The sequence below is a fragment of the Haliotis rufescens genome, unplaced genomic scaffold, assembly GCF_023055435.1.
Source record: "Haliotis rufescens isolate VD_foot unplaced genomic scaffold, xgHalRufe1.0.p SCAF_8, whole genome shotgun sequence".
Taxonomy (NCBI): domain Eukaryota; kingdom Metazoa; phylum Mollusca; class Gastropoda; order Lepetellida; family Haliotidae; genus Haliotis; species Haliotis rufescens.
Genome location: NW_025964372.1, coordinates 4731294 through 4803382, shown reverse-complemented (window position 1 = coordinate 4803382; position 72089 = coordinate 4731294). Strand labels below are relative to the sequence as shown.

Below are 72089 nucleotides of genomic sequence, written 5' to 3'. Positions count from 1 at the left end.
CTAATCTCATGTCTCATACTGCCTCACGCTGAAGACCCGGGTTCGATTCCCGACATGGGTACAATGTGTAAAGCCCATTTCTGGTGTCCCCGCCGTGATATTGCTGGGATATTGCTATAAGCGGCGTAAAACCATACTCACTCACTTATATTGCCAGTTGTGGTATGGAGAGTTTGACTATAACACATTCCAGACTATATATTAGAGTGAGTGAGTGAGTGAGTGAGTGAGAACAGTATTACAGTTATATCACGGCGTGTCGGCTTAATGTCAGAGTTAATAGAAAAGGGAGGTTCAACCCACGAGAAAGGGTATGGTACTTTGCGAATTGCGGCACCTTCGATGACTGGACCACCCCTATATATTGTAGCTTGGTACGCTTGCTTATTAACTTTTGAAATACTGTTGCATAAGTTACAACAATATTGTAAACAATTATGCAAAAGTGTTTTTAACAGCAAAACGTCCTCGATTGTCTCCATGTATCGCTACTGCCACAACTCCTTGACAACACGACGCCCACGTCAACAACAACGACTGCAACGTGAACATAACGTTCCTTCAAGGAATATTTCAGATCCATTTCATTGCAATTCATTGTGTAATTCTCTACATTAACACAGTCACCCCTCGTGTCTTGTCAAATAACAATCTCATACCAGCTGATGTGTCGTCACGGCGCGCCGGGGTTATGTTACAGTGCAGGCTACCTGCAGCACAGATGGCTTATAACGTCTGATGTCTTCTCATTAACGCCGGGGCGGTCGGGTAGCCTAGTGGTGTAAGCGTTCGCTCGTCACGCCGAAGACCCGGGTTCGATTCCCGACATGGGTACAATGTGTGAAGCCCATTTCTGGTGTCCCCCGCCGTGATATTGCTGGAATATTGCTAAAAGCGGCGTAAAACCATACTCACTCACTCACTCACTCTCATTAACGCCAGGAACACGAGCACGTGTCATTTAAGTACGGCATGGTTGGCAATGAATATAGCATGTCACCTTGGCCCGTGTTCAGCAGCGTTGGTGGCGGAGAGTAGTTGGATGGGTGTCCGCGTTCGGCAGATTGACTCCTGGCCGGTTCTAGGGTTTCGGTCTTGCCCCACTCTGAAGCACATGTCTCCTCGGTTTTTATTTTCGCTGCCTGTGAGGCGCCAGAAGGTACCGGGTACCCATTCACTGCTGGGTGAACAGAGGCAATTCGAACCAAGTCAAATGACGAAGGAGACATAGAAGGAAATATTAATGTGATTGTTTACCTTCTAGCGCCTCACAGGCATATTGGGTTGCATACTCCCAAGGGAGCTGAGAATAAAAATCGAGTACATACTGATCCGTTGACTGGGGAAATAATTTAGCGCTTTGAGCATGCTTTAGGGTGTGGATCTGGCGCATCATAAACATGCACATTATTAAAGATTTTGCAAGGGGCCGCCTCCGTGGTCTAGTGGTAGAGCGTCCGCCCGGAGAGCGGAAGGTCCGGGGTTCAATCCCCGACCGCGTCATACCAAAAGACGTTAAAAGATGGTACTTGTTGTTATCCTGCCTGGCGCTCGGCATTAAGGGGCTGAAACAAATACTGGTCGGCTCGGAGTCTGTGTCTGAGTGGGGTATTCATGTTAAACTGCGGCATGGTATCACAGTGAGCTAGCACTATAAATCGGCATCAGTCCGGACTAGTACAAGCAGCCACACACACACGTGCATGCACGTCGCTATATAAGTGCAATAATCTTGGAAGGGACGTTAAACCATTTCACCTCACCTCACTTTTCAAGGATTATATGAAACTTCAATCAGTAATCCTGCAATATCATGACACGAGAAGACAAGCATTGTTTACATATTTTCCATAAATGAGAATTAAACTCGCGTCTTTGGTGTGGGGAGCAATTGTTTTTAACCTATCTACTTTCTACAGATTTATGATGAACATTTTTGACAATTAATGTGTTTGACGCCGCACGCAACAATAATCCAACTTAATAATGGCCTCTAAATGATAGCATATTATTCAAATTTTCCTTTGTGTTGAAATTACGGGCCTTACGAACAGATTTTACGTCTCTTCAATCAGTTAGCACATATACAGTACAACAGCATGTGAGTGTTTCAGCGTAGAGCATGTTTTGCTGGGAACGAGTGAGTAGGGTTTTAACGCCTCTTGAGCCATATTCCAGTTATATTACAGTGTGTCAGCTTCATGTGGGAGGAAAGCCCGAAGTGGTTAAAGGTCTAAAGATTTACCACTTTGGTGAAACCCACGAGCACGGGTATGGTGCTGACAAACCTACAAATATAATCAGGGATCTTGATTGGAAATCACGATCATAGGATTCTGTCCCGCCTAAGGGACGCAACTCAGACGTGTGGGTGTATGCATGATAATGAGGGTGCACATGTGTGGATTAAAACGTGGTTTGTTTAGTTTGTTTGTTTGTTTGCTTGATTGTCATTTGTTGTTCAACGCCACACTCAGCAATATTCCAGCTATATGTAAATTATTTGGTCTGGACCATACAATCCAGTGATTGTTATCAGGAGCATCGATCCACGCGATTGGGATACGCATGACATGCATCAATCAAGTCATCGAGCCTGACCACCCGAACCCGTTAGTCGCCTCTTACGACAAGCATAGTCGCCATTTACTGTAGTATGGGTTGCTGAAGACCTATTCTTCCCCGGATCTTCACTGGTCACATGATTTTGAGATGAGACAGTGTTAAGATTGCCGATTTACAGTTCTTCCTGTTTCAACGTATTTTTCGCGCAATATGTATGTTATTTGGGGAATATAATTGTGATAATGTGTGCATGTATGTATGTATTTTATTTTATAAGTGAGTGTTTCTTCTCCCTCTTTAGCAATGTAAGTTTCACGCTGGGAGACAACAGAACTGGGGCCATCACATTGGAGAATCCAACCTTGCACTTCAGCCCTCTCGTTATATGGCTGAAATAATGCCGATTAGACGGTATATTTTCACTCATTCACTCACTCACTTCAGCATGACGAGTGGATGCATTAACCACGAGGCTGTCTCCCACGTCCACACACACACACACCCAAAACACCGACCCATCCATACCCCCCCCCCCCCCCCCCCCCCAACACACACACACATACACACCGACCCACCCCCAAAACACCGCCCCATCCATACACTCTCTCACCCCCCTCCCCTCACCCCCCAAACACACACACACACACACACTGACACGGTCCCTCTCCCATCGGGGTTCACTGACGAAATGGGCATCTTGATACAATTAACGTTTTAAGGAATGTGTTTGTGGATAATATGTCCGCCTGTCAGCGATGACACGTAAACATCATACTACACGGAAGAGGAAAATAAATATTTACTCCCCGGGTTGGGGTATAAGTTACACCTACTTTCATTCGATACATGCGACCCTCCTCAGGGGCTGCCCCCTTGGTCTTACGACGTAATTGTAGATGTGACCCGTTAAGATCCGGGGCAGAATAGGTCTTCAGCAGCCCTTGATTGCCGTAAAAAGCGATTATTCATGTCGAAAGAGGCGATTAACGAGATCGGGTGGTCAGACTCGCTGGCTTAGTTGATGCATGCCATCGTATCACGATTGCGTGGATCGATGCTCATAATGTCAATCACTGGATTGTCTGGTCCAGACTCGATTATTTACAGATCGCCGTCATATAGCTGGAATATTGCTGAGCGCGGCGTTAAACAACAATCAACAAGCAAGTTGTAGATGTAGTCACCAAAATTGAACAAATCCGATAGTCTCTCCCTGGTTGCATTGACATTTCCATTTACCAGTCCAAGAAGTTGCTAAATAATTGCTTGAGCATGATCAGAGTTACAATTGTCAGTACATGTTTTGGGGGCACGGGTGGCCCAGTCGTCTGAGGCGCCGCGATTCGCTGTGCAGAGTTGCGTCCCTTGGGCACGCCAGAAACATATGATTGTGGGTTCGAATTCCGGTTCGCCCCGATTATGTTTCTAGGTTTGTCAGCACCATACCCGTGCTCGTGGGTTTCACCGAAGAGGTAAACGTCTGAGAGCTGCATCACTTTGGGCTTTCCTCCCACATTAAGCTGACACGCCGCGATATAACTGGAATACTGTTAAAAGCGGCGTTAAACCCAACTCACTCACTCACCCAGTACATGGTTTGGTTCTCGGCATCAGTTCATATGTACCGCGTCTTACTAATCTTATTTCCATAACATTACCACTAAACTAACACGATGTTGATAGGTCTTTCTCTGTTCTGTTCTACAAAAATATGTCAATTATTGATGGGGATATATTTGTTATATTTGAACCAATATTTATGTCTACTTTATCCTTTTACTACGCCTGCTTTATCCAACGGTTGGGTTGTCTCCCATGTCCTGTGTGTAAACTCCACAGTGTGCAGATACATTTATTTAAGAATGTTAAGCCACATTTATTAGATTTCTCATCTTGTGGTGATCGCTGCATGCGAAAAGATTCAACATTGCATAATTTTAAAGTTTAAATTCATAATGTCAATATCATCTTCACTAATATAGGGCGGCCGGGTAGCTCGTCACGCCGTCACGCCGAAGACCCGGGTTCGATTCCCGACATGGGTACATTGTGTGAAGCCCATTTCTGGTGTCTCCCGCCGTGATATTGCTGGAATATTGCTCAAAGCGGCGTAAGACCATACTCACTCACTCACTCACTAATATAATCATATGACAGCGCTATCTCGCATTAAAATCATGTAACATAAGTATTTCTTTATCGCCTTCATTTTCCGTCTATAGGCGGTGGGTTAGCTTACGGGTCAAAGCGTTCGCTCGTCACGGCGTAGAGTGAGTGAGTGAGTGAGTGAGTTAAAATTCAATGTCACATGGGCAATATTTCAGCCATATCGTGACTCACGCCGAAGACCCTGATTCGATTCGTCACATGGGAACAATGTGTGAAGCCCATTTCTGGTGTCAAGGCCGTGATATTGCTAGAATATTGCTTAAAGTGGCGTAAAACAATACTCATTTATTTTTCCGTCTATATTATTGTAACTTTACTCTTTATACCACCCATACTATTTCCAAGGCTGTATTTAATGTTTTGACTTTTCGAGTGGAGTATAATACTTAATAATACAGAACCCTGTCATCTTTAAAAAAACACAGCGAAGTGTCTGGATATTATAATTACAATCTTGACACTGATCCATATTTTGCATCATGTCTGAAGTTGATGTTTCAACAATGAGTGAGTGAGTTGGGTTTAACGCCACTTTTAACAGTATTCCAGTTATATCGCGGCGTGTCAGCTTAATGTGGGAGGAAAGCCCGAAGTGATGCAGGTCTCAGACGTTTACCACTTAGGTGAAACCCACGAGCACGGGTATGGTGCTGACAAACCTAGAAACATATTCGGGGCGAACCGGGATTCGAACCCACAATCATATGTTTTTGGCGTGCCCAAGGGACGCAACTCTGCACAGCGAATCGCGGCGCCTTAGACGACTGGGCCACCCGTGTCCCCATGTTTCAACAGACTCAGAACAGAACAGAAGACAAACATATTCTATCTTGTAAAGCATCTACAGCGATATACATTTGGGTTTCAAATAACCACCCATGTGTAAAGATAAGTAATTTAATCTGACACAGGTGTAACACCAATACCATTTGACATTTTATATTAACAGTTATAGGGATGTACAGGTGTGTTTCAAAATACCGCCCAGGTGTAAATGGAAGATACTAATCTGACACAGGTGTAACGCCAATACTATTTAATAGTGTTTACTTATATTCTTTATATAATTCAATCTTGTCAAAGTGAAATTGTTGACGTCTATGTGAGCTGGTTACTATGCCAAAACAAAAAGGGACAAGTGGATACAATCATTTTACAAATATAAACATCAGAATCATTTCAGCTGGGAGCAACATTATGAATCGAATGAATAAAATGAATAAATAGAATGAGTAGAATCACAAGAAGGAATAGAATCGACAGAATGAGGAAAATGAGTAGAATGAATAGAATGAGTAGAATGCGTAGAATAAGTAAAATGAATCGAATGAGTGGAATTAGTAAAACGAATAGATTGAATAGATTGAATAGAATGAGTAGAATCGGGAGAGTGAGTAAAAGGAGTAGAAGGAGTGTAAGGAATAAAATGAGCAGAATGAGTAGCAAGAATAGAAATAGCAGAATGAACAGAATGAACAGAATGGGTAGAATTAGTAGAATTAGTAACACGAATAGAATCAGTAGAATGAATACAATGAAAAGAACGACTAGAATGATAGAATGGGTAGAATTATTAGAATGACCAGAAAGGATAGAATAACCCGAATGAATGAAATGAGTAGAATAGGTAGACTGAATAGACTGAGTAAAATGAATAGAATGAGTAGAATAAGTGAAATGAGTAGAATGAATAGAATGAGCAGAATAAGTAGAATTGGCGGGGAATGAGTAGAATGAATCAAATAAGTAAAATGAGTGGAATTAATAGAATGAATAGAATGAGTAGAATGACTAGAACGAGTAGAGTGTATAGAATGAAAGGAATGATTAGAATGAGTCGAATGAAGATAAATAGCAAAAAGAATGACTGGAATGACAAGAATAGGTAGAGTGAGTAGAATGAGTAGAACAGTAGAGTGAATAAAATGATTAGAATGAATGGAACAAAGAGAATGTGGAAAATGAATAGAATGAGTAAAACGGGTAGAATGAGTAAATTCAGTCGGTTGAATGAATAGAATCCGTCGAATGAATAAAATGAAAAGAACGAGTTGAATGAATAGAATGAATAAAATGGGTAGAATGAGTACAACGAGTAGAATGACAATAATGAGTACAGCGAGTAGAGTGAGGAGCAAGAACAGAATAACCAGAATGAATTTATGAGTAGAATGGGTAGACCGAGTTGCATGACTTAGTCTACAACGAGTTGAGTAAATATAATGAGGAGAATAAGTAGAATGAAACGAAATAAGTAGAATTAATTGAATAAGGATAATAAGTAGAATGGGTCGAATGAAAGAATGATTTGAAGAGTAGAATGGATAGAACAAGAATGCAATGAGGAGAATGCGTAAAATGAATCGAATGAGCAGAATGGGTCGAATTAGTAGAATTAGTAATGAATAGCAGGTGTATAATGATTGAAATGAGTAGAATGAAGAGAATGAAAATGAACGAGTAGAATTAATAGAATGAGTAGAATTGGTAACATGAACAGAATGAGTAGAATGACTATTACGAGTAGAGTGCATAGAATGAATAAAATTAATATAATGATGAGTAAGTGTAAAATGAGTAGAATGAATAGAATGAAGAGAATGTGTAGGTGTAGAACGAGTAGAAGGTAGAATAAATACAATGAGTAGAATAAAAATAAGTAATAACACGTGTAAGTGGTTTTCCAGCAATCGTGTACAAATTCTGGATCAGGATAGGTCCAAGGCACATCAGAGCCGACTGGAGATTTGCGTGCTCATGTTTTCAATCACTGTTGGTTGGACGGGCCAGTATCTACACATTGAACAGTTATATCTTTATGTTGCATTTTAGAAGATTTTGTATCAAAGACGTGGATTTACGCTTCGTTATTGTTTCAATGCGACGTTCCGCTAAGATGTTAGTGCCTTTACCACGATAAATAATAACAGCATCTGTAGCTAAACGTCGCGCTGAAATAATAAAGGGTTGACATCCGTAAGTCCTACTTGTCTTCATGCAAAACATCTGAGGATAAGACTGAAGGCTATAAGCATTTTTTATGCAGGGTTGCACATTATTCTAGTTTATATGTTAGTTGAAAAAATAATATGAGTTTGTGAGTGAGTATGGTTTTACGCCGCTTTTAGCGATATTCCAGCAATATCACGGCGGGGGACACCAGAAACGGGCTTTACACATTGTATCCATGTCGGGAATCGAATCCGGGTCTTCGGCGTGACGAGCGAACGCTTTATGGAAATGGAGGCTACCCGATCGCCCCCCTCCCACACACACACACACACACACACACACACACACACACACACACACACACACACACACACACACACAAAAAAAAATGTAATTGTAACATGACATTAGATGACATACGTTATGACACAATCACCAGCATTCTTAAAGTATTTCTCGAACTTAAGATGGCTAAACATTTTTTCAGTACATAGTATTTGTAATATTCCTGCTGCAAACCCCGTACGGTTGGTATACGCTTAGTGGATGTATACTTGAATAAGATAAATATGAATAGAATTGGAATTAAGTTTTTTTATAGTTACTTCTGGGACAATTAACTAGAAGTAAGTGTTGCCTTGAAAAATAAGTCTTATTTCACTTTTATTTTTGTTGCCAAGTTTGAAGATCATGCCAGATGGGTGTTACGCTGATGCAATCTGAAAATAGGGGCGAAGAATAAGTACAAATGTCACAGTCCACTTATCCTTTTTATAACGTCTACAATGGAAAGGATATATGGTTATCTGCAATGGAAAGGATATATGGTTATCTACAATGGAAAGGATATATGGTTATCTACCATGGAAAGGATATATGGTTATATACAATGGAAAGGATATATGGTTATATACAATGGAAAGGATATATGGTTATCTACAATGGAAAGGATATATGGTTATCTACCATGGAAAGGATATATGTTATCTACCATGGAAAGGATATATGGTTATCTACCCTGGAAAGGATATATGGTTATATAGTTGCCATGTTTATAGTCGTATATCATTGTTAGTATCTGTTTCTATTTTAAGCAGTGCTGGTTATTAACAATGTATTTATTTAGTGAGGCTCGGCAGTAAAACTACCCTTTGACTGTTTAAATAGACACTTAATTTGTAAGGTTGGACAGGATTCTCTAGTTGGTTTAGCTTTTCTTAGTAAGAGTTATTTGCGGATTGCACGTATATAGTTTGTATGGATATCGAATGTTTTCATCTACAGCTACTAAATCAGATATTTAAAACTATTAAAACGGGATATTGTTTTGAAAAGCATCTTAAAACAATTTTTGAAACTTTCACGTTTTCCTGACAATTCGTGTCTGTATGATGACATAGGATGTGGTACATAGGAGGGACTGTAGTTTGAGTCCATTTCCATACACATCCATATAAGTCTACCATGTACCAGCTGCCTTTAGTTTGATCAGCTCAAAAACTGACAGGACCACCCACAAGTAATCCCATCAAACGCTAAAATGACCTCTTTCGTCACCACCATAACCATGAAAGATTAACAATGCTATTACTGCCTACCAATTACCAGCCAAATGCGATATTAGAATTGTTTCAAAGGAGCACCAAGGTTGAAACTACATGAATACACATGTCTTTGGGCATTGTTCTTTATATATGTTTTCGCAGCATACATAACTCACTCATAGGTTAACAAACCCATTTTGTTTGTTTATTAATAATAATAATAATAATAATAATAATAATAATAATAATAATATGCCTTTAAACCTTGTTTTATAGAGCAATGAATAAACTGTTCTGAACGTCAAACCTTCTATCTGTTTTATATAAAGACTATGGCTGTGTTAAAACAGGAGATTGAATTTTATTTCCACTGGACCTGTTATTAGTCTACAACACTGGCGTCAGTGACTGTTTTTACGATGTGTGACAGACAGTTTCTTTTTTTCAACAACCAGAAGCATGATTATTTCTTTCAAGCACTTTCCGGGACATTTATTTTCGAGAAAATGTCGGTCCGTCTTCAAACATGTGTTTATATACTATACCACTATCAAAAAGTGATGATACCAGGTGTTCGCGAAAAGGTGAGCGTATCCTGTCCGGCCGGTGTAACCCATCACAAACACATGCACACCCAAGTCAATTGTTCACATGAAACAAACACAGGATCATCATTATGGAACAAGTAAAATAAGGAATAACATCGGACATCATTTGTGTCACTGTGCGTCAAATTTGGAAATATCCTCCACATGTCTACCAGAACACTTTTTTAAAAACTTTCCTGAGGCCTTGAATGTTGCAACCTTGAGCAAACAACTTTTGATCAAGGGTCGCCTGACAGACATCAGGGTCATGCTCGATTGTTCCTTAAACGTGGGGAAAGGTAGTCATATACAGTAAACTACGGGTTATAACGAACTCAACGGGACCACTAATTTTAGTTCGTTATAACCGTTGTTCGTTATAAGCATATATACAGCATAACTACAGCAAATAATAGAGACAAAAAAGTAAGTTCGTTATATCCGTCAGTTCATTATAAGCGTGTTCGTTATAAACGTAGTTTACTGTAAAGACATTTGGAAATGATACACATAAGGAAGAGAATTTATGGATATCAACTTCTTTATTATGAGGAACACAACGTTTCAGAGTTCCAGTATATGCCTACTTCTTCATCAGGCGAATAAATGCTATGAGGCAGAGATCATATATATGTACACGAAGAACAATAAAAAATAATAAGATAACAAAAGGTGGAAACTTCTGACCTGAAAACAATGCCATGTCTCAAACACTTTCGGTTTGTTTATGAAGGCGGTTTGTAAATAATCGAGTCTGGACCAGACAATCAAGGGACTAACAACATTCATGAGCACCGATCTACGTAACTGGGATACGATGACTACCTCGTTACCGATCCTGATCGCACGATCCCGTTAGTCTCTACCGGCAAGCATGGGTTGCAAAAGGCAAATTCTCCTGTGGCATATAAAACCTCAACGCTAGAGATCAGCCAGTCTCGTGTTATCCGACGAAAATATTCTACTAGGCGTAAAAGGCAAAAGAGAGGTGAAAAGTACCTGAATGGATCACAGAAAATCAGTTGTGACACAAGGCGTTCACGAAAATTGGAAATTGCACAGTTTACCTGCTCTATATTCTCTTGGGATATTAAATCATTGGCCGCTTTCAATAGGTAGTTAATGATGACTAGTTCCAAAGTATAATGTTGTTTTTTGTATTTCCTTGCAGGTAGGTAGCTTTCAAATAATGGAGAATCTTTAAAACAAGAACTGACCTGCAGAAGAATTACATACGTCACTATGACATAGACCGCCTCCGTGGTCTAGTGGTAGAGCGTCCGCCCGGAGAGCGGAAGGTCCAGGGTTCGATCCCCAGCCACGTCATACCAAAAGACGTTAAAAGATGGTACTTGTTGTTACCCTGTCTGGCGCTCGGCATTAAGGGGCTAAAACAAGGACTGGTCGGCTCGGAGTCAGTATACTGTGTCTGAGTGGGGCATTCATGTTAAACTGCGGCATGGTATCTCAGTGAGCTAGCACTATAAATCGGCATCAGTCCGGACTAGTACAAGCAGCCACACAAACACACACACGTACATGCACGTCGCTATATAAGTGCAATAATCTTGGACGCGACGTTAAATACCATTTCACCTCACCTCACTATGACATGCCTGTAGATATTAAGGTTCGACAAGTCGTTCTGCAGGTGAGTGTGCGGTGGTAGCCTAGTGGTTTAAGCGTTCGCTCTTCACGTCGAAAGCCCGGGTTCGATTCCCCACATGGGTACAATGTGTGAAAATACAGATATGTACATATATGTACCTGCAAAGTTTGTATAAGTTTAAGTGATGAGGCTCGACATTGTGAAGCCCATTTCTGATGTCTCCTGGCCTGATATTTGCTGGAATAGTGCTAAAAGCGGCGTAAAACCATATTTTCTCACTCTATGCATAATTGATTATTCAATTCAATTCTTTATTTCTGTACTTAAAACCAATGAAAGAATAATATAATATAAGAACAATGAGCGTCCATATGGATCAGGTTGGTAAATAATAATAATAATTTAACAAATTACTACTACATCTACTACTACTACTACTACTACTACTACTACTACTACTACTACTACTACTACTGCTACTACTACTACCACGACGACTACTACTACTACTACTACTACTACTGCTGCAGCTACTACTACTACTACTACTACCACGACGACTACTACTACTACTACTACTACCACGACTACTACTACCACGACGACTACTACGACTGGCCGCTGCAGCTACTACTTCTACTTCTACTACTACTACTACTACTACTACTACTACTACTACTACTACTACTAATAATAATAATAATTCAGGGCGATTCTTTTCGTCCTTTGCTTTTCTGTTTGTCACCGCATCCTTTAAGCTTTTTGTTAAGTAAAGAGGAAGATTATCATCCTGGACCTCCTCAGCACAGGTCCCCCAACACCCCTTACTCACCTCCTTTACGTGGATGACCGTGATGTATTTAAGTATTGATGTTACCTGTTTTCCCTGAATTATTAGATTTGTTTTTGTTTGTAGTAAGATGCAGTCATCATAATCATAATCTACAGAATTAAAATACAGACATGTACCTGCAAAGTTTGTATAGTCATATCTAAGTGCTGAGGCTCGACATTTTGGAATTCGATCGCTAAACTCTGACAGCCGCGGATTAACGATCACTCTCTTTTGTTTACACGCCCCATCAGCCGCCGGAGTACAAGTGACCTACTGTTGGGGGAGTAGGTCAAGGAGTGTTAGTCGGAGACACCCCCATCCAACAACCGCGACACATAGATAAACCGAAAAGAAAACAAGACTAAGAAACCATCCCCCAAAATACACAATACAAAAATACGCCGTTCAAAAACAAGAAATCAACAACTCAATAAAATGAAAAATAATTGATGGTTATACATACATAACAGAAATTCTGTTATACTACGGCGTGTCAGTGTAAGGGAAAAACCTGAAGTGATGCACGCCATGCACATTAGCCACTTTGAGGAAATCCACAAGCATAATTTGGTCCAGAAAAAACCCATGGAAAATTAGTCCATTCTACCATGAATTTGGAATTTACTTGATTCTGATTTGTCAATTAGAGGCTTTTAAATCACAACAACCCCCCTCTTATTGAAACAGCTGGCTTGACGGCCGCATCACCATGGAAGCTATTATTCATAGAACAGTACTATTTTCAGTCACTGTCGGTAGGCATATTTAAATAATTATATCTACAATTACAGGTTACAAAATGCACAGATGCGGTCACTACAATATTCAAAGGATGTGTTGCAATACATTTCACGCAGACAACACGATAGAAATCTACAAAGGATTGTATAAAATTTACGTTTTGGAGACAACAGAGAGCTTTGAATTTTGGCGCTTTGAATTTTGGCGCTAAATTTAATATTTGAAACCCCACGCTGCGCCTTCGGTTCCAAATTCAATTTAGCGCGGTTAAATCTACAGGTAACCTATAGCTAGCTCTACATTGAAAACACAGTTTGTATATCTCCTAATTGAGTTCAAGATTCAAACCTAAGATCATAGGTTTCTAGAACGTCTAGGAGGCAGGAATTCCCTACCACGCCATCGACCACTTGACCACCATGCCTCCCGAATCACATGTAGAGTGTAACTGTTTGTTGTTTAACATCGCGGTCATTACTATCTCATCTACTTGTCGCCGGTCTATGAATAATTAATAATTGAGTCAGATTATGATTATGATGAAGTGTAAATGATTATGATGAAGTGTAAATGATTATGATTATGATGAAGGGTAAATGATTATGATTATGATGAAGGGTAAATGATTATGATTATGATGAAGTGTAAATGATTATGCGTTGTGTCCATATGACATGATTGACATGTTTCCCAGTTTAGCACAGGTAACTTCAACGAGTTCTCTGGTCACGCTCCCCTGATACTGACCCAATATGAGACCGTATGCCGTCAGTAACAGCCACTCACTCATTTTTTTGTCGTATTAATTTATGATACATTTTGTTCTTTTATCTTTTACTTTGTAAATCCCTAAAACAGTTAGTTAATAAAGGTGTAACCAATCCAAAGGAAACGTGACATGTTTGTATGAGTTAACGATTATACAGCAAACCCACAGAGGAAGGTGTTCTGATTGCTATTGTTGACAACGCATGTCAAGGTCAACCCCGAGAACGGTCTCGCTGGGACACAGATTGCTTTCTGAATGTCGTGAAGCAATCGGGACAGGATTAAGATTTAGTCATGTGTTGATGTTCATCTTATAAACACACAAGATCATAGGGGCAGCAACGTCAACAACTCACTACCATATCAAATGACATTATGGCCCCATTGTTTTAATGTCATACATAGGGCACGTGCAGAGAATGGGGGGATCCAAACGACAACCATCCTCCACATCAACCCCAACCTTGGTTCAGCTATCACTTAAAGAAACGTTACCTGGACTATTGAAGTTTTATTATTGCAGTAGGACTCTAGAAAATCATCATTGTCTGAAAGAAAGAAAACGGGTGTATAAAAATGTAAAAGTATGCTGAAAAGAAGTTTCTTACAAACTGAAGGAGTTATGTTGACAAGCTTAACAAATTTGAACCCAAAGCTTTTTTATGCTAAATTCTCAAAACGACAGAAACATGAACCTCATACCACTTTAGTGGCCTTAATGAACGTTCCACAGCCGTGTGTAATATTGATAACGATTCATTATGTGATGACCTTCGTCAGAATACTGTGTATGAAGAATTGGAGCAGGTGATAAAAATACATGAAATAGAAAGGGCAATTAAATATCTCAAACGTGACATGGACCTGATGGTAAACTTAACGAGTATTTTATTTATTAAAAGAGTATTTTATTCCTACAGTACATAGCCTATTCAATTGTATACTAAATGCAGGTTATTGTCCTAAGGAATGTTCGTCGGTTGTTATAGTGCCAGTATTTAAGAAAGGTATTGACAGTATCGATATCCTCTTAGATGTGTTAGGTTGTTTAACACGAGCAACTATTGGAGTAAGTTACTAGTAACTCATACCTGTATGCTTAAACGTTGTTATACATTTATGTATAATAAATTGGAATATGAAATTTAGTACAATTTGGTATATGAGGTTTAACATGTATTTTTTGATCGGATGCGGGGGAACTTAAAATTGTTTACCAGTAACAAAGCAGAGATTTTTTTTTATCAAGCCACACAGGCAGTAAGAGGACACATCTGTTTTTCTTCTGAATGTGTACTTTTAAATTTATTGTTGGTACAAACTCCATAAGATATTATCTGAGAAAATCAATTCCAGTCATTTACAGGAAATATATATCCAAGATTGGACTTTCAGACCACATTTTATCAACTGAATCTGGAAGATACCAAAGTTTAGTTTGTCCGAAAGAATATATCATGTATGTCCTCTAGAAATGGATTTCATTTTAGTCTTAAATGTCCATTGTTTGATAACCTAAGGAAATTGTATATAAAGCCATCTTATTTGAAAAGACCCTCTGTATTTGAACTTGTACATTTATTACGATTACCAATGTAAGGCAGATGTCTTGTCTTGTCAGCCTTCTTCATAGAGCATGTCAACTAAGAAATATTGAAATGATAGCCTTGCATATTTGCCATACTTATGTTAATCTTTAATCACCTGTATCAACAGTTTAAACGTGTAATCCATTGTACTGATACCCTGCAAGCTTAATGGCAATAAAGAATTGATATACAAAGTGATATTACTCAGTCGCCATTTGTGAAATAAGGATACTGAGGATCATACTAGTACTTAAATCTCTCATAATAAGAGAGAGGAAAGTAAGTCAGATAAACGCACGCGTAAGTCATTATACTGAATAAGCAAGCACGAAGCACCCTGTATCTAACCATAACTCATTTGTTGTAATTCTAGAATAAATTATTCCATCCTAGCCACAAAATGAGTTTTTGTTATTCATTGTCAAGACGACTGATAAATTGAACGAATTAGACACGTGTAACTATCACCGCATCCTACAAACTAGGCTAAAATAATGCATCATTTAACAAAAGTTCAGATTATTGTAAAAAGGTCATATCCATATGAAATCCTAAAAAGAAGTTAAGGTTTGTGTTAAGTAACACATACTTTGAACACCCAACGCTTGATGAGTGATGACATATTGGAACATAGACACAGGTCAACAGTGGCCATGTGTTCAATGTGACGGAAAATGACCAAAAAAAAGAACACGAGAACCCTTTCATCGGGGTAGGGTTTCATCAGAAAAAAACATTGGGTTGTCACGGCACCTGGCGCTAGGTTCGTTCCTTAACCACAATGAACACGTTACGGACTTCATTGGCAGACGTGGATATCTCAGGGCGATATGTGCGATGGCCCTAATCAGCCACCATAAGTATTTTAAGAACAAATAATACAATTCACAAGCTTCAATTCATACATAGCATCAAACATTTGCACTCATTTTCGGAAAAGTCCCATGTTCAGACATATAACTGAAATGTAATAATTGCAGTGTTTAGATATAATGTCTTAATAGAACTTAGACATGTTTTGAAATAATGTTGTAATTACATTACGAACTAATGGGAGAAACATACGATATTATTGTAGTTCGCACACATGGCGATTTATACGGAAATGTAAGATAGCTGCGCCATAAATCGCAAATAGTGGGTGAGTGAGTTGGGTTTAACGCCGCTTTTAACATTATTCCAGTTATATCAGGGCGTGTCAGCTTGAAGTGGGAGGAAGGCCCGAAGTGATGCAGGTCTTAGACGTTTACCACTTCGGTGAAACCCACGAGCACGGGTATGGTGCTGATAAACCTGGAAACATAATCGGGGCGAACCGGGATTCAAACCCGCAATCATAGGTTTCTGGCGTGCCCAAGGTACGCAACTCTGCACAGCGAATCGCGGCGCCTTAGACGACTAGCCCACCCGTGCCCCTCAAATCGCAAAGAACAATGAAGAACGAAGCGTAGTTTATTTCACGAAGAAATATTCCGTCATTTCTTGAGATTCGAACATGCGCTCGGAACTTGATGACGTCGTATATTGGACGACGTTATGTTTGTGAGAGGGGTGTCTAGTGATTTGTTTCCCATAGATTTAGCTGGGCGACGCGCTGCGCAGCTCATGGTTTATTCTCCCTACTTTGTTTTATTGTACCATATATAACTCCCACAAGTTCTTTCTGAATGACGTCACAGCACAATTGTATCCTAGCACCCATATGGCCCCTTTTCTCCCCGTGGGTCACATATAAAATCAGCTTAATCTTAATTATTGGTCTTTTTCGTCGAAGTATAGGGATAAAAAAATGTGTGTTATTTTATTCTATTTTCAACGCTGACAGTATTTAACGTGGTCCATTTCATCGTTCCCCGGAATTCATGTCGTGTTCAGAGGCCAGATTCCCAGAAGTAAACAACCCCAATATGAAGGGTAAACATGTCATAATGTTTACTTATGATATTAAACCGTATCTCCTATCCGCTGTTCAGAGCCAGGGATGACACCCCACATTGCTTCGAGTGTCAGATTAAATAGTACTGTCATCAGGTGACATCCGAGAAGAATCAAATCTAATGCGCAATTAAAGCGACAAAAACCCTTTCCATATTCATAGGAGTGAGTGAGTTGGGTTTAACGCCGCTTTTAACAGTATTCCAGTTATATCGCGGCGTGTCAGCTTCATGTGGGAGAAAGCCCGAAGTGATGCAGGTCTCAGACGTTTACCACTTCGGTGAAACCCACGAGCACGGGTATGGTGCTGACAAACCTAGAAACATAATCCGGGATTGGAACCCACAATCATAGGTTTCTGGCGTGCCTAAGACGCAACTCTGAACAGCGAATCGCGACGCCTTATACGACTGGGCCACCCGTGCCCCCGATTAAGACATAAACAAAAACTCGGATATATACTACTCAAAAGAAGTTAAGGATCACCTGATTCTTTCATATTACAATAGTTAATCTCTCATATCATGACAGATTAACTTTACCATTATGAAAGAATCGGGTGATCCTTAACTTCTTTTGAGTAGTATATATTCAGACCCGCTACAAGCTACACATAAAATAATTTCATTTCAATTTGAAAGAAAAGGGATTGAATGAGGACCAATACGGCAATGGGTGGCCATATTGAAAGCCGTAAATGAGCCTCTTCATCAAAATCAGTTGTCATTGACTTTCAGTTTTATTGCTCCAGTGGACACGGGGGCCCAGTTGTATAAAGCGCCGTAATTCGCTGTGTTGCGTGTGTTCGAATACCTATTCGTCGAGATTGTTACTAGGTTTGTCAGTACCATACCGCTCCTCGTGGGTTTCATCAATGTGGTAAACGTCTGATATCTGCATCACTTCGGGTTTTCCGTTTAAGCTGAAACACCGTGACCAACTGGAATATTGTTCACTCACTCACTCACTCACTCACTCACTCACTTTCTCACTCACTCACTCACTCACTCACTCACTCAGTGGTTTCTTGGTCCAAGATGTTTTCTGCTCGAGGGGACGCAGGCTAAGACAAAAGCTCACATGACTTTTGGTAAAAAAAACCTAAAAACATATACAGACCCTTTTTGGTCGCTGTTGACCTAAAATAGTTCTAAACTTGATGACTATTCTGGAGAAGCCAAGAAAATCAATATAATCTAAAATCTACACAGATTATCTTACTGCAGTTAAGTGCAACATGGTGTATATGCGGAAATGTTCTCTGAAATGATTAGTCGATGCTTGGACATAATGTTGAAAGTATATATGTGTATTCTCTGCTTTTGCGTTCCTAGGGCGTGCCAGAAATTCCAGACCGGATCTGGTTATGCTTCTTGGTTTGTCGGCAGAATTCCCATGTTCGTGGGTTTCACAAGTGATTTAATCTGAGACCTGTGTCAGTTCAGACTGTCCTCCCACGCCAAGCGGGCACGGCGTAAATTTTTTTAAGCAAACTCACGTATCCGTGTGGCTTGAATAAGATACCAGCTTATCATCGGAAAAATATCTGCATCCCATTAAAACACCACCATGAATACGTTAACTTAACATAATCCGTCTGATTTCCATATATGTTTAGGTATGTGGGTGATACACATGTAGAAATGTTTACATGTACAAGAAAAAACAGTTTCAGATGACAAGGGTGATGACCTAAAATACTGATATTCTTAGCCAAAGGGTATAAAAGGCGATTTGTAAGAACTAAAATCAGAACAGTCATTTTCAACAACGAGCATCAAAGATGAAGTTCCTGTTCGCAGTCGTGGCCGTCTTGGTCGTCGTTGTCTTGAATGACGTCAACGCCGACACGTAAGTTATTGTTCATCTGAATATAGTTTTTTGTTGGGAGGGGGGTGGGGGGATGGGATGAGGAGCGTTTCAGTTGTGAACTTTTATTCACTTTCTACAGTCGTGAACTCGCCATTTTCCATTACCTACAGTAGTGTAGGGGTGGCGTAGTCGTCTTAGGTATATCATGAAGTCTTAGGTACTGCAATTCGCAGTGCAGGGTTGCGAGATTTTTTCTTCCGATACGGAAATCTCATAAAAACCCGAGGAGCGGAATAACTTACTTATAAACATACTTTTACCTATTCAACTTTAACAATGTGGTGAGGTGAGGTGAAATGGGGTTTAACGTCGCGTCCAAGATTATTGCACATATATAGCGACGTGCATGTACGTGTGTGTGTTTGTGTGGCTGCTTGTACTAGTCCGGACTGATGCCGATTTATAGTGCTAGCTCACTGAGATACCATGCCGCAGTTTAACATGAATACCCCACTCAGACACAGTATACTGACTCCGAGCCGACCAGTCCTTGTTTTAGCCCCTTGATGCCGAGCGCCAGACAGGGTAACAACAAGTACCATCTTTTAACGTCTGTTGGTATGACGCGGTTGGGGATCGAACCCCGGACCTTCCGCTCTCCGGGCGGACGCTCTACCACTAGACCGCAGAGGCGGTACTTTAACAATGAATGCTCATTAGCAATATCTGACTACTTTTTCCTAAACCAAAGTGCAGGGCCCAGTCGAATTAGCTTGGGCAAATCTCATGACAACCCGAGATGCATTGGTTTTACAAACTCAAAAGCCAACTTTTGCACTTTAAACACGAATAATGAACTTTGTAAACCAAATGTAATATAATTAAATAAACCGAATTATGATTAACGAGCAGTATGGATATACCGCACTTGATGTGTTGCCATCTTTACAGAAGTGAACTCTCCCGGCGATTCGTGACATTCTCGTGACCACAAGCTTTCAGATATTTTTTAAGCAGGGCATGCTTACCTTTGACTCCAACACTTGGTGGCATCATTGATATTCAGTAGTCCATTCATATAATTTCAACAGCTATTTTGACTTTTTCGGCAAATCTGTTTAGGCGAACAATCAAGACTGGTTATTCTCTTGCATTGACAATTGAAATTTCAACAACGCCAAAGTCAACGTCTATCTATTTGTTTGAATATTGAGTCATGACATTTATCTTGATAAGTACCCAACAACATAATATTTGCCTATATAACGCTCCTTGTAACATTCATAAAACTATGCCCACTGTTCATAATTAATCATAAGTCTCTGTCTGAAAAGGTAAATCGATAATTATATGTCTCTGTCTGAAGACGTAAGTAGATAATTATATATCTGTCTGAAGTGGTAAGTTCATGACTATATGTCTCGTTCTGAAGTGGTAAGTTGATAATTATATGGCTCGGTATGAAGTGGTAAGTTGATAATAATATGGCTCGCTATGAAGTGGTAAGTTGATAATTATATGGCTCGGTATGAAGTGGTAAGTTGATAATTATATGGCTCGGTATGAAGTGGTAAGTCCATAATTATATGGCTCGCTATGAAGTGGTAAGTTGATAATTATATGGCTCGGTATGAAGTGGTAAGTTGATAATTATATGGCTCGGTATGAAGTGGAAAGTTCATAATTATATGGCTCGGTATGAAGAGGTAAGTTGATAATTATATGGCTCGCTATGAAGTGGTAAGTTGATAATAATATGGCTCGCTATGAAGTGGTAAGTTGATAATTATATGGCTCGCTATGAAGTGGTAAGTTGATAATTATATGGCTCGGTATGAAGTGGTAATTCATAATTATATGGCTCGGTATGAAGTAGAAAGTTGATAATTATATGGCTCGGTATGAAGTGGTAAGAACAGTTCCTGTGATGATCATGTCCTTGGAATGTTTCATAGAATCACGAGGGACTGACCGCTGGTTTTATAGTGCTAGCTTACTGAGATACCAGTTTACCCTGGATACCCCAAGCAGACTCTATATACTGACTCAGAGCCGAAAAGACCTTGTTTCATCCTCCTCCATACCGAGCGCCAGGAAGGGTAACAACAAGTTACATCCTATAACGTCTTTTAGTACGACCGAGCGGGGCATATAACAACCGACCTTCCCCTCTCCGGATCACGGAGGCTGTGACGATGTTCTTGAAATCTCCCGGAAAACACAGACATGCTTACCCTGAAAGGGTAGCTAAGTGGTTAACGCGCTCGCTCGCCCCAAGACCCGGGTTCGATTCCCAACATTCCCGTGATGTTGCTGGAATAATGCTAAAAGCTGCGTAAAACCAAACTCACTCACTCACTCACTTTCCATACCCGTGAAAACCCGAATTTCGAGAAAGAATTGGTCTTCTGCAACCCATGCTTGCCGTAGGAGGCGACTTATGGAATCGGGTGTTTATTCTCGCTGACATGGTTGATGCATGTTATCGAAACCCAATTGGATTGTCTGGCCCAGACTCGATTACTTACAGACCGCCGTCATATAGCTGGAATATTCCTGAGTGCGGCGTTAAACAACAAACACAAACAAACAAACAAACAAACAAAAAACAAACAAAAAAAACAACAATTTCCCTTGAGTTTATAAGCGTATGCTCGGGGGTTATCTCAGTGTGGAGATTTTTCTTTTGTTTGTTAGATATTATCTAATACAGTCAGCCTTTATTATGTTGCTCATGATATCAACCATTCGTTTGTCTGGTCCAGATTCGATTATTTACAGGCCGTCGCGATGTGGCTGGCATATTGCTGATTGCTACAGAAAACTACAAACAAACATTGAACACAGATCTAGTTATCCATAGTCAAGTATTTGAATCGCCATAAACGATTCATGACTCAGTAGAGTGCTGGTTAACCATTGGCAACAAATATATCCACTTCTATTCAAATTCGTAAACTGTTAACGTTAACATGAAGGCTGGTTAGCGCGCCCTCCCCTTTTCGCCAAACCCAACCTACCTTATTTAATGGGCTTATCAACTTTTACAGCTTATCGTTATATGTGTGAGGGTAGTTTCCAGTTATGCTGTAAGATAACGTGTCATATTGGATTACTATGGCTCAACACCGTCCTAATCAGTATTTGCTTGTATTTTCAGATGTCCCTACGGCTGCAAGAAGTATCAGCGTAGCAACTGTCGCTACTACTGGTACTATTCCTACGGCTGGCGACAGTACTACTACTGCAGCAGTTACAGGTGAGCTACAGTAACAACGTAATACCACGTTCTGAGCTATGAGAGAGAGAGAGAGAGAGAGAGAGAGAGAGAGAGAGAGAGAGAGAGAGAGAGAGACAGAGAGAGAGAGAGAGAGAGAGAGAGAGACAGAGACAGAGACAGAGAGGAGTGAGAGAGAAGAGAGAGAGTGAGAGAGGAGAGAGAGAGAGCGAGCGTGAGAGAGGGGGAGTGAGAGAGAAAGAAAGAGAGAGAGACAGAGAGGAGTGAGAGAGAAGAGAGAGAGTGACAAAGAAAGAGAGTGGGTGATAGAGAATGATAGAAGAAAGATTGGGAGACAAAGAGAGAGGCACCATGTCTTGAGAGATGACCTGTGAGTGAGTATGATTATACGGTTATACTAACCATTGGCAGAATCGAACCCAGGTCTCTTTGTGCGACAAACGAACGCTTGGGACACTAGGATATCCGACCTCCCCGATGACAAATGGGGATTGGTTGGTTGCCAAGTGTGACCTGGCCGATGGTGCGTTGTCTTAACCCGACGTCGGTGATAGCTGTTCACGCTATCAACCATTCGGTTATTTGTAGACCGCCGTTGTATAGCGGAAACATTGCTGACTGCAACGAAAGAGAACTTTCACTTTCCCACATTGTTACCTTTGCGTTTGGACTGCCTTGCATTGTGTTTAGCGTATTAATCCCACGTTCTAAAAAGGTATCATATACGTTAGCCATACTTTCATCTACGTATATGGTATTAACGGTGGCCCATAAGGGACATGGATTCTGTTTTTCAATATTTTGATATTTCACTAACTTTTATCGTAACCTTTTGCAAATTAACACAATTTGTCATACAAATATGTGATAAATCATGTATAAAAACAACCGAAAACATGGAAAATGTACTTTCAAGTAGCTATTGAATCGCTGAAATGTGAAGCGAAAATGTCAAAAACGAAAATGAAAATGTCAAAAACGAAAATGAAAATGTCAAAAACAAAAACGAAAATGTCAAAAACAAAAGCGAAAATGTCAAAAACGAAAATGACAAAACAGAAAACTATTTCCACCACGGTGTAAATAGTTTTCTGTATTTTCATTTTAGTTTTTGACATTTTCGCTTCAATTTTCAGCGATTCAATATCTTCTTTATACATGATTTATCACATATTTGTATGACAAATCGTGTTAATTTGCAAAAGGTTACAATAACAGTAAGTGAAATATCAAAATATTGAAAAACAGACTCCATGTCCTTTATGGGCCATCGTAGGTATTGTCGTTCGTTATAATCGTCTCTCTGACAGTGATATTGTTGATAGTAGATCATTCTTCTTTCTACGTACATTATAATATCACATACGTAATGTAGTAGTGTTATCTATGTAGATGTATGGCCTACGTAGATGAGACATTTTGTTTTGAATGTGGCTCAAATACGCTTCTTAGCTCAGCAATATTTCAGAATCATTTATGCGGAGTTATCTGACGGGTGTTCTGTTTCAACTTCAGATCGTACACTGGCACATGCTACGCCACCTGTGGTAGGTAGAAGAAAATACCACTGTTTACTCGTTTATTTGTTTGTTTGTTTGTTGTTCCTCTTGTATATGTTGTTTTACACCCTACTCAGCAATATTCCAGCTATATGATGGTGGTCTAACTAATGGAACAGGCATTCCAGTGATTGATATCATGAGCATCGATCTAATCAACTGGGGTACGATGACATGCATCAATCAAGTCAGCGAGCCTGACCGCCCGGTCCCGTTAGTCGTTTCTTACGACAAGCATCGTCGCCTCTACGGCAAGCATGGGTTGCTGAAGATCTACTCTAACCCGGATCTTTACGGTTGTGTAAACTAGTAACGAAATATCTCTCTGACATATATATGCTTGCTTGGAAAGAGGAAAGGCAGTGTTGAGATATTATGATCGTGGGTTTGAATCCCTGTGTTGAAAGCGGTGTTAAACCAAACTCACTCACTCGTTCACTTACCCATGCACCTACCCAAACCTGATCACTCACTCACTCATTCACTCACTCACTTACGCTCTCACTCACTCACTCACTCACTCACTCACAAACCCACGTTCTCACTCACTCACTCACTCACTCACTCACTCAGTTAAAGCTACGGCGACCTGTAACAAATAGTTGAAAGTATCCTTAACGTTACACGCTGTCGCGGTACACAATCAACCTCACAGCCACCCCTTTGTAGAGTGATGGAACCTATTAAAACCAAAGTTCCTTCGGGACTGCGGTTACGTACGTGCGGCGTAAAACAACATTCATGTACTGTTTAGTTCACGGAGGATGGTCTGGCTACTCGGACTGGGAGACGGTGGAAGATTGTCCCGTGTATTGCGGAGGAGCAACTGCCCTTCACGTCCGATCAAGAAGCTGCACGAACCCGACACCCTCTGCCCTTGGACGCTCCTGCACTGGAGACTCTCTCGAACATCAAAACAGGACGTGCAATCATGGATCTTGCAGTCGTAAGTACAAAACTTGACGTGCTAATGATACCCTTACCTTATCATTTGAAGACATAAACGTTGCTCTCATCTTTCAGGTGTAGAAAAGCAAGTTTTTAATTTGTTTGGGTTTTGTCAGGTAAATGATCTCATTTATAAATAATGAATCCAGGAATATTGATATTGTCCGTTTTCAGACGAGTTTGAAATCATTGTCCTCGTAGTTGGTTTAGTTAATTTCTATACTGTTCATGCAAATAGAACATGATCGACATGGGTAGGATTACATGTTCTAAGATGGCAAATGGTGTATTTATACATAGAGAGGGGGATTTGATAGAAAAAGGCAATATTTCAAATTTCGTTGTTTTAATCAAATTTCTCGTGTTCTCAGCTGCCATGTAGTTTGATAATCCAGAAAGTTGCATGAAACCACACACACGCTACATCTTGTTATATTTCATCAAAATGTTCTTATTCAGATGTGTGTCCTCAGGACACTGACACCTACTTCGAGCACCCAAAAGACAAGAAGTCCTTCTACCATTGTGGAGCGCATGGCTCCCAGGCTCACCTGAAGGTCTGCGAAAATGAACTTGTCTGGAACCAGGCGAAAAAGACCTGCAAGGAACCAGACACAGAGCACCCCAGCTGCAATCACGGAGAGTACATCCCTCACACGGAAGACTGTAGTAAGTTCTTCCAGTGTTCCAATGGGCAGCTTCATCTCCATCAGTGCCCTGGCGGTCTGCAGTTTGATACCAGACACAACTTGTGCAACTGGCCTCAGATGGTCAACTGCATCGTGGATGAAGAATAGAAGACCAGATGACAATGTAGCACTGGACCTACAATAAAGATCATACTGCATCAGTTTTTTTCCTTTGGCGTATTCTGTTGATTCTGTTTCTGAGGACAAAATAATTTTTGGAATAATCAAATTGGCAGACCCTTACATGTATCTGAGCTTAACATAATGGACAACAATGGACAGAAAAATATGCTTCACGTACGAGGTTGGTTGGTTGGTTTGTTGTTTAACACCGCACTCAGCAATATTCCAGCTATATGACGGCGGTCTGTTAATAATCTAGTCTGGACCACACAATCCAGTGATTGACATCGATCCAGGCAATTGGGACACGACGACATGCATCAACCAAGCCATCCGATCCCGTTAGTCGCCTCTTACGAGAAGCATAGTCGCCTTTTACATCAAGCATGGGTTGTTTAAGACCTATTCTAACCCGGATCTTCACGCACACACACACTCACGCACACACACTCGTGATTGTACGTAGCCAAATAAAAGCAATACTTTTAAAAGCGACTTTCACATCATCCCACAGATGACAGAATGTAGATTCATAATGACGTTAGCAGTTTTAAGAATACATCGAAATCCCGTTTACTCGACGATAATATGTAAAGGTTCAGATGACATCTATATAGGTGAGATTGTTTAATGTCGACACTCCGATTTTCGCGAACGTCAGACAATTATAGTTCACATAGTTCACAATGACTGAGTTCAACAGATGATTAAATTTACTTCTAATTAAATTCAATGTGGAACAGTATGTCTCATTAGACATAAAGGTATCTATTTAGGAATAATTCTTTTTCTTCGAAGCAGAAATATTTTTCAAAGGGGTCATCATATATTCACTATTTGAAACCATTCGTGAGTGAGTGAGTGAGTGAGTGAGTGAGTGAGTGAGTGAGTGAGTGAGTGAGTGAGTGAGTAAGTGAGTAAGTGCGAACACAACACAAATACGACGATTTGTTTCAAAAATCAATTTAAAAGCCACTTCATTATTTTCTTTTATTCTTGCCACTATCCATACAATTGTTCATATACAATACTTTGCAAACCAAGTGATATAAAATCTAAGGATGTAATACGTCAATAATTGAAAGCATGACATGTGTTTGATTGACTCGTGTGGTTTGTAGTGTGTCAACACAACACCGCTACACTATGGTGGCAGTTGATGACGGATATCTTACTATCTTCGTTTAGATTCACTCAACCAGCTACAGTAAACTACGGTTATAACGAACTCAAAGGGACTACTACTTTTAGTTCGTTATAACCGTAGTTCGTTATAAGCATATATACAGCATAACTACAGCAAATAGTCGGGACTAAAAAGTTCGTTATAAGCGTGTTCGTTATAACCGTAGTTTACTGTAAAGCAATGTTAAGTATTGGGAAGAACCACAAGGCGGTGGTGTCAAACCCGACGATGACCTGTTTTCAGAAGATGATGAGGAACATTCCAAAATCTGGGGTGGATCACTGGAAGTTACAGAGGCGCTTCACGATGCCACACTGGAAGGCAAGCGTGGTGTTGGTACAGGCGATGGTTAGGTAAAACCATATGCCGTGACTTCACAGCAACCGTTACGCATCAACGACATGCAGAACTTCATTGGCAGGGCTCTATTTAACAACTTCTGGTCACTCCGGACTTCCGGTGGCGCATGAATACGGGTCGCACGCGTGGTTGAGACGCTCTCCACTTCCACGGATGATTTTGTTGCCTAACTGTTGAAACACGTCTACAAAGACTATAATTATACACAGTGACGCTAAACAACGTAAGCTGCACTCATATATAACCTTTTGCTGTCTCTGCTGCATTATTTTGACTATTTTGAAATGTCCGAATCAACCAGATCTACACGTGCTTCGGCAAGTACGGTAGAATTTATCCAGAACGCAGAGAAAAGATTAGCAGTGTTAATCAATGTGTGACGAAACGTTTTTGTTTTCCCGCCAATTGGCTTTCATTTCGGTTTGTGCCACTGTTGTGTTTTGGTTATGCTAGCTTTTGTTTTTCCTCTCATTTTCATCATGAAATGAATAGACTTATGTACTTTATACGGTAAAACAACTGAACAATAACCAGTTATAAGACAAGCACATTTGTAGGCACACAATCTGCACGTGCTTCCCGCGCAAAGTGAGAGATGTGGCCACAGTACCACGGTGTTGTTCTGTGGTACGCTGTTGTCTTGTGTTGTGTTTTCTGTGTCACATACTTTCTTTATGGATTCTCTGGACCTTTCTGGATTAATTACATGGACACAATGCAAATGTGTGAGTATGAAACAGCTACTAAATTTAAGCTGTCGACGTGATCTATGATAATTGTTATCATCCGTGGAGCCTTGACTTCATGAATACCCAACGCTCAGTTACCAATCATTTTTCATCTTTATCAACTTTTTGTTATACGCTTCTGAGTCTTTCATTTGCTATAGATATAGCTGTATGTATGCTTTTGGACAATGTTACACTCAACTCCCGCTCTTGCTCATATCCATCCATGTTCCCTAACCATACTGTACCTACGGGATATTCTCATTCATTCATTGTGAGCACCTTGCTAGCATATCATCTTAAAACATGAGTAAGATAAAGATAACATCTCTAAATTGTAGAGGCTTGAATAATAGGAAAAAAAGGAGGGAAATGTTTAGATTTTTGAAAAAGAAGCGCTCATCTATATACTGCTTACAAGATGTTCATTTTACTGAAGATATGGAAAAGTTAGTAACGGAAGACTGGGGCTGTAAACACTGCTTCTACAGTTCCTATAGTAGTAATTCAAGAGGTGTTGCTATCCTATTTGCTAAAAATATAGACTTTGCTCTTGATAATGTTGTAAAAGATAATGATGGTAATAGTTTAATCGTCGAAATCACAATCGATAAATATAAGTTAGCTATCATTAACCTTTATGGTCCGAATGTTGACGACCCTATCTTCTACAACGATCTTGAAACAGCGATAAAATCACTAAATAGCGATCATATAATTGTTTGTGGAGATTGGAATGTAGTTCAAGATTATTACTTTGACACCTTCAATTATAAACACAATAATAATCCAAAGGCGAGAGATAGAATAATGAAATTAAAAGATGAAATGGACCTAGTTGACCCTTGGCGAGAGAGATACCCGAATGAAAAAAGATACACCTGGCGCCAACCATCTCCGTTGAAGCAAGCTAGACTTGATTACTTTCTTGTGTCCCATAAAATGATCCAGTCTATTACAGCTACTCAGATCGAGCCAAGCTTTATGTCGGACCATTCTCCAGTATCAATATCATTTACCCTAACTGAAATAGACAGGGGGGCAGGATTCTGGAAATTTAATAACTCGCTTCTCAGGGACAAAGACTATGTAGCTATTGTCAAAAAAACAATATCGGAAACAATTTTACAATACAAGAATTATGACTCTACTGACAGTGAGTTTACCATAGACGACCAGGTGGTTTTCGAAATTCTACTCTTGCAGATAAGGGGCGAGACTATTAAATATTCATCTTATAAAAAGCGCCAACGAGAAAGAGATGAAACTGAACTCATATCTAAGATTAATCAGTTAACTGAGGACATGGATGCGACTAACGACATTGAAGCCAAATCTAAGATACTAAAGGAAATTGATACGATAAATGAAAAAAAACTAGAATATATTAATAGGATCAAAACGCAAGGGCTTATGATAAGGGCAAAAGTAAACGCAGTCGAAAAGGGGGAAAAACCAACCAAATATTTCTTATCGTTAGAGTCTAGAAATTTCATAAATAAATCTTTCTCTTGTCTGCAAAACGAGTATGGAGATGTTTTAACAAATCAACAGGAAATTCAAGAAAAAATTAGAAAATTCTATTCCAAACTCTATCATAAGAAAAATGATGTTAGTAATGTTGATCTTGAAAATTTATTGAAGGATTGTAATGTGCCAAAGCTGGATAGAAATTTATCATCATCACTAGAAGGCAAACTTGACTATGAAGAACTACTTGCAGCACTGAAATGTTTGAAAAATGATAAAAGCCCCGGTTCCGATGGTTTCACTGCTGAATTTCTTAAATTTTTTTGGTCAGATATCAACAAATTTTTAATCCGATCTATAAATCAATCATATGATAAAGGTGAATTGTCCATAACTCTAAAAAGGGGACTTATTACTTGCATTCCAAAAGGTAACAAACCAATTTTGTTTTTAAAAAACTGGAGACCTATCTCACTTTTATCAGTTTTTTACAAAATAGCTTCACTTGCTATCTCCAAAAGAATAAAATCTGTGCTCCATATATTAATTAGCGACGACCAAAAAGGCTTTATGTCTGGTAGGTATATTGGCGAGATAACGAGTTTACTTTATGACCTTATGGAATACACAGAATCAAACCAAATTCTTGGACTACTTCTACTAATCGTCTTTGAAAAGGCATTTGATACAGTTGACTGGTCCTTCGTAGATAAGACACTAGCCTTCTTCAATTTTGGACGATCAATACGTTCGTGGTTCATGACATTATATAACGGGATAGAATCCAGTGTACTTGTAAATGGTTATGGTTCGCCTATGTTTGATATACAAAGGGGATGTCGTCAGGGCGATCCACTCTCTCCATACATATTTATTCTCTGTGCAGAGATTCTTGCCATAATGATAAAAAACAACAAAAATATCAAAGGGGTAAATATAGACAATGTAGAATTTCTAATCAATCAGTTTGCAGACGATACAACATGTATTTTAGACGGTTCCGAACAATGTCTCTTTAATGTATTAAACGTCTTTGCCAGATTTTCAGGTCTAAAAGTTAACATTGAAAAAACGCATCCCACATGGATTGGATAAAAAAAACGCTCAAGAATGAAATTATGCCCCCAACTTAATCTCATTTGGGACCAAAGTGACTTTGACCTTCTAGGAATTACATTTACCCAGGATCTTGATGATATGATAGTAACAAATTATACAGAAAAGATTAGAATATGTGAACAGCTAATGTCTATTTGGTCAGCCCGCAACCTTACTCCCCTTGGCAGAAACACGATTTTAAAATCTTTAATTATTTCTAAGCTACATCACTTATTCAGTTGACTACCAAATCCAAACACTGATGTTGTTAATGCATTTCAAAGAAATTGTTTTAAGTTTATCTGGAAGAATAAGCCTGACAAAATTAAGAGAAACCAAATCATTTGTGAAAAAAAGGATGGAGGGTTCAATGTCCCTAACATTAAAGCAACAATCCAGGCTAAAAAAATATCAATGATAAGACGCTTTCTTACTTCGAAATCCAAGTGGAGTTATCTATTTAATCTTAATCTTCCCAAGTTACCGGTAGGTGCAGGCAATATATTAGAACATAACTGTAACTACTTAAGAAATAAACTACTACCAATTACCCCTAACAATTACTACAAAGATATTTTGACTGCCTGGTGGGACTTAAACGCTCAACTGGAACACAACGCAAATCATTTACTGGCCGATAATATTTGGTTTAACAGTAATATATGTATTGGGCGGAAGCCCGTTTTTTTTATAGCACCTGGAATCAAAAGGGGGTACGTTTCATAAATGACCTCCTTGACAAAGATGGAAAATTTCTGTCGTTTGACAACTTTTCAAAATCTTTCGAGATAAAAACGAACTTCCTACTATATAACGGCCTTATCGTGGCCATAAAACACTATTTTAAGGCAAGTAATGTTGAACTAGAAGAATTGAACAAGTTGCAAAATCCAATTATACCCCCATGTATCGAAAATGTACTTAAATTTGTAAATGGATCGAAATGCTTCTACAACTTACTAATTTCAGAAGTCACTACAAAAAATGTACACTGTACGAAATGGGAAAAGAATATTCTAACGGATGACTCAATTGACAACTGGTCCCAATACAATAGAATGCCTTTTCGATGTACGAGAGACACTAAACTGCAATGGCTCCAATACAAAATACTCCATCATATACTTCCGACTAATGTTTTCTTGTGTAAATTAGGTTATGTTGAAAGTCGAAATTGCAGTTTTTGTTCAGTTGATATCGAGACCCCAATCCATCTTTTTTGGTCCTGTAATATGGTTCAGCAAATCTGGCGTAAACTTGAAGCTTGGCTACTTCAAAAGGCTAACATCCAAATCGAAATTACAAAGAAACATGTGATGATTGGCTTTCCAGAAAAACGCAATGACCCTCTAAACATCATCTTTTTGATAATAAAAGACCTTATATTTAAAAGTAAGTTAAACAAAAGACACCCGTCATTTCAAGTCTTTCAGAACGAAATAAGAAACTACTACAACCTTACTAAATGTGCAGCGATTATTGAGTGTGACATTGCCCTATTCTATAAATTTTGGTCAACATGCCATCATCTATTTAGCTGATTACTTAGCTACGTACTGGAATGTCACATTTTATCAAATAAATGTAAAATGATTGGAAAAAAAATAAAATTATAAAAAAACAAAAAAAACAAAACAAAAAAACTTCTGGTCACACGATAATAACTGAAATCCTTGACCCAACATTTGGTGTAGTTCATAAATTGAAACATTCAATACAGATTTTCTGAAGACAAACAAATTTTACGGCATCAGAACCAATAGCAAAATAGTAAACACTTATTACAAGGAAAGATAGGACGGTTTTATCATGGCTTGGAGCCGTGCTCTATCTTTTACTTTGTCCCAAGAGGGGAAGGAATTATTGGTAAGTCAACTGGATGTATATGAATTGCAATGTATGCAGTATGTTTTTATCGTTTGGTTTAATGTGGAGTGTCTCTTTTTTTAAACATAGCAAGTGTATTTGTGGAAGTTTTGAGTTTCAGCTTGTATATAATAAAAAAACAACAACAGCCATTCCATAATGATAAGAAATCTTTACAATAGCAGAGTCCATTGTACCATTCCGGCTATATCAAAAGCATGCGTGTATTAATCGCTTTCCAATAGTGATGACACCAAGTGTTTCAGAAAAGGTGGGCGTAACTTGCCCCAGACACCCATCACAAACACGTAGAAAGGCACGTCAAGTATTCACCTGATCAATACGGGAACATATGGTACAAGTCAAAATAAGGATCTGCATTTGACATCATTTAAAACGCGCATCAGTTTTAACTGGGTAACACATGTCAAATAATACTTTTATTAAGGGCGAATAAATGAGTGACCCCACGATCATAGATTCCGTGCGTGCCCAAGGGACGCAACTCTGCACGACTAGACGACTGGGCCACCGGTATGCCCTACATAAAGACTAAAATATACAATTCCTAATCACGAAAGAAATTATGAAATATGAAAGAATTAAACATTAGAAAGGAAAATTGGATACGATGTTTGTGAACGAATCTGAAGTCTTGGAGTTATTTGCAACTCATGGCATCAAACATTTCCTGCATACACATCTTGACAACCTTAGGATAACTCGAAGCAGTTTGGAGATCAAGCTGTTCGAATTACAACCGCATAGACATATTCAACGGTATTGCAAACGTAACGTGATACCCGAATGTACCATCTAACGAACTGCTCTAGATTTGGAGACAGCTCGTACGTTGTGGTGCCATTGTTTTTCTTTAAACTTTCCTCTCCACTTCACATATGACGAATGGCATGGCATGGTCGTCCTTAAATAAATACAGCAATACCAAACGTATACACAGATAAGAAACCTAATACTCAATGGGGGTCTTGAGATTCTGTATAAATGGAGAGTCGGTACAGGGTTTGTCAGTTCCTCTCTGAACGAAACTCAAGCAACATGAAGTACGCTGTTGTCTTCGCAGTCCTGTTGGTTGTTGTCCTCCAGGAGGCGTACGGAGCAAGGTAACCTTGTATATTTTGATGTTACTCTGGCTCAGTAATTGCTTGATAAAGGTTATAACATTCAATGTCTTAGGGAAGCTTTCATAAAATTTTATCGTAGACATGTGGAGGACATTTCCAAATTTGACGCATCAGTGACAAAAAAGTTGGGATTCCCTAGTTTTTACAGGAAAAGAAATGATTTGTCTTTGTTCGTGTTTGTTACGACTACCCTCAGTGGACTCTAGACGCTAGTGGAAGCTAGACAAGACAAATGAAACTGATGTCCAATGCAATTCCCCATTTTGTTCCCGTGTTTTTATCAGGTGAAGAATTGAATTGACTTTGCATGTGTTTGTGACGGGTGCCACCGATGGGGCAGGATACTGTCTCCTTTTCCGAACACCTGGTGCCATCACTATTTGTTAGTGATTCATAAACACATACTTATGACAAAGTCAGAACCGTAGAACCGTGTCCATTCAACGACATTTCAAAAGAGAAGGTGAACCTGGTGGATGTTTGTTGGGCTTTTAGAACAGATATTTTATGATGGAGCAATATTTTTGACACTTTTATTGACATGTAAAAAACTTGAATTTGGATGTTCAATTTTGTCGTGATACATTACCATGAACTGGAGTGTTGTATATCTGGATCAATTACACAGTCCCCTTCATGGTGACATACAATTTGCCGACCTGTGTGATAGCGGTACTTCCAGCTATAATACGTACAGTAAACTACGGTTATAACGAACTCAACGGGACCACTAATTTTAGTTCGTTATAAACGTAGTTTTTATAAGCATATATACAGCATAACTACCGCAAATAGTCGGGGAAAAAAAGTAAGTTCGTTATATCCGTCAGTTCGTTATAAGCGTGTTCGTTATAAACGTAGTTTACTGTATATTAAGATGAACTTTGACTTGACTTCAACTGTATTTTCAGTTTATGAAAATATCAACACGTCGATAACATCAATTTGTTGTAGGCTTAAAACATCTATAACAGATGTTATATTGGGATAGGACGCCTGGGTGGCTGAGTGGGTTAGATCGCTGAGTTTGTGAATTGGCGATTAGGTGCCTCAGTCTGGCAGTGTGGGTTCGAATCCCGAACGGGAGTCAACCCCCAAAATTACGAGAATCTGTACATTACTAAGAAAGTGGTATTCCAAATATAACAATTGTTACATTTGACCACTCTGTAAATGGCATTGTGTATTTAAAACATCTATTCTATCTATGATTGTTTCAAACGTTGATTTGAACAAATTATCAATCCTTGCAATAAGGTAAATATCCAGGTCCAATCGCACATTCATCAGCAGTAAAACTCATGGAATGATACACAACATTTGAAACTATGATTACTTGATTATACAGCGTACCTCTATAATAATATTCCTTGCATATAAGGGATCTGACAAAATATAAAATGAATTTCAAACAAGTTTTTGGCTTACGTTTCATTGTATTGTTTCAGATGCCCAAAGAGCAATGAACTTGTAGTGTGTCTGACAATTTTTTGATGACATTTCAGACAACTTTTGAAAATGAAATTTCTTACCCCACCATTGTTTACCTTGAGCTTACATTACCTGTGATTGCACATTTTCATTCAAACTGTGGTTGATCAATCATTTTTGACCCCTCTTCTTGCTATTTTTTTACCGATCATGGAACTCGACCTATACTTTCGTTTGCTGCCCAGTTTATTATATAATTAAGGTATATCTTATTGTTCTTTCAGTTGCCCAAAGAGCTGTACGAAACACAAGCGCTCCAACTGTAGGTATTACTACTACTATAGATGGGGATCTGGCTACACCAGATATTACTACTGCAGCAGCTACAGGTGAGCCTTATACATTTGGTACACAGCACGTAACACTTACGAAACATTGAAGGAAATCAAACAGACACCGTTTTGTGCCGTTGGTTTCCAAACCCAATACACTTTTCTTGCTGAAACTATCGGGGGGTGGATCCCCTCCACCCAGTAGGAAGCATGGGTGGGTAATTGATTAAAGACACCGCACCTAGAAGACCTTACCCTTGTTCCTCCTGATTACCATCTTTGTTCAGACAGATCGTCCTCATGGATTCATTAAAGAGATCAAGCTGAAACGTCAACTGAACTAATGTTTAAGGTTCTTTCTAGTAATTCATATCATGTTGGGCATGTTTTGAAAGCGGCTAAACCTCTGTAATGTTTATGTGATCGATATTTGTATTTATCTAGTTTAACACATCATTGTATTTCATCATTAAAATTCTTTTTCAGGTCATACACTGGAACTTGCTACGAGCCCTGCAGTAAGTACACGTTAAAGTGAGTGAGTGAGTTGGATTTAACGCCGCTTTTAACATTGTTCCAGTTATATCACGGCATGTCAGCTTAATGCGGGGGGAAAGCCCGAAGTGATGCAGGTCTCAGACGTGTACCACTTCGGTGAAACCCACGAGCACACATAACAGTGCACACTTGAAGCATGTGTTTCCTACATAACAGTGCACACTTGAAGCATGTGTTTCCTACATAACAATGCACACTTGAAGCATGTGTTTCCTACATAACAGTGCACACATGAATCATGTGTTTCCTACATAACAGTGCACACTTGAAGCATGTGTTTCCTACATAACAGTGCACACTTGAAGCATGCATTTCCCTCATTAACAGTACACAATAGAAGCATGTATTTCCCACAACAGTATACAATAGAAGCATATATTTCCCTCAATAACAGTACACAATAGAAGCATGTATTTCCCACAATAACAGTACACAATTATCTGTCTGATGTAATGGAATGTGTTACGTAGACTTTCATAGGAAGTCATAATGTTGACCCCATGTGAATCTAAACTATCTGTTTTGGAACTATAATTTATATTTTTTGAAAAAAAAAGGAAATCAGTTTGCACTTGCACATATTGTGTTTAAATCATTGTATACTCCCCGGGGAGCTGAGAATGTAAATCGAGTGCTCACTGATCCATGGGGTAATAAATTAAATAGTGTAGCGCTATGAACATCCACTTGGAATGGAATCTGGCGCATATAAATGCACATTATTATTATTATTATTATTATTAATGAGTGTCATTGCAGCTCACGGAGGCTGGAGCAACTGGTCTGACTATGAGTTGTATGAGGAGTGCCCAGTGATGTGCGGTGGCAGCAAGGGCCTGGCCTTTAAGACACGATCATGCACCAGCCCAGCTCCCACGAACGGTGGCAATGACTGTGATGGTGACGACACCCAAGAGGCCACCATCGCCTGCAACACCGAGGCCTGTGGAGGTATGTCAATTCATGGTGTTACGTGTGTTTTCAAATTTGAATAAACCGAAGGACGTTGACCACATCAATATGGTTACTTGCACCTTTTGTGGTATTATACTCCGCTACCAGAAAGCCAAACGCTATATCTTGTGTTCCTGATACGCTTTCCTTCAAGGTTTATCACGTTTTTCAATACTCTAAGCATGGTTATTACAATCTGGGACCTACCAGAATATCCCATGGTCGGTACCTGATCATGGATTGTTTGATGGAGACAATACATTTTCGCTCAACACTTCCAGACAAACTTTTTATTGCTGGAAAGAAAAGCCAAACAATATTCTTTTCTTCACGATAAAATTGTTTTGTGTGGATAACCAACATATCCAATCCTGGTACAATTTTTTGTTCAAGTTTTTTTCTGAAACAAAGTATTTTTTCAAACGAATCCTCTTCAATGTCCATTTAACTATATTTTGTAAGAGGACAGATATAGAGGTCCGGGGATATTTATGTCAAAGAGAAAATATATTGATTTGTTCCCCCAACAGACCGATGCCCAGCTGACACTGTCAAATACCACGCCCACCCAACTGTCGCTCACAACTACTACCAATGCGACTTTGGCCACCAGAAGGCTTTCCTGAAGAACTGCACTGACGGAACCGTCTTCAACGTGGAGCACCACACCTGCGTCCACGCCAATGCAGAGCACGGCGATTGCTTCCACGGCCAGATGGCGGCCCACCCGACGGAGTGCGGCAAGTTCTTGTCCTGCGTTCACGGCCAGATGAATGAGATGCCCTGTCCCGGTGGCCTCCACTACAACAGGGTGACCAAGACCTGCGACTGGCCAACAAATGCCAACTGCGAGACGCAGTAAATCTCTGTATGTCATTGTTAACAGACATAGTACTTCAGATTGTGTAGTTGCAATGTAATAAAGGCATGGCAAAGTAAAATGAATTCATTTGTTTGTTTAAGTTGAAATTGCTTATTACACATAATCCAGCTGTACATTGGAATGTTCAGCTTGGAGATGCAAACTTCAAAGAAAATATGCGAACAAGGGTGAAATCATTATTGACTGCAGTAAAACATGGATAATACGATCTCCAAGGGACTTTTGACATTAGATCCTTATATTCGGAGATCGTTGCATCTCTAAACCCATTCCGTGCACATGATCTTAAGAGAAATGCTGAAATGTGTGCCTGAGTGGGTGAGTGAGTGAGTATGTTTTTACGCCGCTTCTAGCAATATTCCACGGCGAGGGACACCAGAAATGGGCTTCAGGCATTGTACTCGAGTCCGGAATCGCACCCGGGTCTTCGGCGTGACGAGCGAACGCTTCAACCACAAGGCTACCGAAATATGTGCTTGAACCATTGCTGCTAAATATAGTGAATTTAACTAAGTGAGGAATCATGACAATTTTAGGGGATTCATTTTGTAGTGAAGACACAATTTCAACAAAATAACACCCAAAATATTTTGTATGATCCTACTTTTTATGTCAAGTAGTCTTCCCGTTATGCAAGCTCCGACGTTCGTACAGTTTGACCCTCACTCTATGAAGGTTCATGCTCCATGAACTCACACAAAGTGAAAGTAAATTCTAAAATAAATGCTTAAAAATTAGATAAAAGCGCTTCTCAGTGTTTATGAATCACTATCAAATAGTAATGACACCCGGTGTTCGCGAATATATCAGTTATGTAAACTAGTGCACATGTTTGTGAGGGATGCCAGCGGTGGGGCAGAATATGCTCACTTTTTCGCAAATACTTGGTATCATCACACTAAGATTGGGATTCAAAAACACATGTTCAATATATAGCCGGAAGCGCACATTGAAGTCTGCTTTTACACACATACAAAGGTCAAGTGCTGAACTGAAACACGGAAAATAAGGAATTGCATCTGACATTAGTTTTGTGACGGATGTGTCAATTTGGAAATGTCCTCCGCAATCCAAAATACCCATCTGGTCGTTTTTAAATGTTCGACCTTGTATGGCAACAGTACAACGTGTAGATGACTTTGGAACTATCATGAAAAAAATAGACACTAAATTTATTTTACTATGAAAGTCGGATCAGTCAGCTCAGACTCATGTCAAAATATGTTCCAGGATAATTCTGATCTGAATTAACGGATCCTTTGTTTTCACTGCAGTGAAAGATTCGACATTGTCAGTGTCTGTATGTGCAGAAGCCGCGATATCAAGGAATTTGGGGTTTCTTTGTTTGTGTGTGCATGTGTGTTTGTGTCTGATGCATGTATTTCAAAACGTGAAAACTGAAAGCAGTTTCCATCACAGCTTAAAAAGTAACACAATACTCTGGTAAACTTCAAACCATTGGTGACAAAGGTACATTACGTGAAGCTCACTAACTGACGTCAGTTAAGCAGCGCTCGTAGAGGAGAGTAGGTGGATGGGTGACCGCGCACTACAAGCTTGTCCCCTCACTCAAACACAGTTAGTACAAAATGCGTCGCCAGAGCACGATGACATTGTTTAGACTGCCTCTGTTCACCATTCAGTGATTTGGTATCCACTACCCATCAAGTGAGTGAGTGAGTCTGGTTTTACGCCGCTTTTAGCAATATTCCAGCAATATCACAGCGGGGGACACCAGAAATGGACTTCACACATTGTACCCATGTCGGGAATCGAACCCGGGTCTTCGGCGTGACGAGCGAACGCTTTAACCACTAGGCTACCCGACCGCCCCTCTACCCATCAAGAGCCGAACAGGGAGTTTGAATTGAACACGCCAAAGGGAGATGAAAAAGGAAAATGAAATTAACTCTTTTCTGTTGCCCGGGTTACAAGGATATCCTTCGTTGTTTGCACGAGTCTGTGTGGAGCGTAAATCTATTCTGTTGCCCGGGTTACAAGGATATCCTTCGTTGTTTGCATGATTCTGTGTGGAGCGTAAATCTATTCTGTTGCCCGGGTTACAAGGATATCATTCGTTGTTTGCATGATTCTGTGTGGAGCGTATACTAAATGTATACATGATTATTATGCATGATCTTATATTCAATCGCACATGAGTTTAACATTTCAAGTTAATTCGATGACTTAATATCGATGATCTGGTTATTCTGATTACGTCTAATTACATTGATTACTCTGAATAAAAAAGGTTGGAAGAAAAAAACAAGTTCCGATCGCACAGCACGTTATTTCTCAAATGCATAAAGACGCATTATCGACTGCGGCTGGGATATTTTTTCAATATATCCACCCTAGGTCATCGTGAATCTTGCATTATAATTGATTAGGAAGCGACCATTACTTAATGTTCAAATAACAGTTATGGTGTATTGGAGTATATAGAAACAATTATTTTTTATCAGATCGTTAACTGAAACCGCTTGGATATTTTTCACGTTTTTTTAATTTGTTTTTTATTCTAACCCCTATGGAAGCTACCAATACTTAATAATATATAACGAAACACATACTGATTTTTTCATATGATGTTATTTACCGTTAGCATCACGGTTACTTTTGTAACACAGTTTCAGTATTATCGATATTTACTTTCACTTTCCATCGAATTCAATACTTTTCCAATTTGAAAACAACCATAACGTCAGATCTACAGGGGATTCAGACACTGGGACATGCCGGAGTCAGATGAGACACTTTTGAGATTATAACAGAAATGTCTAAAGCTCATTTAAGTTAGGGACGAAGAGAAAGGAGACATTTATCACCCTGACTAACTCGGATACTGAATGGACAAAGAATTGCTTCAATTGTTTAGTGATATTGTGGGAAATACATGCTTCAAGTATGTACTGTTATTGCAGGAAACACATGCTTGAAGTGTGTACTGTTATTGCAGGAAACACATGCTTCAAGTGTGTATTGTTATTGTTGGAAATACATGCTTCAGGTGTGTATTGTTATTGTTGGAAATACACGCTTCAGGTGTGTACTGATATTGTGGGAAATACATGCTTCAAGTGTTTACTGATATTGTTGGAAATACATGCTTCAAGTGTGTACTGTTATTGTTGGAAATAATGTTTCAAGTGTGTACTGATATTATGGGAAATACATTCTTAAATTGTGAAGTGTTATTGTAGGAAATACAAGGTTTAATTGTGTAGTGTGATTTTTGGAAATACATGCTTCAGGTGTGTACTTTTATTGTGGAGAATACATTCATTAATTGTGTAGTTATAATGTGGGAAATACACGCTTCAAATGTGAACTGTTATTGTTGGAAAGACATGCTTCAAGTGTGTACTGTGTGTGTGAAATACATGCTTTAATTGTGAAGTGTTATTGTAGGAAATACAAGGTTTAATTGTGTAGTGTTATTGTTGGAAATACATCCTTCAATTGTGTAGTGATATTGTTGGAAATACACGCTTCAAATGTGTACTGTTATTGTTGGAAAGACATGCTTCAGGTGTGTACTGTGTGTGTGAAATACATGCTTCAATTGTGTAGTGATATTGTGGGAAAGACATGCTTCAGGTGTGTACTGTTATTATGGAGAATACATGCTTTGGATGTGTACTGTGTGTGTGAAATACATGCTTCAATTGTGTAGTGATATTGTTGGAAATACATGCTTCAGGTGTGCACTGTTATTGTGTGAAATATATGATTCAATTGTATACCGTTATTGAAGGAAACACGTGATTTAATTCGTAACCGCGTGTCATCGAATCTTACCTTCGATACTTTATTTCTTCTCTTGGGGATCTGACAGTGTTTCTCATAAGTCAATCAATGACGAGGCTTCAATATTGTTGGTGCGAGCGAGCAATGCTTACTGAGCAGCACCACGTCTCTAAGACGAACATATATTGGGACGGACATAAACAACAGTTCGAAGGGAAAATAAAAGAACGATAGAATCTGGTGCATATTTTTATACACCCTTGAATAGTTGCGGTCTGTGGATTTTTCGTATGTTAAGATCAACATTTCTGAATCGAAGCGGTAAACATAAAATGTCTGTGTTAAGGGTCAATGCAAGAGAAACATCTCTCTTGGATATACGCCAAAACATATTCCATTTGGCGTAAAGGGCAAAATAGATGTGAAAATAATATAAATCGGACCACTGAAAATCATTGATGACACCAGGAATTCGCGAAAAAGGGTAAGCATGTCTTACCCTACGGGTAACACCACCATTCACACAATTTGCATAAAACAGTATTCATTGCCTGACGCCACATAGCAAATCCCTGCCGTGCAATGGCGGCCCGTGGACAAACCAGATATTGAAGTCATCGATGAAGCAGAAACTCCAGTTACAAGATAGTGCATTTACAGATATTGATGAAACGAAAAAAACCCGATAGGTTGATTTTGAATTACGTCTTCTGTGTACATATGTATTACGTCTGCTTTTAAGTGAAAATAAAAACCCGCTTAAAAAAAATATATTAATTTTGCAACACAGGGTGGGGGTGGTAGTGTGGTGGACGTTTTAATATTCCGAATAGATAAATGCTACTGAGCAATGATGAACCTCGAGGACTTCAGACCACCAACAGAAAATAAAATGGCACGATAGTACATTTACAGATTTAGTTGAAACTAATAAACAAGAAACAGAATCGTTCTAGAAATCTGAAATCAGCTTGTCTCAAGAAACAACACATTCTGCATTTAGATCAGTTACAATTTATCTAAGGGTTCCAGCGACTATACCGCCCATAGGGGTTTTGGTACTTTTTACACAGAGAGGTATCGCATTGAGTAAAAGATGTGATTATAATGAGATTGGCGTGTCAGCAATTAGTCGAATCTGGACCAAATAAACTGGTGACTGAATGAAAGCCCAAGCCATGGTAAAGGATGACTCACGATCAGGCATGTGACGGTGCATGATTACCTGCTCCACTTTAAGCGACAAGCATTGGCTGGATACGAATTCACACGGAACCAGCACAGATAATGTAGGTCGTTGACGATTACCACTTTGCTGAAACCTGGAGTGTTGGTTTATTGTTGAAGGGTTTGGTGCGATATACGACATCTTAAACAACAGGGCTGATCCTTCAACCAACTGACATGTTGAACCGGCGGATGAATATATGTTTGTTCAAGAATATGCGTTTTCTGTTTTAATTTGGTAACAAATGTGTATAACAAAGTTATCGATGCTTGTACGTCCATCTCGTGCTTATTCTTATGAAAGATATACAGCGGAACCCCACTTATCCGTTCCCCAGGTATTCTGAAACCTGACGATATTTGCGTGAAACAAAATATATACTGCATAAGATGCTTCATTTATCCGGAAAACCGGTATGGCTGAAAGTTGAATTGATATTTATTTTGCAAATAATTCATGGAGCCTGACGACGTGTAAAATCAATAATCATAAATCATATATAAATCATAATGAAATATAGAATATACGCCAAAACATATTTTGGACCTCTCCAATTTCACCTGCTCAATATCCCATCAACGTGTGGTCAGTGCAATACATGTACTGATTGGTTCCAGGAGTGGTATTTCGTCGGGCGTATTGGTGATGTTAAAAGTAACAGTAAAAATAAAAGTGATGTTTGTAGTTTCACGCCGCACTCAGCAATATTTGTGATTGACACCATGAGCATCGATCTACGCAATGGGGATACGATGACATGCATCAACCAAGTCAGCAAGTCTGACCACCCGACAAGCATGGTTTACTGAAGATAATTTATAACCTGGATCTTCACGGGTCCAGTCAATATTGACTATGACCGCTGTGTTTATTCCTGCTCAGTGACAATGGTCATGAGTGGCGCTTGTTCTCGTCTCTTCTTAACACAAATACAAACCGATTAGCAGGGAAGTTCATGTTGAATGTATCATAGACATCGCTGGACAATAGAATTTCACACTGCAATGTATCGTCATGCTGCAATTTCAAGTAGGTAAGGCTTTAATGATGACGTCTCAATCCCAGGCTTTCCAGGGCAGTAAACAGTAGATGTTTTGTTTTGTACTCATATCCACGTGTCTACTCGGGTACACATGATCGTTAAGCTGACATGATGTTCAATAACATGAATAACACCATATTAGAACATAATCTGTATTATATCATGATAAGGTGGATTTACATATCGAGATTGAAATATAATATTCATGCTTGCCCTGATCATATTGCCAGCACACTATAAACTCCAGAAGAAGTACACAAGAGTGAGTGAGTACGGTTTTACGCCGCTTTTAGCAATATTCCAGCAATATCACGGCGGGGGACACCAGAAATGGGCTTCACACATTGTACCCATGTCGGGAATCAAACCCGGGTCTTCGGCGTGACGAGCGAACGCTTCAACCACTAGGCTACCCGACCGCCCAAGTACACAAGAACCCATGTAGTGGACAATGTATTTTCAAATATTATTTACAATACGAAACATGCAAACGAATAACAAAAAAGACAAACATATCTAATAATCATAAATACATATTCGCTTTGTGTACACCAGTTTTAAGAAACAGGACAGTTAAATGGACACCAAGTTTCAGATTGAATGTTTTTTCTTCGTAAGCATGATATTTTACATTGGAAAACTCATTAATATATTCTGAATAATACATATATTTATTGATGTGGAAAGCTGGTTCCACAAAAAAAGTACATTTGGGCAATTCTACTCTTTTTATGTTTGCTTGTTACTATAGTAATATATATTTTGTATAATGCCTGCATATGATAATATGGAAAATACACAAGGTGTCCAACCCAAATTCCTACCAGTATCGTTTATAATATCCCAATATGCATTTGCATGGAAATAAAAAATAAATCAGCAGAGGTTAACCAAGTATTTCGTTGACCCTGCAAAACTACATATGTAAGTGGGAAAGTAATCGCATTAGGCAAGACTGTTAGTACAACGAATTATGCCACAGATATGGATGACAGCTCGGACTCTTTAGCAAACTTATGGGACATCTCAATTCTTATCATCCTAATACCATATTTACATAGATGGCTCGTTCTGAACACTGTTCGCCATGTGGGTCAAAACACACACGTTCTTCCTTTGCTTATGTCAATGCCATGGCTTGGACACTGAAAAACAAATAAGATAATTCGTAACGTAAACACCCTTGGGAAACCAAATTACCAATACGGGATCTTCAATATAAGTATAAATTGAGGCTGTGGGGTTTGACTTCTCAGTTTGTTTTGCAGAACCCTAAAGAACATGAAGTACGCTGTTGTCCTCGCAGTCCTGTTGGCTGTGGTCCTCCAGGAGGCGAACGGAGCCACGTAAGTTGGTGATGTTGTTTAATGTTTACTTCGTCTGAACCAGCTAAATAACAGTCGGTCAACACAATCTGAAATGTGCGATGCCTTCAAACATTACAGTAAACTACGGTTATAACTAACTCAACGGGACCACTAATTTAGGTTCGTTATAACCGTAGTTCGTTATAAGCATATATACAGCATAACTACAGCAAATAGTCGGGACAAAAAAGTAAGTTCGTTTTATCCGCCAGTTCGTTATAAGCGTGTTAGTTATAAACGTAGTTTACTGTATTAGAACAAACCTTTTGCTGATCATAGTTTAACGTTACATATAACCAACAAAACCCTTTCCATATTCATAAAAATTCGAGTCGATTGTATGATTCTTACTATACCATGAGCATGTGTTTATAATCACTATCTAATAGTGACTATACCAAAGGTTTTATAAACAAATGATTAATTATAAGCACAGTGGATCAACACGCTTCCGATGAACGCTACAGGAAACTACGTTTATAACGAACACGCTTATAACGAACTGACGGATATAACGAACTTACTTTTTTGTCCCGACTATTTGCTGTAGTTATGCTGTATATATGCTTATAACGAACTACGGTTATAACGAACTTAAATTAGTGGTCCCGTTGAGTTCGTTATAACCGTAGTTTACTGTATATGAGTTGGCCAGTTAAAATTCAGTTCCCTTCCGCTTTATTTCAAACGTCCAGTCGAAAAGATATTGCAATATGCAATGATTCGGGAATAGTTCATGAATGCGTCCCGTTCAAATGTTGGATTGTGTTATTGCGACTGTAATTCCAGTATGAATGGGACCTTGGTGATTTCATCTATTAAATATAACAACTGAATATATGTCATGTGCATTGGGTAACTAATATCATTTTTGTACAAGATGCAGATATCAAATACTATTCAATGTATGGATGTAAGATTCACACAGATAACTGACTGGCAGCGTGAAGACTTAATAAAGAGTTTGGACTGTATGACTGGCTGTTGTGGACGCATCTTTAACTTGATTATGTACGTTCCACTGACAGTCGTGGTCGACTTCATGGCAAACAATATTTCTTTATGTATCGAACAAGGCAAATTGATGTTAAACCAACATAATTGTTTGTTTATTTGTTGTTTACCCAATAGCTGCCATATATTTGTAAATTTCAAAACAGGTTAATAAACTAAGTGGCAAAAGAAAGTATAGGTTGGCAATTTGTAATTTTCCAAAATCAGCGATAACTAGTTGAAAGTGGGTATTGGGAAAATGACTGCCCAGGAACAGGTACCAAAAACACCTCACTCGAACGCGCCACCTTTGACGGTGCTCGTGCGGTGACAAAAAAAATGGTGAAACAGGTTTCCCGCCTATGGCATAAACTGCACGTGCATGTTAGCTGTATAAATGTGTACGTCTGCAGGGTATAACTACACGTGATGAAAGCACACAAAACAAATGCCAGGACTGTCACTGGAGCAGAGAGAGAGCCATCGGTATGGCCGAAATGGGGGCAACACAGGTCCAAATTGCCAAATTGGACGTCGACGGCAGCAACAGCGTTGGGTCATCCCATTAGCCAGTAAATCCGAGCGTATCGTCCTTTCCGAGGAATGGTACTGACTGCTCAACATCGACGCCTGAGACTGCGATGGGCGTGGCAGGTTCGACGCTGGCAAGTGAGAAATTGGCGTCGAGTGCTGTTTACTGATGAAAGTCGCTTTAACTATTTTCGAAATGACGGCAGAGAACGAGTTTTTTTGACGCAGAGGGGAACGTTTGGCTCCGGCGTGTATTCGAGAGGTCCATCCATTCGGCGGGGGAGGTGTCATGGTGTGGGGCGGTATTTGTGGAGATCAGAAGACTGATTTGGTGATTATACAGGGAAACCTGAACGCTGTGCAGTACAGAGACCAAGTGTGCAGCCAGTGGTGCTTCCGTTCTTGCAAAACCAACAGCAGGGGACATTGTTTCAACACGACAATGCCAGGCCCCATACTGCAAGACTGACTCGGAACTCGCTAAACCAGCAGAACGTTGACGTTTTGCCCTGGCCTGCCCACTCACCCGATATGAATCCTATTGAACATCTGTGGGACCATCTTGACAGACAGATTAGAGCACGCCACCAGGCTCCCGTCAACAGACAAGAATTGCAGCAGGCCCTGAGAAACGAGTGGCAACTGATTCCAGTCCACGTCATCAGAAGACTGACGTCATCGATGAGGTGGCGTATCACAGCATGCATTGAGGAAGCTGGAGGTCATACACGCTATTGAAGGCAACTGTGTCGACAATGAACTTGTAGTGTGTCTGACAATTTATTGGTGACATTTCAGACAACTTTTGAAAATGAAATTTCTTACCCCACCATGGTTTACCTTGAGCTTACATTACCTGTGATTGCACAATTTCATTCCTGAAGAGGGGAAGGAATTATTCTTAAGTTAACTGGACATATATATTGCAATGTATGCAGTGTGTTTTTATCGTTTGGTTTAATGTGGAGTTTAACATAGCAAGTGTATTTGTGTACCTTTTGAGTTTCAGCTTGTATATAATGTAAACAACAGCCATTCCATAATGATAAGAAATCTTTAAAATAGCAGAGTCCATTGTACCATTCCGGCTATATCAAAAGCATGCGTGTATTAATCGCTTTCCAATAGTGATGACACCAGGTGTTCCAGAAAAGATGGGCATAACTTGCCCCAAAGACACCCATCACAAACACGTAGAAAGGCACGTCAAGTATTCACCTGATCAATACGGGAACATATGGTACAAGTCAAAATAAGGATCTGCATTTGACATCATTTAAAACGCGCATCAGTTTTAACTGGGTAACACATGTCAAATAATACTTTTATTAAGGGCGAATAAATGAGTGACCCCACGATCATAGATTCCGTGCGTGCCCAAGGGACGCAACTCTGCACGACTAGACGACTGGGCCACCGGTATGCCCTACATAAAGACTAAAATATACAATTCCTAATCACGAAAGAAATTATGAAATATGAAAGAATTAAACATTAGAAAGGAAAATTGGATACGATGTTTGTGAACGAATCTGAAGTCTTGGAGTTATTTGCAGCTCATGGCATCAAACATTTCCTGCATTCACATCTTGACAACCTTAGGATAACTCGAAGCAGTTTGGAGATCAAGCTGTTCGAATTACAACCGCATAGACATATTCAACGGTATTGCAAACGTAACGTGATACCCGAATGTACCATCTAACGAACTGCTCTAGATTTGGAGACAGCTCGTACGTTGTGGTGCCATTGTTTTTCTTTAAACTTTCCTCTCCACTTCACATATGACGAATGGCATGGCATGGTCGTCCCTAAATAAATACAGCAATACCTAACGTATACACAGATAAGAAACCTAATACTCAATGGGGGTCTTCAGATTCTGTATAAATGGAGAGTCGGTTGAGGGTTTGTCAGTTCCTCTCTGAACGAAACTCAAGCAACATGAAGTACGCTGTTGTCTTCGCAGTCCTGTTGGTTGTTGTCCTCCAGGAGGCGTACGGAGCAAGGTAACCTTGTATAGTTTGATGTTACTCTGGCTCAGTAATTGCTTGATAAAGGTTATAACATTCAATGTCTTAGGGAAGCTTTCATAAAATTTTATCGTAGACATGTGGAGGACATTTCCAAATTTGACGCATCAGTGACACAAAAGTTGGAATTCCCTAGTTTTTACAGGAAAAGAAATGATTTGTCTTTGTTCGTGTTTGTTACGACTACCCTCAGTGGTCTCTAGACGCTAGGGGAAGCTAGACAGGACAAATGAAACTGATGTCCGATGCAATTCCCCATTTTGTTCCCGTGTTTTTTATCAGGTGATGAATTGAATTGACTTTGCATGTGTTTGTGACGGGTTCCACCGATGTGGCAGGATACTGTCTCCTTTTCCGAACACCTGGTGTCATCACTATTTGTTAGTGATTCATAAACACATACTTATGACAAAGTCAGAACCGTAGAACCGTGTCCTTTTAAAGAGATTTCAAAAGAGAAGGTGAACCTGGTGGATGTTTGTCTGGCTTTTAGAACAGATATTTTATGATGAAGCAGTTTTGTCACTTTTATTAACATGTAAAATACTTGAATTTTGATGTTCAATTTCGTTGTGATACATTACCATGAACTCCGCTGGGATGTTGTATATCTGGATCAATTACACAGTCGCCTTCATGGTGACATACAATTTGCCGACCTGTGTGACAGCGGTAGTTGAAGCTATATTACGTATATTAAGATGAACATTGACCTGACTTCAACTGTATTTTCAGTTTGTGATAATATCAACACGTCGATAACATCAATTTGTTGTAGGCTTAAAACATCTATAACAGATGTTATATTGGGAAAGGACGCCTGGTAGGCTGAGTGGGTTAGATCGCTGAGTTAGGCGATTAGGTGCCTCATGCTGGCAGTGTGGGTTCAAATCCCGGACGGGAGTCAACCCCAAAAGTACGAGAATCTGTACATTACTAAGAAAGTGTTATTCCAAATATAACAATTGTTACATTTGACCACTTTCTAAATGGCATTGTGTATTTAAAACATCTATTTTATCTATGATAGTTTCAAACGTTGATTTGAACAAATTATCAATCCTTGCAATAAGGTAAATATCCAGGTCCAATCGCACATTCATCAGCAGTAAAACTCATGGAATGATACACAACATTTGAAACTATGATTACTTGATTATACAGCGTACCTCTATAATAATATTCCTTGCATATAAGGGATCTGACAAAATATAAAATGAATTTCAAACAAGTTTTTGGCTTACGTTTCATTGTATTGTTTCAGATGCCCAAAGAGCAATGAACTTGTAGTGTGTCTGACAATTTTTTGGTGACATTTCAGACAACTTTTGAAAATGAAATTTCTTACCCCACCATTGTTTACCTTGAGCTTACATTACCTGTGATTGCACATTTTCATTCAAACTGTGGTTGATCAATCATTTTTGACCCCTCTTCTTGCTATTTTTTTTACCGATCATGGAACTCGACCTGTACTTTCGTTTGCTGCCCAGTTTATTATATAATTAAGGTATATCTTATTGTTCTTTCAGTTGCCCAAAGAGCTGTACGAAACACAAGCGCTCCAACTGTAGGTATTACTACTACTATAGATGGGGCTCTGGCTACAGCAGATATTACTACTGCAGCAGCTACAGGTGAGCCTTATACATTTGGTACACAGCACGTAACACTTACGAAACATTGAAGGAAATCAAAAAGACACTGTTTTGTGCCGTTGGTTTCCAAACCCTATACACTTTTCTTGCTGAAACTATCGGGGGTGGATCCCCTCCAATCAGCAGGAAGCATGGGTGGGTAATTGATTAAAGACACTGCACATAGAAGACCTTACCCTTCTTCCTCCTGATTACGATATTTGTTCAGACAGATCGTCCTCATGGATTCATTAAAGATATCAAGCTGAAACGTCAACTGAACTAATGTTTAAGGTTCTTTCTAGTAATTCATATAATGTTGGGCATGTTTTCAAAGCGACTAAACCTCTGTATTGGTTATGTGATCTATATTTGTATTTATCTAGTTTAACACATCATTGTATTTCACCATTAAAATTCTTTTTTCAGGTCATACACTGGAACTTGCTACGAGCCCTGCAGTAAGTACACGTTAAAGTGAGTGAGTGAGTTGGATTTAACGCCGCTTTTAACAGTATTCCATTTATATCACGGCGTGTCAGCTCAATGCGGGAGGAAAACCCGAAGTGATGCAGGTCTCAGACGTTTACCACTTCGGTGAAATCCACGAGCACACATAACAGTGTACACTTGAAGCATGTGTTTCCTACATAACAATGCACACTTGAAGCATGTGTTTCCTACATAACAGTGCACCCTTGAAGCATGTGTTTCCTACATAACAGTGCACACTTGAAGCATGTGTTTCCTACATAACAGTGCACATTTGAAGCATGTGTTTCCTACATAACAGTGCACACTTGAAGCATGCATTTCCCTCATTAACAGTACACAATAGAAGCATGTATTTCCCACAACAGTACACAATAGAAGCATGTATTTCCCTTAATAACAATACACAATAAAGGCATGTATTTCCTACATAACAGTGCACACTTGAAGCATGCATTTCCCTCATTAACAGTACACAATAGAAGTATGTATTTCCCACAACAGTACACAATAGAAGCATGTATTTCCCTTAATAACAATACACAATAGAAGCATGTATTTCCTACATAACAGTGCACACTTGAAGCATGCACTTCCCTCATTACCAGTACACAATAGAAGCATGTTTTTCCCACAACAGTACACAATAGAAGCAGGTATTTCCCACAATAACAGTTCACAATTATCTGTCTGATGTAATGTAATCTGTTACGTAGACTTTCATAGGAAGTCATAATGTTGAACTGAGACCCCATGTGAATCTAAACTACCTGTTTTGGAACTGTAATTTATATTTTTTGAGAATAAAAAGGAAATCAGTTTGCACTTGCACATATTGTGTTTAAATCATTGTATACTCCCCGGGGAGCTGAGAATGTAAATCGAGTGCTCACTGATCCATGGGGTAATAATAGTGTAGCGCTATGAGCATCCACTTGGAATGGAATCTGGCGCATATAAATGCACATTATTATTATTAGTATTATTATTAATGAGTGTCATTACAGCTCACGGAGGCTGGAGCAACTGGTCTGACTATGAGTTGTATGAGGAGTGCCCAGTGATGTGCGGTGGCAGCAAGGGCCTGGCCTTTAAGACACGATCATGCACCAGCCCAGCTCCCACGAACGGTGGCAATGACTGTGATGGTGACGACACCCAAGAGGCCACCATCGCCTGCAACACCGAGGCCTGTGGAGGTATGTCAATTCATGGTGTTACGTGTGTTTTCCAATTTGAATAAGCCGAAGGACGTTGACCACATCAATATGGTTACTTGCACCTTTTGTGGTATTATACTCCGCTACCAGAAAGCCAAACGCTATATCTTGTGTTCCTGATACGCTTTCTTTCAAGGTTTATTTCGTTTTTCAATACTCTAAGCATGGTTATTACAATATGGGACCTACCAGAATATCCAATGGTCGGTACCTGATCATGGATTGTTTGATGCAGACAATACATTTTCGCTCAACACTTCCAGACAAACTTTTTATTGCTGGAAAGAAAAGCCAAACAATATTCTTTTCTTCACGATAATATCGTTTTGTGTTGATAACCAACATATCCAATCGTGGTACAATTTTTTGTTCAAGTTTTTTTCTGAAACAAAGTAAATTTCAAACGAATCCTCTTCAATGTCCATTTAACTATATTGTGTAAGAGGACAGATTACGTTGTATGTCCGGGGATATTTATGTCAAAGAGAAAATATATTGATTTGTTCCCCCAACAGACCGATGCCCAGCTGACACTGTCAAATACCACGCCCACCAAACTGTCGCACACAACTACTACCAGTGCGACCCTGGCCACCAGAAGGCTTTCCTGAAGAACTGCACTGACGGAACCGTCTTCAACGTGGAGCACCACACCTGCGTCCACGCCAATGCAGAGCACGGCGATTGCTTCCACGGCCAGATGGCGGCCCACCCCACGGAGTGCGGCAAGTTCTTGTCCTGCGTTCACGGCCAGATGAATGAGATGCCCTGTCCCGGTGGCCTCCACTACAACAGGGTGACCAAGACCTGCGACTGGCCAACAAATGCCAACTGCGAGACGCAGTAAATCTCTGTATGTCATTGTTAACAGACATAGTACTTTAGATTGTGTAGTTGCAATGTAATAAAGGCATGGCAAAGTAAAATGCATTCAGTTGTTTGTTTCAATTTGAAATCTCTTATTACACAGAATAAAGATTGCCGTTATTGAGCGATATCGGATCATCGGTGTACCTGGAGCTTAAGTCAAACTTTATTTGTTTTGATTTTGCCAATCCTTGTCAAAGAGGCGATTCATATGCATAGAGAAACAGGTCACCAAAAGGTGGGCAGTTTTGGTGTCCAACTTAATAAATGTGATATTTAATCTTGAGATCAGTTTATCAGTTTACAAAAAACCAAGTACGAAAAAAGAATGTCAATGTGTGATAGTATTCGCCCTTGTTACATGAAAAAGGCAAAGTAGAAGCAAGGTATTCATATATATACAGTAAAGTTCTAATATAGTAATAATTAAATAAGTGCAGTAAGATTGAACACAGTTTTAATTGGCTAGCGCTTTCAACTCGTACCACGTACGAGTCTCATCAGGACATAACTGATGAGGCCTGATGAGACTCGTACGTGGTACGAGTTAAAAGCGTTAGCCAATTGAAACTGTGTTCAATCTTACTCCACGTATTTAATTATTACTAATAGATAAATACACACACACACACACACAAGATAACTTAAATATTACCTGGATGACCCCAGTGCCCCGTTACACAAAGCTATTTTAGCGCTCGGGTGATCGTAACTCGCATACTTTATTAACATAGGCTTGTGACAGTCGTAGCGCTAAGATCGCTTTGTGCAACGAGGCCCAGATGTCTTATCGCACTGAAAGCACTCACCAAGAGGCGGAGGTTACCAAACAGTTGTCCCGAATGTTTTTTGCCACCCCTTTATTTCGAGGAAAGGTCCTTCTACCAAATGATCGTTTTCATCATTTGTTAACGAAATTACACTAGCCCTGAAAGACATTTACCCACAATGTATAATGTTTAAAATATTATGTTTATTATTAAAATAGATGAAATTGAAGATTTAACATACATCTGTATACAACGTCATCGATATTGTAAGAAATATGCTACAAGCATTATCTTATATTTTGGGGCAAAACTATCGTTTAGAATGCTATATATGTGTGTGTTTCAGTAGGTATATTTGGCATACAGGTACAGTGTATATACAGGTAAATGTTTTGATACATTACAGTCATATAGACGCCAGCGAATAATTGACGTAAATGCACTTAGTCAGCAGTTGTTGATTAATCTGAACATGTTCATTTGTCGTGGACATTTCAATCAATGGTCTGGTCGGTTAGTTGCGTCAAGCATTAAAGGCTCTACTTGGTCAATAGAAATGCACATTTATTTCAATTTCGTTCAATTGTGAATATGATAATAAAATATTTCTCTGGTCACATAATGCAAAATTAATAAAAAAGCAACTCTTAATATTTAAAGTTAGACGTGTTTATAAAATTAGCAATACGAATATTACCAATGTATTTGAGACATAATATCTGGTCAAATACAAGATGTACTGATTTTACCAATGCTTCTTTGTCGTGCTATCATTCACTGCGCGTTGGTGATTGAGTAATTGAATAAGGAAGAGAATTTATGGATGTCAACGTCTATATGATGAAGAACACCTTATGAAAACAGCAAGGACCAAATTAACTAATCATGTCTGGTGCATATGAAAAATGGGCCTAGCTTGTTTAACATTGCAACAAACCTGACATTCATATATACTGGTTATAAGTGTTTTGGTGGAACGATGTAAGTGTCGGGGAATGAATTTTAAACATTTCTGCAGATGGTAGCAATATAACACAGGCGTCAATACACATAAATGGATATAAGACAACTAAAAACAATTCCATCTTTAAACTTTTTGACATGGTTCTTTCAAGACATGATAGATGAGATGCTGGATATATTCGCGATACTCAGAAATAAGGCATCTGCTCTCTAGAACTTTTTTTCAGTTTAATCAGTTGAATTGGGTTGTGTCTTTAAGCAGTGAATTGGAAAATTTTCAGGGCACCCATCTTAAGTTATCTTAACTCGTTTATCCCTGTTGGTCAATTGAGGTTTATCCTCATAGTCTCACGGTATTCAATAGGTGTTGATAGTTATAAAAGTTATGTTTCTTTGTCTTTTCGTCTCCATGCCGCCTTTTTGTCTTTTCCTTCACATTGAAATGTAAAATACAGAAACTATCTGTAATTATAAGATGACTTCACGAAAACGTCCGTGAAATTTTTTGAGGGAAAAGAAACATTAATTGAAATCGTTTCTACTAAATATTGATCAAACCTGGAACACAATTCAACAAGTTGTATGGCACGTTTGTTTCTATGGACACACACATATATATATAGGCCCACCTTTTTAGTGTATGTAAATACGGTATTCGTTTATTTGTTCGCTAGAAACAAATGTTATAAACCCAATTACGAGGAAATTAAATATTGTCTTATATATTGTGAAATATTGTTTACGAAAAACAAGTGCCCAAAGGAACTGTCAGCAGGATTGATCAGGCAAGATTCTTTAAATACCAACTCAGGCAACTGATCAGCTGATTATATCTTCTCAAATCCATCAATGGATTGTAATAGTTTTGGACGAATTTTCCTCTTTAAAACTAATTTTACAGTGAATAATTAAAGATGTAAAATGATGATTATTTCATGTCATCTTTTTTTGTTGTTGTTTTGTTCCTGAACATGGTGAGCACATGTGTTTTTATTATATAAAAAAAACTTTTTCAGTGGACAATTCTTCTTTTGAACATAATATTTAACATCAAGACACCAAAAATGTTACTAAATGAGTCATCTAATTTCCCCATACTTGTGAATGACAAGAAACGATGTGAATTTGACAAGCACATTAATTTATTGTGTGTGAAACATAAATACATGGGATATATGTAAACAATAAATTATCATTTCAGTAGTTCTACAAATATTTGCATTTTAATACCCTTGTAATTTTACATTGTTATTTTACTGCAACAGCTCCCTCCAAACTTTATTCTTTTGTTATTTTATCAGATTAAAAGTTAAGACTAACTGATAATAGGTAGTTTAAAATTAACATTTTCTTCTTTTTATCTTCATGAAAACACGACACAATAATAAATATGTATTTTAGTGACCTGTTCATATGTGATGAAGTTTTGTAAAAAAATATTAAAATTAAAATTAGACATTGCTAATGTAAAGAAATGAGGTTTATGGTAAAATGTTATAAGAGGACCTCTTGTTGGTCATTTCTTCATCACCCATAAATTTGAGTTTTTCTTTACTTACCATGTTCTGAAAATTTACACATTAGAATAATTTAAGGTCTCTGATTAAAAAAGCGACACAACTTTCCACTCCCAGGCAGCCAATTAGATTATGTGAAAACAATAAACCACTGTAATCCTTGTAATAGGAGAATAATAAATAAAAATACATTTCTTATTTTGTCATATGTCCAGTTCATCATCCCAAGAAATTCTAAATAATTATCATTAAAATTAAGCTAGTTATGCATATTGGGGCTCTTTATCTGCAATGATAATATAACAATTGCATCATTAAAGAAGTGTTTTTTTTCAGTAATCATGGTAAATAATAAATCTTTGGTTTAAAGAATATACTTGAGACAAACCTAATTCTACATGTCTTAATACTCTGTATTGTCTGTTAATTCTGAAAATAATTAACTGTGATATTGAGTTTCTACCTAAAACTAATATTATGAAATTAATTTTGAGATTATTTCATCCTATCTTAAATACAAAATATATTTTAAGATGCATAAATGTACATCACTGTTGAAAAAAAAAGAATATTGTTTTTGAAAAAAATACCTAATGAGCTTGATTGGTGACGTCCATCTTTATCTTCATCATTTTGTCTGCTCCCTATAATAAATCAAAATATATTAATTCCTGGAGTTTATTTAGATTTAGGTATGACTTAATACATTCAAGTTTAAACGGGGTAAAATACATAATGAGTTTCTTAATTGTCCTGAGATAGTATGTTTAAATATTTGAAGTCTTCATGTTTAAAAAATACCAAATAATTACAGGCCAAAATACATTAATTATATTGATCTGGAAAAACTCCACCTGTTGAAAGGGGAAACAACTGCTGTGGTTGCAAAACATCTTGGTCGTGAGATGTACGGTCCGTCCGGCAAAGATTGATCGTTTCCTGCATTTTAAATTTGAGTATTGCTTTAGATCCAAATTATCTGAGTTTTTATTTTCTTAAAATATGAAATTTAAGTCTCGATTATTTTAATATAACTATGAAATATGTTTTTGATCGATCGGCTCTAGATCAACACTTCGTTTATAACGTGACATTTCTTATGTGGTTGATAGTTATTTTAAAACAATATGGTTTCTTTCACTATTTCTTCGGTATTTTTACATGAATTAATTAACTGTTTCATTGGCTTTGTTATTAGCCTTGAAAACGCCCAGTAAAGAATGTAATGTACCGGAGTTGCTCACCTGGTCCCGTAATATCGATGCGGTATCTCCCTTCGGTTACCGTCTTCTCATTCTGCAACAGCTGAATCTGGTACATTTGGAAGCCGAAATTCTCTGATATATCTCCACATATCACACCCTTTCTTCCCCCACAAATTTTCTCTCGGTCACCAACTTTCGGTAATGGAAACATTGTCACTACGGTAATGTTTTGCCAGCTGGGGATTTCCTGTACTAGACGACCTCGTGTATCCCCGATCCGAAAATAGTGCCGTCAATTATTTTTAGCCAGCCAATCAAAACGCGATGACACAACTCTCCACTCTCAGCCAGCCAATCAGATTGGGTGAAAAAAACAAACCCACTGCGAATAAACCACTGCTGGCGATTGAAGATCAAGCCCTGTTATGGGAGAAACAAGTGTTAGTCATCACTGATCAATTGGTCGATCATTAAAAGGTGATTGTAAAAAATGTGTCAAATAGATACTAAGGTAAATTCACAGATTGCTGAAGACTGGCACTGTAGTCTTTACGTGATTTCAAGAATACAGTCTCGTGGAAAACGTATGAACGTCAAAATGTGTCGTTTATACATTTAGGAACTTCAGCTTCGTTGTCATGTGGCAGACAATCGGAAATCCATATATCGTGTAAACTTCAAATTAAAAAATATATATTTTTCTTCTGACAGCGTAGTAGGGCCACAGTGAAATTCTTTGTGTCTACGTATCTCCTACGTTGGGCTTAGTATCTGCTACGTAGCACTTACTATCTCTTACGTAGGATTTAGTATGGCCTAGACTCACTATCTCCTACGTAGGACTTACTATCTCTTACGTAGGACTTAGTGGCCTAGTATCACCATCTCCTACGTAGGACTTAGTATCTACTACGTAGGACTTAGTACTGATATAGAGTGTGTTCTATTCAAGCCTCATTGATTAAGCACTACGTAGGAGATAGTAAGTCCTACGTAGGAGAAAGTAAGTCCTACGTAGAAGATACTAAGTCCTACGTAGAAGATACTAAGTCCTACGTAGAAGATACTAAGTCCAACGTAGGAGATACTAAGTCCTACGTAGGAGATACTTAGACAAAATACATTTTCACCGTGGCCCTACTACGCTTCCTTACAAGTGGAACCCTTTTAAGTGCTGGGTTGTTCAAGTACACAATATTGTTACCAACATGAAGACACAATCAAACTATGACCAAGTCCCTGGCCCAGCATGAACATGTTTATGGTGGTACAGTAAAGTACGGTTATAACGAACTCAAGGGGACTACTAATTTTAGTTCGTTATAACCGGGGCGGTCGGGTAGCCTAGTGGTTAAAGCGTTCGCTCGTCACGCAGAAGACCCGGGTTCGATTCCCGACATGGGTACAATGTGTGAAGCCCATTTCTGGTGTCCCCCGCCGTGATATTGCTGGAATATTGCTAAAAGCGGCGTAAAACCATACTCACTCACTCACTCACTCGTTATAACGAGTTTTACGAGAAGCATAGTCACCTTTTACGGCAAGCATGGGTTGCTGAAGACCTATTCTACCCCGGAATCTTCACGGGTGAAGTGATATACAGACTGAGTGTGGTTGACAGGTATATATACAGGTGGGAGGCAGTGTTTATACAGAAGAGTAGACATCAGACGTAGGTCCACTGGAGTGGAGAAGCCTGTTATGTACACAAAAAGAGTAGTCATATTGACCGGTGAAGTCAGTAATATAGACAAAAGTGTGAAGTCAGTAATATACACAAAAGTGTGAAGTCAGTAATATAAACAAAAGGGTGAACTCAGTAATATAAACAAAAGGGTGAAATCAGTAATATAAACAAAAGGGTGAAGTCAGTAATATAAACCAAAGGGTGAAGTCAGTAATATAAACAAAAGGGTGAAGCCAGTAATATAAACAAAAGGGTGAAGCCAGTAATATAAACAAAAGGGTGAAGTCAGTAATATAAACAAAAGGGTGAAGTCAGTAATATACACAAAAGGGTGAAGCCAGTAATATAAACAAAAGGGTGAAGTCAGTAATATAAACAAAAGGGTGAAGTCAGTAATATACACAAAAGGGTGAAGCCAGAAATATAAACAAAAAGGGTGAAGTCAGTAATATAAACAAAAGGGTGAAGTCAGTAATATACACAAAAGGGTGAAGTCAGTATTATAATCAAAAGGGCGAAGTCAGTAATATACACAAAAGGGTGAAGTCAGTAATATAAACACAATGGTGAAGCCAGTAACAAAAGGGTGAAGTCAGTAATATACACAAAAGGGTGAAGTCAGTAATATACACAAAAGGGTGAAGCCAGTAATATAAACAAAAGGGTGAAGTCAGTAATATAAACAAAAGGGTGAAGTCAGTAATATAAACAAAAGGGTGAAGCCAGTAAAATAAAATAAAGGATAATGAATGATTAGGGTCTTTGATGAGTTGATGGTGGGGGTATGTAATAGCCTTGGTCACGGTTGATTGACGGTTGGATCTGTTATACATGTTATCAATGAGGGAGTCAAGCATCTCAGCATCCCACTTATTGTTTTCTCATTTGCTATCATTTGTTTTACAAATTGACCTGCATCTCTGGTCAAGTAGTGGAATTTACATAATGTGCTGCCAATTCCATGTTCTGCAACACTTTCCTATTATTGAACAACTTGGATGAAATGGTGCTTCCTGAAATTTTGAAATATTGTGGCACATTTTGGAAAAGATATGCTTGATTTTAATTTGATATCGCAAATCTAAACTTCGAGCCCATTGCGAATCTCACAACGAGCTTTAAGACTGTTTCGGACACACTGAGACATACTTCTTACATGTTTGGAATGGTATTTGGCTGATCAAGAGAACAAGAAACAGACACTACATGTTATTAACACTACATGTTTATAAGATCCGGGATAGAATACATCTTCAGCAACCCATGCTTGCCGTAAAAGGCGACTAACAGGATCGGGTGGTCAGGCTCGCTGACTTGGTTGATGCATGTCACCGCATCCCAATTGCTCGGATCTGTAAATAATCGAGTCTGGTGCAGACAATCCAGTCTTTAGGTGAGCAGTGATTGTTGGAAAAACGTATCTCTTGATCGATGACTTCATAAATCTTAATTTACAATGTTCTCCTTCTCCATAATTTCTGGTCAAACTATAGTTACATCGGTTATTACATGATTTATGCGTCATATTCTACAGTTCTTTAACTACCTTGGCAGAATCCTCAATTATCACCGTTGATAAAAGCATCACACTTAATGTAAACAAGAACCCAAGCAATCAACATGGTCAAAACGTATGCTATAGACTAATTCATTTCAAGTAATATCAGGATGATATTTTCGCCCACATAGGAAAATAGATCTTTCATTTTTACTGGCTTGAAGTTTATTGACTCCTTCTTGGATGTTACACATGTTTGCATCACCTGAAGAGAAAGTTCTTTGGGAATTCTTGAGGAAACAGTGTTCCACATAATGTGGCATATCCACGGACCAATTTGTAAACACGAATCTTGGATTATACTTCGTTACTAGCTATATTCGTGTTGATACACCACAGGATGAATTTCAGAAGGTTTCTGTTGAGTGTGAATGAGGTCTACCTCCTATTTTAGCTGCAGTGATGTGTGGTTGACTTCTGATTCCATGTGGTGGCACCAGGCATGACATATTTGGAAAAGTGTAGTCATGAAGAGGGTTGAAAACACAATCATATGCTGATTTGTTGGATGTGGATGCAATTTCTTGATGATTTACGGTAATGGATAATGCGGCATTTGCAAGGCACGTTTCATCAGCGTCCACATACAAACTGTCTATAGGATGGTCCTAAAAGCTCTTAGATCCTCCTTTATCTTCAGGCCATAACGGTGTATTGAGCCTAAGTAGCTTTTGCAGGCTCCACCATAGACATGTTTTGTTTGTTGTTTAACGCCGCACTCAGCAATATTCCAGCTATATGAAGGCGGTCTGTAAGTAATCGAGTCTGGACCAGACAATCCAGTGATTGACATCATGAGCATCGATCCACGCAATTTGGATACGATGAACCAAGTCAGCGAGCCTGACCACCCGATCCTGTTAGTCGCCTTTTACGACAAGCATAGTCGCCTTTTACGACAAGCATAGTCACCTTTATGTGTGTACTAAGTTCCATAAAGATATCTCAAATAGTTTTCAAGATCTGCTCCGGAAATGAAACCCACTGCTTCATTCAACTCAGAGGCTTAGTCCAAATTCATTTCATGAGTGAATGACCTTGACATTTGACACAACCATGACATATGATGAGTGTTATGCTCATTGGTTATCTGTAAATGCATTTCCGTGACTCTTTCTGTGAATATCATTTCCGCAGAAGCCACTGGAACATCAGAGCATACACTTCACTTGATTGATCAAACCAATGCTGAAAGCTTATTTTGTTCGAATTTGAATATTAATATGGCCACCTAGGCAGCCATATTGCAAAATCTATTTATGGTCACCAAACGGCCATTTCTGAACACAATGTACTGGATTGAACACATATGTTTGAATATTTGAACATGAACACTGACAGCAACCATTGTTACGTGGTTGTCTTTGTTTGCATTTATGCAAGTGAGCTACAGTAGCGTGGCACTTTTGTTCTTGAACGAAATATCCAAGACCCCAACTGTTGTAAGATGTATTAACAATCTTATTTCGTTAATATGTAAATCCCGTTTCGTCTAAAGTGCCAATGCCACTTTTGTACTAACTGTTTTGGGCGCTAGTAATTAAAGCATGGCGACCATCGCCTATGAACTAAAACATGTCATCGTTTACCGTTCATCAATCTTATAAATAAGCAACTATCATAACAACAACCCACCTTTTGCACATGCTATGCACGTTACTCACGCAAAAGAGTGTCTATAGAACTGTCATAGTCGAAGAACAAAAAGTCATTTCTGAATAGTTTGACCACCCTATCAAGTATGTTCCGTGGTACTGTGGCGTAGGCCTGCCTAAGGTGGGCTCGTCTCTGCGCTGAAGTCTCTTGTTTAGTCAAAATGTGGTCCAGATAGGACTGGGACATCAACCGAATCAGTTTGTCTTCAGTCAGACTGTTTGAAGATTCCGTTTCTAAAACTGCCTCTGAGCCGTGAGTTAGATAGCCATTGATCTGAAATGTTCTCCATAACCTTCCTGCCATCTGCATCCGGGTTAGGCACGCGTCACTGGGCTTGTAGTTCCCTTTTGTAATAATTGACAATTCATCCAGCACATGGTGCCTGCTAGAGTAGTTCTGCATCAGGTATCCGAGACCGAATCGCGACAGTATGAAGCGTGCATCTTGCGAGAAGGTCTCCTGTTTGCTCACTATATCCGGTTTGAATGCGCACGGGTTGCATGTGTGCTCGATCGGACGCCAGTGTCCGTCTAGGGACAAAACATCACGCTCACCAACGTCTACAACATACGAAAGGAATTCTGCGAAGCTCACATCGTGCCCACATCTCAGACTTAAAGCAGATGCATTCTCTCTGCGGGAGACGATGGTTTTACCAGCTCGTGACCAATAGTCAATAAGATATAATTTGTCTATGTAGGCTGAGAACAAGCGAGTAAATGGGTTTCTTGACACCATGAAACGTGTTGTTGCCATGACAACACGTCTATCCTCCTCTTTCTGAAGTCGATACATCTTTATTTTTCTGGGTCCCCCGTGTGCTTCCCCTCTTGTCATCTGGAAAGGATTGTCATGTCCCAACGTATCATTGTGTAGGAACCGAAAGACGCGGATCCAGAATGTGCAACCGGCCTTGGCTAGCACACCGTATGACATGTTGCGGTAGACGAGAATGTTTTCTGTCCACCCCTTGCCGTTATTTCCCACACAAAGTTGCTGTAGACGACTTCGTCGCTTTGCATACACAGAGGGGTCGGCATCAATCGCGTCGGTGAGTCGCAGCTGAAACAATATACGTACAGGTTTAACTCCCAATGATAGCCTTCTAAGGAATGGAAAGAAAGGGAAAGACCATTTCAGTATTCTGTGATGTAAATATACAAACAATTTGGACTTCGGTCTTACAAATGTTTGTTTGTTTGTTGTTTAACGCCGTACTCAGCAATATTCCAGCTACATGACGGCTGTCTGTAAAATAATCGAGTATGGATCAGACAATCCAGTGATTGACATCATGAGCATCGACCTTCGCAATTGGGATCGATGACGTGCATCAACCAAGTCAGCGAGCCTGACCACCCGATCCCGTTAGTCGCCTTTTACGACAAGCATTGTCGCCTTTAACGGCAGGTATGAGTTCTGAAGACCTATTCTACACCAGAATCTTCACGGGTCGTCTTACAAATTAAAGGTTCGAAAATTGTTCGCTGGAACGGAAATTAACAATGACCCACGCAACACATGACCTTCCACCATGAGGCCACCGATCAGACAAAGGCAGAATTGGCTTCACTTTGTCATTAACTTCTCTGGAATATAATTAAACGACAAGCAACCGCAACTTCCGGTTTGCGATGTTTATGACACCAGCGGTTGCAAATCTTCACATGCTCAGACGTTTTCGAAAATATAATTTGCATTGAAATATTAACCCGTGATGATCTAGCTTCATCGTGGCCCGCTGACTTCCGGAAGGATAATTTGCCTGGTAGTTGAAGAACTGAAAAAAATGAAATTATTCCGTTAATACTGTGAATTATTAATGTTTACAGGAACTGTCACGTAAACGTATGGGTCAATTGGGATACAAATCTGTCTCGTTTAACTGTTGTAACCATGTATACTTCAACATACAGACTTGTTTGGGCTTAGCGCTGGACCACGACAGCTTTTATCATACAATGGATAATATTACGGAAGCCTTTTAGGGCCATTTGTTTAAAAAAAATAATTTCGATACTATCTTGAAATTTCAAGATGCTAAGTTGAAATTTCAAGAAACAAAGTTGAAATTTCAAGATACTAAGATGAAATTTCAAGATACAGAAGTTGAAATTTCAAGCACAAGTAAAAATTTCAAGATACTAACTTCTGTATCTTGAAATTTCAACTTCTGTATTTTGAAATTTCAACTTCTGTATCTTGACATTTCAAGGTGGTATTTTGAAATTTCAAGATAGTATCTTCACATTTCAACTTAGTATCTTGAAATTTCAACATAGTATCGAAAAAACAACAACACAAAACACATTGCCCTAAAAGGCTTCCGTATAAACTATACTAAATAAACTTCTGGAATGTTTTAGTTTGTTTTGTTTTGTTTGTTTGTTGTTTAACGCCGCACTCAGCAATATTCCAGCTATATGACGGCGGTCTGTAAAGAATCGGGTCTGGACCAGACAATCCAGTGATTGATATCATGAGCATCGATCTATGCAACTGGGATCGATGACATGTATCAACCAAGTCACCGCAAGATAGAATTACTCAGTCTAAGATCATTGTACGATATTTTGAAATAAGTTCATTCACCAACACCCTGATCGATGTTCTACATGGCGACGAATCTGCAACGACGCTGAGTGAATGATTAATGTTGGAAACCTTTGTGTAGCAGCTGCTGTGTGTTACGCTTAGGGCAGTATGTCAGGACGTAACAGACGGCGAAATTATTATTGTATTCATATATATATATATGTTCCTCAAGATTCACAGCTGTTGCTTTCAAGCCCATCGTGGAACTTAAACCATCTTCTACTATTATAGAACACCAATCAAAATAATTAAACGACAATTGAGATTAAAGTTGGTTGGTTGGTTTGTTGTTAAACGCCGCACTCAGCAATATTCCAGCTCTATGACGGCGGTCTGAAAATAATCGAGTCTGGTCAGACAATCCAGTGATTAATTTCATGAGCATCGATCAACGCAATTGGGATCGATGACATGCATCAACCAAGTCAGCGAGCCTGACCACCCGATCCCGTTAGTCGCGTCTTACGACAAGCATAGCCGCCTTTTACGGCAAGCATGGTTGCTGAAGATCTATTTAATCCCGGATCTTCACGAGTTTAAAAAGGGAGGAAAGTGTGAGATGGTCATATTAGACGTTTTCATTTTTCCATCAGAGAGACATTTCACCAGACACTGATATTGCTGTAATATACTGCGAGAGATGAGTACACTGTTACTTGCCTTTTGAACCAAGGTAAACTGTCACCATTGCAAACGCCATTGCCATCAACACCCGGGGGGAGGACAACCTGCGCGACCATGGGAACAGTTGCTGAACAGCTCCCATTTTGTCTCCTTAAACCTGAAAAACCAACTTGGATTGGGATTGTTGGTTGGTTGGTTTGTTGTTTAACGCTACTCAGCAATATTCTAGCTATATGATAGCGGTCTGAAAATAATCGAGTCTCGATTATACAATCCAGTGATTAATATCATGTGCATTGATCCAAGCAATTGGGATCGATGACATGCATCAACCAAGTCAGCGAGCCTAACCACCCGATCCCGTTAGGCGCCTTTTACGACAAGCATAGGATATGGATGGTCTTATCTGATGCAGTGATAACGTTAAGAATTAACTCCTTGATGCGATAGCTACAGAACTTGTTTCATGGTCGCAGAGGATCTACGTTGACCAGTCTTAATATGGCCTTGATTCAATACGGGTTAGCGTTGACCAATGATTATTCAAACAGGGTCTTTCTTTCCCGTCTGTGACAATTGACAATTCTTGACTTAGTCCCAGTATTCGTTGAATGATAGTTATTAAACAGGGTCTGCGTTATCCGGTCAGAGGTCAAAATATTAACAGTTTTGGAGTTGAGAAACGAAGGGAATCAGTCTCGCAATACGTTTGTTAGTCGAGTTTGGCGCCGTCTACGATCTTCGGAGGGTCTTGGTTGGTTGGTTGGTTTGTTGTTTAACGCCGCACTCAGCAATATTCCAGCTATATGACGGCGGTCTGTAAATAATGACGTCTATATTCTGGACAAGACAATCCAGTGATTAATATCATGAGCATTGATCCACGCAATTGGGATCGATGACATGCATCAACCAAGTCAGCGAGCCTGACCCTCCGATCCCAAGTCGCCTCTTACGACAAGCATAGTCGCCTTTTACAAGCATGGGTTGCTGAAGACCAATTCTACCCCGGATCTTCACGGGTCTACGAGGGTCTTTAAGCAATGCACATCCGGAAAGATAAAGCAAAATGTACGTAACTTGTACGTCGATGCTTCCGGTACCACACTGTCATATCCTCCTGTTGACCTAATCAGAAAAATTAATGAATACAAATACATGTTCAAGATGACTAGTATATGGGCATGTACAAGAGCGTATTTACCTGACAGTGATAAACTCCCCTTGTGTCCGTTGTGTGCGACAACTCGAAATATCTTCAATACACGCTCTCAGTTCATGCCTACCATCTGTCTCCGGCCCGCATCGATCTAAGCGCGACTCTATAGATCGATAGGTGTGCTCGAAAGTACATAGCTTCCCATTATGTGGGGTACGGCCCGAGAAGATTCTGGGGTGGAATAGTTCTTCAGCAACCCATACTTGCCGTAAAAGGCGACTATGCTTGTCGTAAAAGGCGACTAACGGGATCGGGTGGTCAGGCTCGCTGACTTGGTCGATTATACTCAATGTCTCTTCAAAGTAATATAGTACGGTACTTAGAGTACATGTGGGATTATACTCAGGTTAGGGAGATGTTTAATCTATATAACGTGTTATTATTCTACCTAACAATGTATTTAATTAAATGAATGCAAAACAAACTCAACGGCTAAAAGGTTTCATTGAAAAAACTACCCCTGGTCTTGCCTAATAAAACAACTGCAACCCGACACAGATTAAACGCAACTTACAAACACAATCATAATCTGGTTAATCTGTTTCACTCAACGAGTTGGAGTAGCTTACTCTGCCCACAGTATGACAGTATTGGGCAGCTCAGTAATTAGGAGGTAAAACCAGGCAGGTACACTGGTCACACTTGACTGGTCTGTCTGATAATTGGGAGTTAACCAAAGCAAGTACAGCGGGATATCTGCGAAACTATTTGCTCCTTTTATGGGACCGATTAGTTTTATGACCACGGGCCTCGGCACAAGCGTGGTGTTGGAAGACAAGTTATAAATGTACATCCCATATGGTGACTGTTTTTTGCTATTCATATTCTAAATTCATTCATAATACCACAACATTTTAGTACTCCTTGAACTTTACAATCACTCCAATATGTACAATAGATTGAACGAGAACAAATGATATATTGCAGATTATTCAATCATTGTCTCTATTATCAGCCGCTACGTTTGTATCGTTTGCATTGTACAAAGAAATATTTTGTTTGTCCTTTTGCAGATTTAGCCGCAGAATGTGCTCATTCGAATTAGGAACGAAAATAATTGCTTATCATGAATATATATGATACAGTTAAAAGTTACTTGTACACTGTAGATGTATTCATTTTAAAATCGTATACGACCTTCGACCTTCGCGGGAGAGTTGAATGATCCAGGTTAATTGGAACGAAGTCTAGAACGGGCTATAAAGTTTTGTATTTGGTAATGTGTAGGTTTGTTAAATAAGATTTTTTTAAATCCTTTTATTCAAAATGTAAAAACATTAATTATGCGCTGAAAAATAGAGCTGACTTGATGCGTTAGCCACCTGAGATTGTCTGGTGGACACGGTTTAACCTGACTGTGCCCTCACCCTGGTTGTTGTTGTTGTTATAAGGGATTAAGAGCTACAGCTCATTGCATTGTTTGGTTACAGTCTGTCTGACTAAAGTGGACATGTGCAGGTGAACTAGTGTCTGAAATGCCCCAAAATGTGAACTCCAGACAATAATAACCTGTGAGTAAATCCACGTGCATCTGCCTTTCCCCCTCGTTCACCTTCGAAATCCTTGATCATGCCAGAGTTCTGAAATTCAGTGACAATGTTGCTGAACAGAAGAATCTGATGGACGAATTGTGCAGAACCTGTTTGACACTATGGGTTCCAGGACCACTAACACTGGGAAGAGTGCCACTCTAAGCTGAAAAAATTTGTAAGCTTAAGCTTGAAACATCATTAAGAAGAAATTAACAGTCCCATGCTGAGACCTTTCTCAAAATTCAGGGAATTTGTTCTTGCACTGTAGCATATCGTGTATTTCATATGTATATGTGTAATGCGTATTTGTATAAATGACTACACTTATACCGCATATTCTGCAACAGAGTATATTTAATCACCCTATTATTGTCTCTCAATCACTCCACAGGTTTCTGAGTGCGGTGACAAACGTTGCCCTACTTGCAGCAATATAATTGAAGGCTGTTCAGTCCAAATTACAAAGGACACTAAATTTACTGTAAAACAAAATATGACTTGTGATACCAGAAATGATATTTACTAGATTGTTTGTAGTGGATGCAATGAAAAGTATATCGGGAAGACAGAACTTAAATTAAAAAGAAGAATGAATCTTCACCGTTCACAAATAAAGCAGCCACACAACCGCACGATTCCACTAAGTGAACATTAGATACATGTGGAAGCGGCAACATTTTTAGTTTTCCCGCTTTAACCCACTGGATGCCGAGGTTTTTTTTTCTGACGCAAATTTTCCTAAGATCGGAAAAGTGAAGGTTGTGCGAGAATTGCGCTCACGCGGCACTGGATCTACCTCTGGCTATAAAATTACGCAAAGGTGGGGAATATTAAATTTCCTATTTGATGGTGTAAATTTAAGTGCAAATATTAAACAGGTTTAAAACAAGAGTCATCCGAAGATGACATATGCCCCCTATTAGATTGGCAAGGAAATCTCTTTCCTTGATGCCAAAACCAGAAATATAATGAAGGTTATTAAATATTGGTTCATGTAGCTCACTTTCTGATGATCTCATGAAATTGTAATAACAATAACTTTGCAGCTTCGCATATGAATAGCTCTGTAGTAGCCTCATGACACAAAGGCAAAAAGAGAATGTACTAGGTTATGTAGCTCACATCATATATAGTATATGATATCGGTAAATAGTACATCTTAGTAAAAAATGTTATTGCATGTATAAGACAAAAGTATTTATGTAAGCCTACCATCATTTATGAATGGCTATCCAGGTGATCTTGTGATCTGACCAGTATGTGTCCAGTGTGCCTGTCTGGAAGCTTCCATCTGGCAGATTGGTGTAGATATGGTCTATCCGCGTCCTCCTGTCAATGGTTGGCTCCTGAAGAGCCTGTTCAAATCCTGGTGTGAGACTCAATAGAGCATGATGAGAAAAGTCAATATTCATATCACCTACAATGATGGCATGTGGTACATGAAGAAAGATCAGCAGTTCAATCAGTACATGCCCTAATGTTCTGGCGGAAATGCTTGGGGGTTTGTACACTCCAATGACAGCTTTTCTGGGTAGGGATGGCGATTGTTGACAGAAAACCTCAGAGGCTGCTTGCTGAACACTGCTGTGCCATGAGCTGGACGAGCTGGAGGAGAGTAGGAAATATCATCATTGTGAAGTCACTATTCAAGTCTGTAGGGACTAATCTGGTCTCAGAAAAAATATAGACATCTGCTGCTTGACAGTTTAAGTCAGCTACACAGTCTGGGTGATGCTTGTGAAATGATCTAGAATTGTTGTACACTATTACAAAATGGTCACTGAAGTTATTTAGAGATGCCAATTTGAACTGGTATTATGCTTCTGTTCTGAGTCTTTCCATTTCTGTTTGAACCTAGTGCTAATGCAGATTTTCTTCTTATTTAGGTTGAGAATGTACAGGCCTTCTAGGCCTCTTGTCACTCTACTGAGACCGACATAGTGAAAATGCTTGAAGAATGAAGTTGGTATTCTTGCACTTGAGACACCAAAGTCAACAACAACGCTTGTTAAGGTTTCGCCTAGCGCTCTATGAATGGTTTTTACAGGTTTCTGAGTGCGGTGACAAACGTTGCCTTACTTGCAGCAATATAATTGAAGGCTGTTCAGTCCAAATTACAAAGGACACTGAAAATTACTGTAAAACAAAATATGACTTGTGATACTAGAAATGATATTTACTAGATTGTTTGTAGTGGATGCAATGAAAAGTATATCGGGAAGACAGAACTTAAATTAAAAAGAAGAATGAATCTTCACCGTTCACAAATAAAGCAGCCACACAACCGCATGATTCCACTCAGTGAACATTAGATACATGTGGAAGCGGCAACATTTTTAGTTTTCCCGCTCTAACCCACTGGATGCCGTGTTTTTTTTTTCTGACGCACATTTTCCTAAGATCGGAAAAGTGAAGGTTGTGCGAGAATTGCGCTCACGCGGCACTGGATCTACCTCTGGCTATAAAATTACGCAAAGGTGGGGAATATTAAATTTCTTATTTGATGGTGTAAATTTAAGTGCAAATATTAAACAGGTTTAAAACAAGAGTCATCCGAAGATGATATATGCCCCCTATTAGATTGGCAAGGAAATCTCTTTCCTTGATGCCAAAACCAGAAATATAATGAAGGTTATTAAATATTGGTTCATGTAGCTCACTTTCTGATGATCTCATGAAATTGTAATAACAATAACTTTGCAGCTTCGCATATGAATAGCTCTGTAGTAGCCTCATGACACAAAGGCCAAAAGAGAATGTACTAGGTTATGTAGCTCACATCATATATAGTATATGATATCGGTAAATAGTACATCTTAGTAAAAAATGTTATTGCATGTATAAGACAAAAGTATTTATGTAAGTCTACCATCATTTATGAATGGCTATCCAGGTGATCTTGTGATCTGACCAGTATGTGTCCAGTGTGCCTGTCTGGAAGCTTCCATCTGGCAGATTGGTGTAGATATGGTCTATCCGCGTCCTCCTGTCAATGGTTGGCTCCTGAAGAGCCTGTTCAAATCCTGGTGTGAGACTCCTTCTAGGCCTCTTGTCACTCTACTGAGACCGACATAGTGAATATGCTTGAAGAATGAAGTTGGTATTCTTGCACTTGAGACACCAAAGTCAACAACAACACTTGTTAAGGTTTCGCCTAGCGCTCTATAAATGATTTTTGCAGCACTTGGTCTAATTGGAAATTGAGTTCTCATGACAGTCCCGTTTCTGCCTACTTTAAACTGTCTTTGTAGTGGAAGAATTGGGGTCCATCGTTTATCAAGTCCAGGCAAATAGAGTTGAGGATTGTCACCTCTCATCTTCCGTCCAATCCTCTCTAGCGGAAAGGTCATCCAAACAACTCCATTTCTGGAGAATCGTGATGGAGGTAGCTTCATACACTTTACAGTTCCAGAGGCACCATTAGCTAATCCATATGTCACATTGACATTTGAGCTGATCTCAAAGTGAAGATCTAATCCAATATTGAGTTGTTTGTGGAGCTGCATAGTTTTAGAAGGGTTTTCTGGAATCTGCCTCTTTATGCGGGAGGCTACGTCAGGTGTGACATCTCCTAACACAACATCATGAGCAAGGCATGTCTGTTTGGGTTTGGTTGAATGAAGGTAAACCATATCATTCCAAGCATTGACTCGTCCATTCTCTATGAAGAGATGAGGTGCATACAGGGGATAATCTGCATCAGTCGGGTTGGTGAGACGAGTTTAGAGAAGTTTGATGTCATCCTCTGTCTGTTTTCCTTCTCTCAATCTATTTAGAAGTTCAGCAAACACAAGAGAATCCTTTTGTCGCATTAGTCTTGTCAGTTCAAACATTTTGAACATATTTGTCCACAGATTTGTTGTCAATGCCATAGTACCTTCAACATCATTTGAAAACAGGAAGATATCATAGACCTAATTCACCAACGC

General features: G+C 39.1%; 4 protein-coding genes across 5 annotated transcripts; 3 read left to right on the top strand and 1 right to left on the bottom strand.

Annotated features, from left to right (window-relative positions):
* Window positions 1-19004: 19004 nt before the first annotated feature.
* On the top strand, window positions 19005-25701 carry LOC125376856 (mucin-like protein). Its single transcript, XM_048389177.1, has 5 exons — window positions 19005-19145; window positions 22267-22365; window positions 23860-23891; window positions 24658-24849; window positions 25311-25701. The coding sequence occupies exons 1-5, from the start codon at window positions 19078-19080 to the stop codon at window positions 25646-25648; spliced, it is 729 nt and encodes a 242-aa protein (XP_048245134.1). The 5' UTR covers window positions 19005-19077; the 3' UTR covers window positions 25649-25701.
* A 7641-nt stretch (window positions 25702-33342) lies between these two features.
* LOC124112322 (SCO-spondin-like) lies at window positions 33343-37732 on the top strand. The gene is made up of 5 exons (XM_046472383.2): window positions 33343-33495; window positions 35232-35336; window positions 35766-35797; window positions 36597-36788; window positions 37322-37732. Exons 1-5 carry the CDS (start codon window positions 33377-33379, stop codon window positions 37651-37653), a joined length of 780 nt encoding a protein of 259 aa, XP_046328339.2. The 5' UTR covers window positions 33343-33376; the 3' UTR covers window positions 37654-37732.
* Window positions 37733-44915: 7183 nt separating this feature from the next.
* On the top strand, window positions 44916-52893 carry LOC124112331 (SCO-spondin-like). Of its 2 annotated transcripts, none has more exons than XM_046472396.2 (5): window positions 44916-45040; window positions 50151-50255; window positions 50685-50716; window positions 51755-51946; window positions 52483-52893. In XM_046472396.2, exons 1-5 carry the CDS (start codon window positions 44976-44978, stop codon window positions 52812-52814), a joined length of 726 nt encoding a protein of 241 aa, XP_046328352.2. In that variant the 5' UTR covers window positions 44916-44975; the 3' UTR covers window positions 52815-52893. The 2 variants fall into 2 exon arrangements, with proteins under 2 accessions (XP_046328352.2, XP_048245133.1); XM_048389176.1 differs by lacking the exon at window positions 44916-45040 and adding an exon at window positions 48446-48594.
* Window positions 52894-61939: 9046 nt separating this feature from the next.
* Window positions 61940-65551, bottom strand: LOC125376878 (carbohydrate sulfotransferase 13-like). Its single transcript, XM_048389269.1, has 2 exons — window positions 65471-65551; window positions 61940-63252 (listed from the first exon to the last, which is right to left on the bottom strand). The coding sequence occupies exons 1-2, from the start codon at window positions 65549-65551 to the stop codon at window positions 62191-62193; spliced, it is 1143 nt and encodes a 380-aa protein (XP_048245226.1). The 3' UTR covers window positions 61940-62190.
* Window positions 65552-72089: the final 6538 nt, after the last annotated feature.

What these genes read in the sequence shown, in the direction of transcription:
- LOC125376856 (XM_048389177.1), top strand. Translation starts at nt 19,078, where the DNA reads ATGAAGTTCCTGTTCGCAGTCGTGGCCGTCTTGGTCGTCGTTGTCTTG. An exon ending in TACTACTGCAGCAGTTACAG is followed by an intron (nt 22,366 to 23,859) that starts GTGAGCTACAGT and finishes TTTCAACTTCAG; the next exon opens with ATCGTACACTGGCACATGCT. An exon ending in CACATGCTACGCCACCTGTG is followed by an intron (nt 23,892 to 24,657) that starts GTAGGTAGAAGA and finishes TGTACTGTTTAG; the next exon opens with TTCACGGAGGATGGTCTGGC.
- LOC124112322 (XM_046472383.2), top strand. Translation starts at nt 33,377, where the DNA reads ATGGAGAGTCGGTACAGGGTTTGTCAGTTCCTCTCTGAACGAAACTCA. An exon ending in CAGGAGGCGTACGGAGCAAG is followed by an intron (nt 33,496 to 35,231) that starts GTAACCTTGTAT and finishes TTGTTCTTTCAG; the next exon opens with TTGCCCAAAGAGCTGTACGA. An exon ending in CAACACCGAGGCCTGTGGAG is followed by an intron (nt 36,789 to 37,321) that starts GTATGTCAATTC and finishes TTCCCCCAACAG; the next exon opens with ACCGATGCCCAGCTGACACT.
- LOC124112331 (XM_048389176.1), top strand. Translation starts at nt 48,476, where the DNA reads ATGGAGAGTCGGTTGAGGGTTTGTCAGTTCCTCTCTGAACGAAACTCA. An exon ending in TACTACTGCAGCAGCTACAG is followed by an intron (nt 50,256 to 50,684) that starts GTGAGCCTTATA and finishes TTCTTTTTTCAG; the next exon opens with GTCATACACTGGAACTTGCT. An exon ending in CAACACCGAGGCCTGTGGAG is followed by an intron (nt 51,947 to 52,482) that starts GTATGTCAATTC and finishes TTCCCCCAACAG; the next exon opens with ACCGATGCCCAGCTGACACT.
- LOC125376878 (XM_048389269.1), bottom strand. Translation starts at nt 65,551, where the DNA reads ATGGGAGCTGTTCAGCAACTGTTCCCATGGTCGCGCAGGTTGTCCTCC. An exon ending in TGGCAATGGCGTTTGCAATG is followed by an intron (nt 63,253 to 65,470) that starts GTGACAGTTTAC and finishes ATATTGTTTCAG; the next exon opens with CTGCGACTCACCGACGCGAT.